General features: G+C 40.7%; 1 protein-coding gene across 1 annotated transcript; it reads right to left on the bottom strand.

Annotated features, from left to right (window-relative positions):
• Window positions 1–2,256: 2,256 nt before the first annotated feature.
• TSPAN3 (tetraspanin 3) lies at window positions 2,257–27,899 on the bottom strand. The gene is made up of 7 exons (XM_029239288.1): window positions 27,550–27,899; window positions 13,849–14,040; window positions 13,525–13,599; window positions 11,887–11,988; window positions 10,349–10,501; window positions 10,001–10,084; window positions 2,257–3,168 (listed from the first exon to the last, which is right to left on the bottom strand). The coding sequence occupies exons 1-7, from the start codon at window positions 27,610–27,612 to the stop codon at window positions 3,076–3,078; spliced, it is 762 nt and encodes a 253-aa protein (XP_029095121.1). The 5' UTR covers window positions 27,613–27,899; the 3' UTR covers window positions 2,257–3,075.
• Between the last annotated feature and the right edge of the window lie 24,380 nt (window positions 27,900–52,279).

The raw sequence follows: 52,279 nt of genomic DNA, 5'->3' as shown, positions 1-52,279 counted from the left end.
AGAATCAGCGGGAGCCCTGAGCTTGTTTTCACTTGCCACTCACTGATAGGGTTTTGGCATAAGTCTGCAGGCAATTAATTTATTATGGTCTCTGTGCAGTCAAACCTCTCTGCTAATGATAACCTGTACTTGCAGCCGCTAGCATCACCGTCTCAGCTCCATCTCAGATCATCAGGCATTAGATGCTCATAAGGAGCACGCAGCCTAGATCCCTCGCATGTGCAGCTCACAGGAGGGTTCGCGCTCCTATGAGAATCTAATGCCGCGCTGATCTGGCAAGAGGTGGAGCTCAGGCGGTAATGCTAGCGATGGGGAGCGTCTGTAAATACAGATGAAGCTTCGTTCACTTGCCTGCGGCTCACCTCCTGCTGTGCGGCCTGGTTCCTAACAGGCCATGGACGGCTACTGGTCCGTGGCCCAGGGGTTGGGGACCCCTGCTCTAGAGAATAGCCCTGGGGATTAGGGTCTCAGGGTAACACAAACTCCTAGTCTCAGCACCATGTGGTATGGCAGAGACCCTGAAGACCCTGAAGCAGGTAGAAGGTGAATTTGTATGGCCCTGGTCAACATGGAGAGATCACCCATCCAGAGGTTCCAAAGGAAAAAGGCATTTCCATGACTATGACAGGTATTAAGCACAATTTAAAGCTGGCAGGAATTAGAATGGTTTAAATGGCCCCAGAGCTACCATCTCCCCTTGTCTTTTTGGTTGCACTGTTAGCATGGTCGATCTGGGTCCAGCTGACAGAGCACAGGAGAGGATGCTGCTCTCTCTCATCAGGCAAGCCAGGGAATGAGTGAAGGACAGCGGTGTGGAATTAGCCTCTTGGGAAGTTCAAGGAGTGGGTTACCAATTGGCATATTTTCCCAAAGCATTTTCCTACCGTGGAGGCTCAGCTAGGTAGGTCAACGCAGAAAGAGCTGAGGGCAACCAACGATCACAGTCCAGCTATTGCTCACCTCAGCTCCAACCTGTGATAGGGTAGCCATAGAATGCTACATATGGAAAACTGGAAGCAAGGCTGGGGAGAGACAGGACTGGGGAATGGGGAAGGTGGTAGTCAAAGGCCACAAAGACAAGCAAAACATTCTTGCCCAACGTGCAATGGGTAGGAACAAGAGATGCGATGGGTCAAGAGAACATAGCAAATCTCCTACAGTTCTCTAAAATCAGGCATGTTTTGGTTAACTTCCACTTTGTGAACAGAAGTTAGTTTTTACTCCTCTCCTTTCTCACATCATCTCCATTTTCAGGCAGGACAGATTTGTACAATATTTAGGCATCTCAAAACTGATGGATCCAAAACTGAACATGAACTCATGTCCCTAGATGTGGTCCTTACTGGCTCCATATCTCTGCAACAATTCTGCTTCCCCAGTTGACTGAGCCAGAAACCTGGGACTCATCCTAGATTCCTTCCTTCCTCCCCCTTCTCTCTGCCCCATGGCCAATCAATGATCAAATCCTGCCATTCTCCGTGACTCCTAATTCCTCCTGAGTCCACGCCCCACACCATCTCCACCAACAGGGCGCCACTCCAAAGAGCCTTCGAGCTCTCTCCTAAACTACTACATCCACCTCACTGAGGCCTCGCATGGCCCCTTTAGCCCATCCCCACAGCTACAGGGACGCCTATGACAGGTCCGCCTGCACCACTACCACGTTCACACATGGCTGCTTCTACCTTCAAGTAAAATCTGACTTCCACAGGATGTCATATAAGACCCTAGAGGACCTGGGCTTTGCCAATTTAACTTCTTTTCGTTTTATTTTAAGCCCCAGGCACAATGAGTTACTACTTGTAGCTCCCTGCACTTTCCATCCCATTTCACATTCCTGTATACCCTCTCCCACGAAGCCTATTCAGCCTCTGGGCTTCGGCCTCTCCTCCAGGAAGTTGCCTCTGACCTCTCCAGGCACCTCCTTTGGGCTCCCATTCTTTTACCACTACAATCACTGCACTGTATGGAAATTATCTGCTTCTGTATGTGTCTCTGATACTAGCATTCCACATTCCTTGAAGAGGACAGCACCATCACTGTATCCCCAATGCCATGCACACAGTAGGTGCTCCATATTTGTGGGATATACTGGACTGAGAAGCATCTGTAGTTTTTTTAATATCAAGGCCTTTAGAATTTAGCAACAGATATAATTAAAACACATGCAAAGCATAATGAACTGCAGATAGCACCAACATTCAAAACATACTGCTGCTCTGGAATTGAAGTATCTCCAAATAATTAAAACCTACATGTTGAGGGGGTGATACAGAGTTTATTGAATTAGATTTTTCTATTTACAACTGAGATCACATCTACATACTATTTTGCTAGTCTACATGGGTACATTATTTCTAACGAGTTTAGACTTACAATGAATGGGCTCAATCATACAAAAAAACACACGCACACACTCACACTAATTGTTTTAAAACAGTAGTGCATACATTACACTCCTCCTATAAAGCCAGCTTTGATTAAAAACCGCTAGTTTCAAAGATCAATCTGATTTTGAAGATGAACCAAGATACACGCTGTATGATTCTAAAATCTATTTTAGCCATTTTGTACAGTTGCTATCTTACTGAACTATAGTATATATTTTTTAAAAGGACACTGATGAGGGGCACCATCTGGTATTAACTTTAACCAGACAGCTGACTGTCTCCCCCTCCCCGCAAAAACCTTTGGCCAAGAGTTCTCCATTGTGAAGACTGAAAGGACCCGGTGATACTTCAGCAGCAGTCCCATTACTGCTTGGAGGTAACAGAAGCAGGCTCATGTCCGCCTTTAATTCTACCACACTACGCAACTCGCAAATGGTTCTGAGATTAGAACATTTACCACCGTACTTAAACACTTACGGACATGGAGAGTCAGCTAGAACAGGGGAAAAGAAACTCACAGGTGGGTAGGTAAGAAGGTGGACACGTGAAGAGCCAAACTGCTCTGTCCGACACCTGTGTACGTGTGCTTTAACTAAATGAACTCAGGAGGCCAATAGCAGTGTACCTGCTCAATTCACCTTCCAAATCAGAACAAGACTGAAAAAGCTCAGGTTTGAGTTTTCTACTATGCATAGGTTCCACCGGTGATGAGCAGCTCATAAGCAGGATCTCTACTCCTTCTGCACAATACGATGCATGCACACAGCATGCCCAGCAGCTGTGGGAAGAAAACAATGGAAAAAAAAAAAGGCTGAAAACCCTCTTACAGCAAGTGCGTATTTCTTTGTTGGCAATGGAACTAAGTTCAAAGATCTCAAATCATCAAAAAAGCACTAACAGTAACGGAAGCAATTTCAAATGAATACACTATCTTTTTAGGATCTAAGTACCAAGTTTTAGTTTCCCTGCTTCACACCTAAGAACAATTTGTGAAGCCAGCAGAGAATCAAGTCTCTCCTAGTGCCTTTCCCATCTCAATCTACAGCAGTGCTGTATGAAAGAACTTTCTGCAGTGATGCAAACAGTCTATACTGAGCTGTCAAATATGGCAGCCACTAGCCACGTGTGGCTACTGAGCACTTGAAATGTAACTAGCGCAACTAAGGCATTGCAATTTTTATTTTATTAAAATTAATTTAAATTTAGACATATGTGGCTAGTGGCTACAATACTGAACAGCAAAGGTCTAGGGAGCGGAATGATCAAGACTATGTATGGTGAGCAAATTTAATGGTGGTGGGTTTTTTTTTTTTTTGCGGTACACGGGCCTCTCACTGCTGTGGCCTCTCCCGTTGCAGGGCACAGGCTCCGGACGCACAGGCTCAGCGGCCATGGCTCATGGGCCCAGCTGCTCCGCGGCATGTGGGATCTTCCCGGACCGGGGCACGAACCCGTGTCTCCTGCACTGGCAGGCGGACTCTCAACCACTGCGCCACCAGGGAAGCCCTAATGGTGGTGTTTTTAAGCATCTGGATTTGAGGGAGATAAACTTTATAACAAACCACAAAGTGAAAAGCCCAATAAATGAGTAGCCCAAAAGCCCTATGGGGGAAAACCAATCCTGATACTAAAAAGTATAGTTCAAAGGTTTTTGTTCCACAATTATTTACTATTTTTGAAATCTAGGTTTGGCTCTGTGGTATTATATACATATTACTTTTTAAAGGTCACTTTTCCTTCATCATTTTATTTTAATAAGGCCTAATCCTTCTGTGGTAGCAAACTGGAATAGTAGTACCATGTTATTTTGGATAAGCGAGAGGATTAAGCTGGATTAAAAAGAAACGATTCTAGGGCTTCCCTGGTGGCGCAGTGGTTGAGAGTCCGCCTGCCGATGCAGGGGACGCGGGTTCGTGCCCCGGTCCGGGAAGATCCCACATGCCGCAGAGCGGCTAGGCCCATGAGCCATGGCCGCCGAGCCTGCGCGTCCGGAGCCTGTGCTCCGCAACGGGAGAGGCCGCAACAGTGAGAGGCCCGCGTACCGCAAAAAGAAAAAGAAAAAAAAAAAAACGATTCTAGAATTTTTGACCTGGCTTCTTACAAAATATAAACAGGTACTAAAGAGCTAAATAAATTAATTTGTTGCTCTAACTTTTCATAGACAGTGAAAGGTCTCAGTTATTTGATTTTTAAAAGGCAGGGCCCTCTGTACATATGGGGTCAATCTAATTTCAACAAAGTGTACCTGATCCATAAACAAGACTCTCAAAGTCTGAAGTGGAAGATTACCAATGAGACACATGTACAGAGAAAAAGGATGTCCTCAAACTGACTTCTCCATGATAAAGTCACACTCTCCAATTTCTGCCCTTATTTATTAGCCTCTACTCTACCCATTCAGGATATATACTTGCTGCTTGAATTCATCAGTTTCATTATATCAATATTTGCTGAGTGCTTACTAGCGCAAAGCACCTTAAAGACATTTTAAAAGTGGATATTGTTGAAAGTTTACTAAATATCTTAAGCCAATTCTAGACATGTTTAGTATCTAATTCCTAAAGAAATACATTTCCATTCACTGTACAGCAAAACATTCTTAGAACAGCTATAAGATCAAACACAATTATGTTCCCAGGCAATGTTAAATTGAGCAATAAAAATGCTAAGCTCTGAAGTTACTGATTAGCTTGGGGAAAAGATCTCTTCCCATCCCCACTTCCTCACATTCCTTTCAGTTGGTTAACTTCTACCGAAGCAGTCAGCATTCTCAAAATGGGGTCTGAAATAAGTATCCTTTTTTTCCTGACTTTAATTTCAATTAAATCAACTTGCACTGATTTTAAAACAATTAAATAAATTTGATAAAACCCTACTCATGCTTGGAAATGAGTCTGTTTAAGAACATTAAATACTACAATTTAAAAAAAAAATTAAGCACTACACAATAACTTCTTATAGTGCAAACCTCATCACTAAGTATTACAGGTCCATTTCCAAAGCTTTGCTATACTAAAATCTCATCAATTATGGAAATTTTCCAAAAACAGATTTTAAAATATCACACAAATATTTTAGCTCCAGTGTGATTTCTTGCAACGAAACTTTCCCCTGTAGTAGTCACATCATGAGCACTAATCTACACTTAGTCCAAATATAACACCCAGCAGCTGCAAAAAATGATTAGTAAATACATAGGCAAGTGGTGATTAAAAAACTGCCAAGGACTAAGATGCTCTATGATACACTAGGTAGGTGGCATTATGGGGAAGTAGGTATTTTATATAAGGTGATTAGAACTGCACACTGAAAACACTCTTTTCTGAGAAAAATTTAGAAATACCTATCAAAAAGTCATCCATATTCTCTGACCCCTCAATTTCATGACTACAAATTTTTTGCTACAGACTTTGCCCATATATACAGAGGAAATTCACTACTTGCATTTCTGTAATAGCAACACTTCCATAAGTGCCCATTAATGCAGATTAAATTATGAAGTATGTCCAAAAAATGGAATACTATATTGCCACAGTAGCATATTAATTTGTTTTTAAGAAGGTACAAAAGGTTACATATCATATATTATATGTAACCTTTTGTACCTTTTATGATACTTTTGAAATGATAAAATAAAATTTTAGATATGGAGGACAGATTAGTGGTTACCAGGGTATGGGGGAAGGGGCATAGGACAGAGGTGGGTGCAATTATAAGAGTTATCAGGCAGACACTTGTAGTGTTGCAACTGTTCAGTATTTTGACTATGGTGATGGATACAAGAACCAAACAGGTCATAAAGTTGTACAGAATTGAATACACACATAGAAATGAGAAATCTAAAAAAAATCAGTGGATTGTATCAAGGCCAATATCCTGGTTGTGATATGTAATAGTTTTGCAAAATGTTAACCACTAAAGGAAACTGAGCAAGGCATACAGGATTCTGTCTGCATTGTTTCTCAAAACTGGAGGTTGCATACAATTATCTTAAGAAAGAAAGGTAGAAAATGGCATCCTACAAGCTTCTATTTGCATAAAAAATATTTATGTGCTTGTCTAACCACAAACTACTTCTGGAAGGATATACAGGAAACTGGGAACAGTGGTTGCCTCTGCAAGGGGGGACTCGAGAGCTGGGGTCAAGACTTGAGAGGGAGGCTTACCTCTTACTAAATTTGTATCTTTGAAGAAAATTTTATCAAATGGGTTTTTCAATTAAGAAATTTTCAAGAAGTTAACAATTAAGATTAATTTCCCCAAAATTAAAAAAAAAAATCTTAGCCACTCAAGAATTAGCTTCCCAAGCTTTGGTTTTAAGTTTTTAAGGAAGAATTACTTGAAATACTTTTTTAAAATGACTGTCAGAATCAAGCCACTCAATTTTAACTATCTGGGGGCCCAATCTGAAGTGCTATTCATTTATGTATTTTAACTCATTTTAATGAATTAAAATAGAAGTCAGAAGAGGCAGGAAGGAAATGACAGTCTCAACCTCCTTCACACTTGGCATACAGACCAGAAAAAAGGCCTTGGGAACCAGTTCTCTGTGAAATTTTGCTTTCCATCATTCCATCTTAAGGACATGCCAACATTGTGAGACTCCAAAGACTGACAATTCCCATTTTCCCCATACTGCCTTTGCAGTGAGCCTTACACACAGCTGAAACTTAAGAGCTTGCCAAATCAAAACCTAGATTTTATTATTATCACCAGACTGTTGAAATATAAAATTTATAGCTGATCATTTGTTCATTTAAGAGGCTGGCTACTCTCAAAGAAGTGAAATACCTTGCTCATTAAGAAACTAACAGTATAATGGGTGTAGCAAAATTTTTAAAATCTCATTCTCTTATAGTTTTCAGGTTTTTCTTTCTTGGTAATTTTGGTCCTACCCAAACCTAGACCACTTAACAAGACTAGAACAAGGGTGGGCAGATGTTTCATAAAGGGCAATACAGTAAATATCTTAGGCTTTGTGAACCAAGAGACAAAATTGGTCTCTGCTGCAACTATTCAACTCTGTCACCATAACACAAAAGCAGTCATGGACAATACATAAAATGTGTGGGGCTCACACAAAACGAGGTGGTGGGCTAGACTGGCCCACGGATGACCAACACTCAAACGAGAGGCTTTTACTGGTAAATTAAGTTTATGGGAAAATTTCTTCTTAAATTCACCTTTATGCCTTAGAACATCAATGAAATGTAGTTTAATAGTACCACAAATCACACTCAAAATCAAAGGAGACAACGCTTAAATATTTTTGATACTCACAACACTACCAAAAATCAATCAATTTTTCCCATTATTTAAAACTGAATTTTCTGTGACAGCTCTTAGAGCTTCCCCACTTTAGAACCTGAAGAAAAGTGCTAATCATTTTTCAATGCTATTACATTGTGTATTCTAACCAGTTTAAGTGTCAATTTGCTGTCAGATTTCATTAACAGAATTTAGGAATTTAATCTTCTGAGAATCTTAATTCTTCAATTTGTAATTGGAGGCAGAGTACACATGGAGACGGGGTTCAAGCTTTAGTGATGGTCGTAAGTCATGCTATCCTTGCTCTCCCTCATTTTCATGGCCTTTAAAACCATGGACTGCAGAATCTCCAAGCATCCTTCTAGCTCTTTCTCTATCAGGATAAGTATACAAGCATAAAGTCTCCCTGCTCTTTGAGTTGTTTCTGTCTTCATTCAGGTTTTCCACACACATGGCACCAATCTACATCAGATTTTGAATATCAAAAGTTTAAACATTTATAGGTACTCTTAAAAAAAAAAGTAGAAAATTCTTTTATTTCAAATGGATGTTTTTCCCTTTAAAACCAGTTTTTAAATTTTCAAAACCACTAGGTTTTGAGGCTGTAAAAGCTCTGAATCCCTGACTTAGTTTTGCTGAACTGAAAACATCAAAGCTTCATCAGCCATTATTTAAGTCAGGGTGATTTAAGTATAAAATGCATATGAGAAGGCATACTTAAAAGACTAGTTAGAATATTTATTAGCCCCCATTAAAAAATATTTAATGAAGAAATATCTGACTGGTTAATAAGCTTAACTAGATGAGGGACATATCTAAAGTGTTGATTTCATCAGTCTTCTATATACATGTTGCACATTTCATGATCAAAAGCACCATACAGTTCTAAAGTTTTTTTGCTGCATGCTAATACATGCAGCTTTATTACCACACATAAAATCATTAAAAATGCACATATCAGGATTTCACTTGGGAAAAGAGACCTCTCTCACGTTTCATTATTTTTAGCTAAATGAATGTGCTTACACAAAGAAAATATGAAGTACACCCCTGCTGATCAACAGATTACTGCTATGCTGAGCCAAAAAGTAAACGCTTAGAAGGGCAGAGACCATAGCAAGTAGAGCTCGGCTTTTCAATGAATCATTTCAGAGCTCTCTGAGTTATCAGCAAAGTAAACATTCACCCTTTTGCCATTTTATAAGGCACTTCCTGTTCAATACACTAGTTTCTGTTCAAATATACAGAGAGCAGACAAGCCAAGCAACTTACATATAAACTAGCAATTATGTTGGTTTTTCTAACAATTAAATGATATCAAAACTTTCTTCAAGTAGGTTCTCTAGACCTGAAGCATGTTTCAAGAACATACTAAAAGAACACTAAAGAACACTCTGAGAACTAGATCTGATGCAAAGGATTTTCAAATAGTTGTAATATCCTCTAACAGAATCTCTAAGATATAATGTATATACCCAAGAAACTAGGAATGTAGATTATACTGGGCAGAAAAATAGCCATCTTTCTTACTTGTTTTTTATGTGGGTATGAGGGATAAAGGATGTGTATGGGTTTTTTTTTGATAAAGTGACAGGTAATTAAAACAATTACCAGCTACTTTGTACAAGCTCTTATTAAGGGGGAAAAAGACTGTTTTCACTGGTAGGAGCTGGGACAAGTCCCCTCAGCTACCAGAAAGACATGGTACATTTCCAAATATGCCAAGTGGTATAACAGACTTCTTGATGACAGTCCTTCTAAAAAAACTAAGTCCACAAATACAAGGGAGGTTAGAATCTCAGTTTTTAATTAAAGGTCTTTCCTGTAAAGTGATAAAATTGCTCCCGTTACTGTAAGAGACTAGTGTAGTGCCACTAGTCTTGATTTATGTATATGAACATATAAAACCCTTGACGACAGAAAAGCAAGAAATGGAAGGAGAAATTTTAAAAAGATTAAAATAGAACTTTCCACTTCCAAGCTGAAATACAGCAGTTTGATTTTTTTTTAATTCTGTGAAGTTCTACTGAAGTACCTCCCAAGAATACATTATGACAACAGTTTGTATTTTGAACAGGTCACTCACTAATCAAGTCAAGAAAATAAGATAAGGAGTCCCCTCGCACATGGTTCCCCCATCCAGATCTCTGGTTTCTGGGACCATTCTGGGTCTATGTCTAGAGACAGGAAATGGAAGATGCTGGAAACTGGCGTCTGGTACCTCAATCGCTTCCAAGTTATCTATATACACAAAGCTTAACTGTACTTAGTGATTAAAACCATTCAGGGCTGCCACCAGAGAATCGGTGCACTCTGAAAACTCCTTGGCTAGCTGTGCTTACCTGAATAGCTGCAAATGCCAGTGCTGCCCAGATAACGTGCATCATGATTTCTTGTAGCTTCTTCACAACTAGAGCCTCACACCCCTAAAACACCCAAAGTCATCCTCATTAGTATTTTTAAAAAGCGAAAGCTGCAAGGTCACATATTACTACTCACTGGCAGAAATGGAAATGACAGAAACTAAAAGAGGGAAAAAAGATAATGCATTTGAAAATAATTTATATTAAAATTAAATGGCATTAAAGACAAGTAAAAGAAGGTAGAAAAGAAGTTCCAGGTAGAGATAATTCACCAAGAAAAAAAGCTACCAGGCTAGATTCAAGTGTTGGCCAAGAAACTGAACTTACCTCGGCATAGAGGTCAGAGGGGTGGGCCAGACTGCCATTACAGCTGCTGGCGGTCTCTCTGCAACAGCTAAGAGGGACACTCTGGTTTTTGGTTTCTTTGAACCAGTCTGTATTTTCCCAGTCTGAATAGTTGTGAATTCCACAACAATGCAGCTAACAGAGAAGAGAACAGAGATATTACTTGTCACAGAACACATACCCCTGTGCTGAACTTTAGAGTTCCATGCACTGAAGAGCTTTAAGCTACTTTTAGACCAGTGATGTCCAACAGAACTTTCTGCAATGATAGAAATGTTCTGTGTCTGTATGCTCAGTATGGTAGCACCCAGCCACATGGGGCTATTGAGCAATTAAAATGTGGCTAGTGTGACTAAGGAACTGAATTTTTAATTTTAATTTAAACAGCCACATGTAATTAAATAGTGGCTCTAGAACCTCCATTTGAGAAATCATATTGCCCACAAGGGGTAGTTTATAGCTAAGAAAAATCTTTACACTTTGCCTGTTAAACATCTAATCCTGAGTTAAATATTATTTCCAATGACAAAGCATTTAAAATATTTTGTCTGAAATGTCTGGGACTTACTTTAAGTTAATCTGGCAAACGATATGTGGGAGTAATAGATGAAACAAGATTGACAAAAAGCTGACAATTTTGAGGTGGGTTTATGGATACAAAGATCTACTATACGATTCTCTCTACCTTCAGGTATGTTTCAAATTGTCTACAATAATTTTTTTTTAATGGTTTTGTCTGTTATCCTTTCTGGTCTTGCTTTCTCAAGGTATATAAAGACTTCTCACCTCCTCTAAAGTCCATCTGGATGCTGAACTTTCCCGTGACACGTACCTCTCTTCCATTATCACCTCTTTAGCTAATTTTTTTTAAGGGAAAATCAGATGCTTCTTATCTGGCTGTGACTAGGTAATGGTGGGAAAAAAAACTTTCCAAGGGTGAAGGTAAGATTATCGGACTTGGACTTCGCTGGTGGCACAGAGGTTAAGAATCCGCTTGCCAATGCAGGGGACATGGGTTCGAGCCCTGGTCCAGGAAGATCCCACATGCCATGGAGCAACTAAGCCTGTGCGCCACAACTACTGAGCCTGCGCTCTAAAGCTTGCGAGCCACAACTACTGAGCCTGTGAGCCACAACTACTGAGCCCACGTGCCACGACTACTGAAGCCCGAGTGCCTAGAGCCCGTGCTCCGCAATAAGAGAAGCCACCTCAGTGAGAAGCCGTGCTCCTCAAGGAAGAGTAGCCCCTGCTCGCTGCAACTAGAGAAAGCCCATGCACAGCAACAAAGACCCAAGGCAGCCAAAAAATAAACAAATTTATATTTAAAAAAAATAGCATTGATCGTTTAGTTTAACAACTCATGTGTAGCTGCATTTGAAAAAAAAAGGTTATTGGACTCATCACGAAGCTAACCATAGCTGTAAATGTATACTGCTAATTTACACAGTAACAGAGTTAAGTTTAATGTTTGCTCAACGGTGATTGGTCCTCAAAAACAAATTAGCCTCAGAAGAACTCACCTGTCTCTGTACATAATCAATAGCCCGGCTAGCAGCATCAGGGTTGGTTCCATTGTAGGTCTTATATACTTTCTGAATGCTGCGATCAACCTCATTTTCCACCTGAATTAAAACAAAGAATTCAGTCCCTCAAAAATACTGATAAAAGTAACATTAGTCAAGGCTCCAGCTAAAATGCCCTAATGGCATGTGTGCAAAGTGGCAAGATATTTCCATGAATTTCTTGTAAGAAAAAAGTTTTCTCCCTTCCTGCCTCCATGTAGATTCAGGTAAGACTTCAGACATATTATATCACACAGATGAAAAGCAATCACAGAGAAGACTGTGTGCAAGATGGCAGGCTACCAATTTATTCAAGAGGGAGAAAGCAGTTGAGCCTTGAGATAGGTGTCCTAACTTATAAACAGACCACCTTCTTTTTCAAATAAGTTTTCAGTGGGTTCTCAGAAGACCTACTCATTTTCCTTTCCTAAAGGAGGTAAAAATTAAACAACTTAAAAAGCCCCCACAAGATACTTCTGGGACAAATACCAACATTATTTCCATTTTACTTATTTAACGTTTAATTAGACTTGGGCAAATATGTAAAAGTAATCAGCAGGTTAAAAAAAAAAAATCAGTCCTTAAAAGTGGCACCTTATGAAGAGCTGCAGTTCAATGTATGTGAATGAGAAGACAGGAAATAAACTCTCCATGATGTATTGCCAAGTGGCAACTAAAGTGTCATTTAATAAAGTTTGCTTGTACCAGATTCTCCTTACCCTTCTAAGATGATTAGACCTATTTGGTAATTTTATCAGTGATGTGGTAAGACTATAAAATTGATAACCAGATCATAGGTAGGGGCATAATCCACTGCATTCTTTTTTTGGCATAGCTCTCTGGTACCTTATGTAGCAATGGTTGAATATTAAATTGGCATATCATGCCTTTGACTCAAAATCATAAGAGAATAACCCTACTATGAGAATAACCCTACTACGCCTTTATAACAGCTCTACAGTTATCCCCAAATTAATTTAAAGCAGCCCGTTTAGCCTTAAATGGTACTGTAGATGGAAAGCAAAAGCAGGAAAAATAGAAAGGAAAGGGGAAAGAAAAGAAGAATGACCAGAAAAGAGGAAAGAGGGGCAAGAAGGGAGTGGCTGGCAACAGTTGCCTTAGTGTTTGAGTTGGTAGGACCCCCTTTTCCTCAGGAACAAATTGCAGGATTACAACTCCCAATCACCTTTTTCTATGTCCAGAACCAATGCATTTTTTTAAAAAAGAGGCAATGGAAAATGAAATCCTCAGTTTAGTTCTTCTAAACAGAAATCTGGGAATCTATATAGGGAATCTATAAGCTGAGGAAATTTGAATCAAGTTCTCAGCTGACCAACTATTCATTTGCAGATCATCCTATGGTCATTTAAAGAAAACTACCTACAAACTAGGACAGTAGTAGAATTAACACTTTGCTATATTAAATGAAACTAGAAGTCCTGACATATAATTTCTAATTATCCTTACATTTTCAAAGCAGTGGCTAAAGTGAAGTCAGGCAAAAGAAAATGTTTACTCTCAAAATGAGTTTGTTCTATTTCACTTGAAACACTTAAGCCACCTTTTAAAACATATACATTCCAGTAGACAACATACCTTTGCTCTGTAAACATATCCCAAAACCACTACAACAACTTCTGTGACAAAAACCAAGAGTAGGATGATGACAAACTGTAAGGAAAATGTAAGGAAACATTGTCAAAAATTAAATACAAATGAAAAAATAACTCTAAATACTCTCTTGATAAAAAGCAATTATCTGAGATAACTGCTGGAAGTTTAAGACAAGTGCTAATTCTGTTCCAATTATAAAGAGAGTCAAATAGAAAATGGAGTTTCATGCTCAATTCAAGCAAGTAACACAAATGAATATTCCCACATACTATGACGACACATGCGATCAGTGAAGAGCTAACTTACCGTGGCAAGTCCACAGCGGCTTTCCCGGATTGTGGCACAGCAGCCAATTAGCCCAATAATGAAGAGCAGGGCTCCTACAGCTATGATCACCACAGCAGGGATGAGAGTGTACACATCTTCAAAGAAGTGGTCATAGTCGTCATAAGTGATGAAGACATAGGCTCCCACATAGCATAAAATGCCAGCTGCTCCCTGTAGAAAACAAGGTCAGAGCGCTGGTAAAATTCTCCAACCCCTGCTGGTAAAAATCCCCACTATTTCTTAGCATGTTATAACTCAATGAGATTTTCCACCACTTTTAAATCTTTGTAGACGTTTTTTCTGTGAAGCTGAAAATTATTCATTAGTAAGAGCATTTCGTTACTAAAGTTGTAAAGTTTTCCAAGCTCCATCTACTTTTCAATAACTGCTGGTTCATCTAGGACCAAGAAACCATGAATACAGTAAGTAAGACTGATGACAAGAATGAAAACACACACACGTCCCAAAGCGCTTCTGTAGCTCAATTACATGTCCAATAAGGGTCAGTGTGGAGGTGGGGACTGCCCCCAGCAAATGGGGAAATCGGGTACAAGTGGCAAAGGCAGGATTTGAACCCAGGCGATCTGACTCCAGAATCTGCATTTATAATCTCCATCTAATGACTTGGGGAAAGAAAATACAATAGCAACTAATAACCATGATACCCATATCTAAAACATTTGCTGTCCTAGTTGAGACTATGAAATTTACCATTTTCATAGCTAGAGGGCTACGTTACTAAAGAACTGTACAAACCCTTTAGGTCTATTTATTCTTTAGAATCGTGTTTCTCAAACTACATGAATAGGAATCACCTGAAGATCTTATTAAACTGCAGACTGATTCAGTAGGTCTGGGGGTGGGGCCTGAGATTCTGCATTTCCAACAAGCTCCCAGGTGATGCTGATGCTGCCGATTCTTGAACTACACTTTGAGTAACAAGGTTTTAGAGCACCTAAAGGCAAACAATGCAGAAAGTCATGGAACAGCTGCTGCTCCAGACACAATGCTCCAGTTACAGAGTTTTACATACATTTTCCTCTTATCATTGTCAATTTTGCTATCATTGTGTACCAGCACAATACTGACAGCCCAATGCTGCTTGCTTTTATGTGAATGAGCAAATACAGTGTGAGTTTAAGTGTTAAAACATTTGGTTTAATGAATTATCATTTACAGAGCACTTTGAGACATTCACGTGAAAAGAATTATTTCACCATTCTTCAAAATTTTAACACATAAATCATTAATCTTCAAACTAGAAAAGAGCCTCCACAATGATACTGGAAATATTGTTAACTCCTCTCAACCTGGAAACTCAGTTTCTTTTTTTTTTTTTTAATAAGTTTATTCATTTATTTTTGGCTGCGCTGGGTCTTCGTTGCTGTGCACGGGCTTTCCTCTAGCTGCAGCGAGCAGGGGGCCACTCTTCGTTGCGGCGCACAGTCTCATCGCGGTGGCTTCTCTTGTTGCGGAGCACCAGTCCCAGGGACGCGGGCTCAGTAGTTGTGGTGCGGGCTCCAGGGTGCGGGCTCCAGAGCGCAGGCTCAGCAGCTGTGGCGCTCAGGCTTAGCTGCTCCGCGGCATGTGGGATCCCCCCGGACCAGGGCTCGAACCCGTGACCCCCGCATCGGCAGGCGGACTCTCAACCACTGTGCCACCGGGGAAGCCCTCAGTTTATTTCTTAAGTCTGTGGGACCCTGTAAGCTGGGGCGTCATCAGTATATTTTCATATACCAGGCCAACAGAATCATTCAGATCTGGAAGAAAAAGACCCCATTTATGGAAAGTTGAGAAAGTAAGTTGATTTTTAAAAAAAATAATAATGAACTTTTAAAAAGAGAAGACAAGACTAGAGTAATGGAGGCAATTTAAAAAACCATAATCTTTTTATTTAAAGCTTTTTTAAAATTTTTATTTATTTTATTTTATTTATTTTTGGCTGCATTGGGTCTTTGTTGCTGCATGCGGGCTTTCTCTAGTTGCAGCAAGCGGGGGCTACTCTTCGTTGCGGTGCACAGGCTTCTCATTGCGGTGGCTTCTCTTGTCGCGGAGCACGGGCTCTAGGTGCGTGGGCTTCAGTAGTTGCGGCTCGCGGGCTCAGTGGTTGTGGCTTGCAGGCTCTAGAGCGCAGGCTCAGTAGTTGTGGCGCACGGGCTTAGCTGCTCCACGGCACGTGGAATCTTCCCAGACCACGGCTCGAACCCATGTCCCCTGCATTGGCAGGTGGATTCTTAACCACTGCGCCACCAGGGAAGTCCAAAAAACCATATTCTTTTAAAACTCTCCTCTGGCTTTCAAGAGGCCCCACTGCTGGCTTTCTTCCTATTTCTCTCACTGCTTGCTCTCTCATTCTCTTCATGGACTCTTCTTTACCAGACAAATGTTAGTGATCTCCAGGGTTCTACCTTCGGCCCTATTTAAATAGTTCTCATTTTGTAGGCTCTCCTTGGGCTATATTAGCCATGGCTTCACCAGCCACTGCAGCTCTCTACCTAAGCCATCATCTCAGGACTACACATCCCCATCTGGAAGCCCCACAGACACCTTGCCCTCAACTTACCTCAAACCCTCTCTGCCTTCCTGCCCACTCCATTAAACCTTCCCTCATATTCTGTATTTCAGAGCAAATGGCACCAGACAGTTATTTTTTTCTAGTCAAATGCCTGAGAGTTACTCTATTTTCTTTCTTTGTCCTACCTCTACATCCCATCAATCACCAAACTCCTTCAGATTTACTTTCCAAACACTACCTGAATACCGTAACTTCTCTTCAACCCTCTGCAGTGCTTCTGTCTTAATGTGGGCCTTACCATTGTTCACCCTAAACCTTACTTGCTGACCCTCCCTGTCCCTTAATAATATGTTCTTCATATGATCAGTTATTTCTGTAAAAATATAAAACAGATCAAGGCATTAGCATGTTTAAAATCAAGATGAGGCAAATAAGGCCCCTGATAAACTAAGCTGTTCCTCCCTGCTTTTCAGGCTCAGACTCCATTACCTCTCATGTACCCTGAACAACAGAAAGCTGTTATTTCCAAATGTACCACATATCCTCTTACTTCTTTGCTTCTGCTGTTCTCTTTGGAATGCCCTCTCTTCATCTGCCTGGGAACTCCTTGTCACCCATTAAAATGCAGTTTAAATATCACCTCTTCCTTTTGGAAGCCATTCTCGACCATTTCAGGTTGGATTAGGTGCACTTGGTCACATACCACCCCCTACACAGCTCTAACAGAGCATTTATTACAACTGTTGCAATTATAACTATATATGTCTCAGCATGCCATTAGGGCACAAACTTTGCCTGTCAGTCTTTCAGCCCTGTACCACCATCCAGCACCTAGAATGGTGCCTGGCACATAGAAGGTATTCGTCAAAATTCATTGAGTACACTCCATTTCATCCAGTCCCTTGAAATTGCCCTCCTATCTCAATCATAAAGCTTTGGTTTGAATTTGCTTTGTTTCTCTTCAGTCTAATGCTTATAGTTTTTAGTCCACCATTCAAACAAGATTTGGCAACTTAATCCAGCTTACTATTAATTCCTGATGGCCATGACATCTGGAATACATTAGTTTATAAATGCTTCACCTACAGCAACTGTACCTGTTCAAAGGCCCTCAGTTCACTGACATACTTACTTTGGTGACATATTATTATGGGATGATGGAAGGCATAGGAGAGGGGAGAGAGGAGAAACAGCTTAATAGTCTGGGTGCATTAACTACCGAAGTACATGGAATACTTAACACTCTTACCAAACATTACTTTTTCTTGACTACATATGCGTGATATACAAACGCACACGTGTATACACACACACATTTTGTTACAGTAAATACTTTTAGTCCCCAAACAGAATTAGAAGAATACTAAATATGAAGCAATCAAATACTGTCCAGTTTGTCTTCACTAGTCATCTCTCTATCCTTTGGACTCTTAGCTTTTCTTACTCTAATAGGCAATCTTCATTTCTTAAATGGCTTAAATTAAAATGAATTCCATCTTTGAGCTGCTAGTAAATGAAATTTAAGACCACATAAATTTGAATCGGGCTTCCCTGGTGGCACAGTGGTTGAGAGTCCGCCTGCCGATGTAAGGGACACGCGTTCGTGCCCCGGTCTGGGAAGATCCCACATGCCGTGGAGCGGCTGGGCCCGTGAGCCATGGCCGCTGAGCCTGCGCATCTGGAGCCTGTGCTCCGCAACGGGAGAGGCCACGAAAGTGAGAGGCCCGCATACCACAAAAAAAAAAAAAAAAAAAAAGAATAAAAACAGGATAGAACTGGAAGATATATGTGCTCAACAATTAATCTGAAGCATGGGAAAGTGAAGAACCATCTGCATTTTAAACATGAAATGATGAGTTTTCAACCTAAAGAGATCCCTATAAGGCTCACACTTGGTGCTGCCTGGGAGTGGGCCAAGTGAAATGCTTCCAGTGCAGCCATCCTCCACCCATACAGATAACGAATGCAATGGAAGGCTAGGAGGAAATGCCATTTGTAAAGCCACCTGTTCTTTTCTAATAGACTTGAAAGCAGTTTCTTTTCCCAGGCTGCAAACTAGTCAACATCCAAATCACACAGCAGAGTTGAAAACATAACACTTCTGTTTTGACAACATACAGTGGGAAGCAACTTAGCAGTTGCACACACCAAAGCAGAAACTGCACTGATTGCTGATATGAAACTATATAAATCAAATTACTGACAGAGACTGTCTCCTAAATTGAAGGTAACTTCAAAAATTTCTTCTTTTAACAACATGTGTATATAGTGCTTAATGTAAGCTGTATAGTAAACAATCTATGAAATGACATCAGTTACTCTGAAAATATAGAGAAGGTGTCCCTACAACAGCTGAAGACCTAAAAACAGCAATAAACAACTGCTTTAATGACATCCAACCATCAGTATGAAAAACATAGGTAGAGTTTATACGGTAAACGGAAGAAGGTTATAAGTAATTCCTAACTAGGGACTTTGTAGTCATGCAGATTTTTGATATAGGAGTTGTGGCTATTAGAAAGCCTAAAAGGTAAGCAGGGTTAAATCCTTCTGAAGGGTAATGCTGGGACTGAGATGTATCAAAGGATCTGGGCTTTGCCAACAAACCAGCTGCAGGGGGGGAAGAGGAGGTGCAGCAGAAGAGAGAATGAAATGTAGAACTTGGAAGCAGCTGAACTGCATTAGTCATCGCTGAGAAAATCTGAGCCTATAAGGAGGATTAGTGCCAGGACAGTATACTAAAAATACTCATCCTTTTTACAAATAAGTGAAGGGAAATTTAACGGAAAGGCTGAGAGCTGAAACTATGGAAAAAAGAATTTTTTGAAAACCATTCTTCTTTACCTTTTAATAAACTCATGTTCTAAATTAAGTCACAAAATTTTAAAACTTTGCTTTTGCACAACCCCAAGCTGTTCCTCCAGAAATAAAGCTATCTGTCAGAAAACTTTAGAAGTATGAGTTCCAGAAATATGACACTTCACTTTATCCTTTTACCCTTCCACTACATATTCAATACATACAAATGTGAAGCCCCTTTAAAATTAGAAATTTCAATGTTATGTAAGATTGATTTTTCTACGGTTTAGAAACCAGTGTTTTGGTTTTACAAACTAATTGTTTTGTTTTTGTACTTTTGAAATCCTCTGTGAAAGATGATGAAATGCTAAAATCCACAAAACTCCTAAATTCTTTACTTTTCTAAGGAAGAAAGAATATGAAATGAAAGGGAGCACATCAACCACAGTGAAACTTGCCACTGGAATCAGGGAACATTAAAAACAAAACAGCCTTGTTACAAGCCAGGAGGTAAAACACCCCTGTTGTGAAAAGTGCATCTATATGGAAATTTAGAAATGTGAAGGTGCATCCCACATCCCACAGAGCATATGGGTGAAGATAAAGCAAAGAAGAACAGGAGTGATTTTCTTGCAGTGGTATACAGTAGTCATGGATTCATTTGTAGAAGGGAAAGAATGAGGACAGTGTAAAGATGAGGGGACCGTCTGAAGTCATTCAGCTAAAAAGCACAGTGTCTCACAAGTTCTTGTTGCCTGCAAGAACTACTTCTTCAGTGTGATTTTTGCCTCCAACAATCAATTGGTAAAGCAGAAGCGACTGGAATGTTGGAAGAAAGAGTAGAAAGACCTGGCAAAAACCACCATGTATTCTAGACTTCATAAGAATGCAGATTTCAAAAAGTAAAGAGGGGAAAAACAGCAGCAGAAATCCATCTTATGTACCTATCTTTTAACATTTAATTCAGAGTCTCCTGTACGGTCATATTAGTTTTTCATGTACCTCGCTTCTCTCCTACAAAGAACCCATTAGTAATTCTATGCAGTGCATTTCTGAAAGCTTTTCCAAACTCCATCCCTCCTTGTGCCATTACAACTGTCTTAAAATCACCTCAAATCTTTCAGCATTCTACTTACCATAATATTCTCTAGTCAAACCTATTTGTTTCAATTCTGACTTACTCTGACGAAATACTTCATATCATTAAATATAATTACTCTTACCAAGTCCAATACCTACATATTTCATTTACTCTCTTATCACTCAAGAAAAAAAACTATCCCAAAGATTTCAAATCCGGGCTTCCCTGGTGGCACAGTGGTTGAGAGTCCGCCTGCCGATGCAGGGGACATGGGTTCGTGCCCCGGTCCGGGAAGATCCCACATGCCGCAGAGCGGCTAGGCCCGTGAGCCATGGCCGCTGAGCCTGCGCGTCCGGAGCCTGTGCTCCGCAGCGGGAGAGGCCACAACAGTGAGAGGCCCGCGTACCGCAAAAAAAAAAAAAAAAAAGATTTCAAATCCTGTTTCAGAAATTAAAGCTACTCTAACCAAGAATTTCTGAAGCTATTAAAATATATCATTTTCAACCTAACAAACTGGTCAATAATAAAGGCAAGCAGTATTCAAAGATATGTAAGGGTACAGAGAGAAGAGCCCACAGAAGTATAGAATAATATAGAATAATCTTTCTGGAGAGCTATCTGGCAACACATTAGTAGCCTCAGCATTTATACTTTTGTACCTACTAACTGCACTTCTAGGAGTCTATTCTTAATAAGTCAGATGAAAACAAAGATTTGTATAAGGTATGTTCATCAAAATGTTATAATATTATAACAAAATTATAATAGCGAAAACAAAAGAAAAAACCCTAGCATCCAGAGGTATATTTGCATTATAGCCCTTAAATATGTTAAAGCATAATTTACTAATATGTTTGTGGCGTGTTAGGGGAAAGACACACTTACATGCAGACATTAAAAAAAAAAGGAAAAAAACCCACCAAAATGTTAATACTGGTTGTCTCTGAGTGGTGGAATTATGGTAACATTAGCTTAAAATACTTTTTAGTGTCTTCTTTAAAAAGCAAATATATTATTTGCATAATCATAAAGGTAAATATTTAAAATTATATCTGAAATTGAGACTTTGTTGTTCTTTCACAAACAAGTTCTTAGATCTGTCCTTAACCACCAACATAAAACAGGTATCTCTTCAATCCCAAATATTTTAGTTACTTCTGCAAATCTTCCCTATTTATCACTTTTCTTGGGTCTGCCTGGCTTTGACTCATCTTTAGATGTTTTCTGACTATCTAACACAATTCTGATCCTTTCAGTACACATCCTTTTTTTCCCCCCATAAATGTTACCTATTAAGGAGACAAGTAAAAAACAAACAAACAAACCAACCCTACTTGGAGGGGTAAAATTTTGACAGTAAGCCACTTCTGCCATCATTATCAATATCACCATCATTATTGCCATTATTCTTAAAGAAAAAGTATTTTAATCCTTTAAACCAATATTACTCAGATGATATTCCAAAGGTCATGTTCCTCAATTTTGTCCTATTTTCACTGTTTCTGTATTTGCTTTTTATAATCACTGTTCATCTAGCTTAACAAAGTTGTTCTATTTAATCCAATTTATATCCACGAGTTGAAAGACCCCAAACGTTCAGGTTGCAATGAAATTGGAGATCCGCAACTGCCACAGCCAAATTATTTTAACAGCATGGAAATTAAATATTTTCAGATTGCAGGGCTCCAGGGGTCATCTGAGAAGCACGTAATTTAAACATGCATTTTTCTTTGAGACCCTCTGTCCTCACACCCTACTCTAACTGTAAAAAGAGTCAGTTATTACTACTGGAGCCTGAGGTCCTTAAGCTTTATAATAGTAGAGTTTGTCCTTGCTTGCGTTATGTGTTTAATCGGTAGCAGCAACAATGTAAAATACAGTATGTCAGCATTTACTATAGATTCCCTTTTAGTAAATCAAGAACAAATACATCAATGCAAATAATTGTTCTCATCTACTGACTCTACAAAACTATTAAGGAGGGGGAAGGAGGAAAGAGATGATATTTTTAAAGGAAGACTTGAGACTCTCCGTGAGTATAAGGGGAAGGAGGAGGGGGAGGAGCAGCTAGAAATTAAATTCAATAGAATATTAAATGATTTTGCCTGTCTGACCCCTCTTCCTATAAGCTGTCAGAGAGCAGGAACTGTACCTTTTTGCATTTCTCAGAAACATGTAAAGCACAGATATTCAACAAGTATTTACTAAGTGAATGATTCTTAGAATATACTTGTTTGATGCAAGTATAAATTTTATGGAATAAAATTTCTGCAAAAATCCTAAGCTAAATTGGATCTTATGGAATAAAATTCATTAAAATATTTCAAAGCATGATAAATATCCTAAAGAGCTACTAAACAACCTCTTCCTTAAACTGTCAACTAAAGAGAGCTTTCCTGACTAAGTTCCCAATGCGATGCGCTCTTCCAGTTAATGATTACTCAGAGCCACAAGGCTCTTGGTATGGTGGACAGCTGACTGAGAATGTAGTAAGACTGGAAGCATTCATTTTCTTAACTGTCAAAGTTAAGAAACCGGTCTCCTAATATACACCATAACTTGCTTTTCTTCTAGTGAATTGAAAAATAACTATGAAAAAAGAAATGTTAGCTGAAGGTGTGTTCCAATGACATATTCTTTGTCACAGCAGTCATTCATGATGATAGGAATACAGGAGGTGGAGAAACAAATTCCAGGATGTTTGATGAAGGTTCCGGTTTAAAAGTATCATATCCTCAACTCAAATGTGCAAGATGTGCTAGAAAAGACAAAATATGTATATGGAGATTTGTGAAGAAGAAGTCTTCCTTTAAATATTTCATTATAAATTTTTATCTTTTAAACAAAAGCATGAAAGTATAGTTAAGCTTTCTTTTGGTAATTTGAACACACCAAGTATATTCTTGCCTTAGAGCCTGTAGGCTGTTCCTTGTCTTAAATGTCCCCCATCTCCTCCAAATCACCCCAAAATCTGTTCCTTCACATATTCCAGATTAAATTTCACCTCCTTGGAGAAGACTTCTTTGCCAACCTAAAGCAGCCACCCAATCACTCTATCACATCACCCTGTTCTAAGTCTCTGCATAACACATCACTATCTGATATTTCCCTTGCTTATTTTTTTATTTTTTATTTTTTTGCGGTACGCGGGCCTCTCACTGTTGTGGCCTCTCCCGTTGCGGAGCACAGGTTCCGGATGCGCAGGCTCAGCGGCCATGGCTCACGGGCCTAGCCGCTCCGCGGCATGTGGGATCTTCCCGGACCGGGGCACGAACCAGTGTCCCCTGCATTGGCAGGCGGACTCTCAACCACTGCGCCACCAGGGAAGCCCTCCTTGCTTATTTTTAATTGCCTTGCTCCACCAAAAAAAAAAGTTCTGTAAGAACAGAGATATTCATTTTTCCACCATTCTATCAGTAATATAAGCACAAAGTAGGTATTTAAACATTTGTATTTGTTTAACAAAGCAATTTTCCTTAATTATATGTATTCACAGAGGGAAGGGTAATATGAAACTTTTTTAAGATAAGGTAAATTTTAACGCTTATATAAGGCTTTTAAATATGATTTGTATGTAAAGAGTATTTCATATGAGTGAATGATGACTAGTGAAGGTGCCACATTCCAAAGTTGTTTCCAAAAGCATTTACAAGGTGTTTAACCTTGTGGTATTTCCCACTCCACAGCTGTGTTAGTGTTACTATGGCCTTTCATACTGATGAAAAACAACACCCTAAGCAGATGTGCCAGACTATAAATTCTGCAAGCATGGACAAAGCTTTCTCTTGTAGTCCCTATAATGCCTGAGACACATATGAGCAAAATAAATACTAGCCAATTGGTTTTTCTCACAGGGTAGAAAAAGTAAAAGTAATTTGTATAACATGGGTCTTCATTAAGTACTCAATTAACTTGCCAGAATAAAACCCTGAAATTATAAAGTACTGATTTAAACTTGTTTTAGACGAGGCCTCCTGGGTCAGATCAAATGACCCACTGAATTAAGACCCTTGTCTGACCTTGGTGCAAAAGTGCAGTTTAGAGAAGAGGTTAATGACTGTTCCAATAGCCTTCAAAATTTAGTCATGTAACTCAAACACTCCTGTCTTCCAAAAACTATCATGGGTCTAGAACTAATACGCTTACATTTAAAGCTATGCCACTCCATAAAAAACAAAGAGATCCAAGTTGTACAACCCTTCACTAGTCCAAAATTACCTTTCATGCTATAGGCCCTAATATTTTGGAATTTGGTGAGGCACTCTCAATTTCCACTAAGACAACCTTCAGGATTTTAGAACCCACTGTTTCCCCTTTGTCTGAGCCTTTCCATAGTAACTTCCTTAGACTGCACTGTTCAAAATAATCTACACCAAGTCAACATTAACAGCTTTGGCTGTCAGATCATTTAATACCGATCCTAAGTATTTCAAGTACATATCTATTTGCACATCACAGCTCTTTGAACAAGCTGCCAGTGGAACCAGGATATCATGATATAGAGAGGTGTAGTTTAAAGATGTTGACAAAGCAATTAAACTTTAACACTTATCAACAATCAGTCATTACCATCCGATAGTGCAGAGCCAGTGCAACAGAGCCTGGGCAACTTTGCTGAAGTTGCCCAAGGGAAACTAGATAAACTTTAGAGATGCTCTGTGTAGGGAATGCTTATTCTTCCACTTATAGATTAAGGCATTAAAAGGAGGAAGGGGCCACTATATAAGAATATACTTATTAGAACTGAAGAATGCATTAGAAATTCCCAGGAAGAACAGGTTAACATCTGTTTTATGTACTTCCTCATAATGACCTAATTTTTTAAACTGACAAGTTAAATAGTGTAGTTTAAATGCTGGGGCAGGTTCTAAACAAGGTTAAAATCAGTGTTTTAGAGCAAGTGAGTCTAACACAGCCTAAAGAGTTCCTTCCCCTTTCCAAATCTTTTGAAATTCCACTTTGCTCTACCACCACCGGCTCTAGAGCACAGGACAACCTAGGTGTGAAGGCTGGCTCTGCCCCACCTTGCGTGTGCCCCTTTAAGTAAACTGTAATGTCCTCATCTGTAAAAGAAGCACGATATTCCCTGCCAGAAGGAGTTGTTATGAGGATACTCCATGTAAAGTGCTTAGCACAGTGCCTGGGTTTTAAAAGCACTCAAATATTAGCTATGATTACCAACAGCGTCAGATTCCAACAGTTGGTCCTTAAACTAATACTCTGGCACAAGACATATCTAATATTGTTTCTTCCTTAGTTATGTTGCACTAATCCTGCTGTACGCCACAGTTTTTTTCCCTGCATGTCTGCTTAACTTCCTCATCACAGCTCACAAATGTTTTATTATCCTACTAACCTAGATAAAGAGTGTTTTTACCACAGTTTAACTTCAGTCTTGGCAAGAAGCCACTATGAAAAGCACAACTGAAGTTCATCATAACCTTCTTCACTAAGTGCCAATAGTACCTATACTTACATAGTTTCCAAAGATTAATGAACCTTTGAATTAACTGCTATTTTAAATGAAAATTTAATTATTTAAAGAAAATGGCTCCTGTATTTCGAATATTTTGTTTCATTAGCAATTCCAGTCCCTGAGCTTGAATAGCCTAGAACTCACCTGACAGTACACAGACTCTTCTCCAAAATGAAACTGTTATGCCCATAAAAATCACAAGGAACTGTAAAGGCTACAAAGCTAAGTCTATACCTAAGAATCTTCTTATCTAATAGTGTTTCTCATCTGGAGAGCCCTGGAAACTCTTTTAGCTTTTAAAAAGGCTTGTAAGTCAAACTAAAGTATAAGAAACACTGCTCTAATTGGAAAAGAAGAAATCATGGAAACATCAATGACATGTGGGTGATTCTGAACAGTACTATCGGCCCTACCAGTCAGGATTCTTTCCATCACACCATAAATATCCTGAAAGACTCTATGGCAATACATGTGTGTAGTAAGTGCCTTATTATATGTAATTATCCTTTTATGCTAGAGCAGTCAGGATATGAAAAGTTTCCTCCTTTGTTGGGGGAGGGGGGAATGTGTTGTAAGAAGGAAAGGATTCCTCCTAATTTAGGTATGTTTGTGGGAAAGAGCTGAATGGGGGCATACAAAAGTATGGGAAGTGGGAATGTTCAAGAAGTGTCCTGGGGACTGGGGACAGGGAAGTGTGTCCAGGACAGCAAGTGTTTAAGAACATGGTCAATGGTGAGGAAGGAAAGGTGACTGAGGACTTTAATTGCAATACCAAGAGGAGGTTGAACCTTAATCTACTGCTAAAGCTTTTGGGGTGTGGGCGGGTGTTTATTTTTTAAATGAAATAAAGTGATGTGAGGGAAGAAATGCTTAATAAGATTTATCCGGGTGCAAGGTCCAGATGAACTAGAGGGTGGGGAGACTGACAGGAATAACACAGGTTATTACAAAAGTCCTTGGCGAGATAAGGACCTGAAGTAAGATGAAGGGGCTATAAACACCCCTTTCTTTGAGGGCGTGTTCAAAAAATGTGTAAGCCACCCTTTATTGAAAGTGAACTAACTCATCGCTTTCAAGATCTTGTGACATCCGAGTCATATTTAACCAAGGTTTATAATCTCAGGCTACCCATCCCCAGGACCAAACAAACAGACTAATTTTCTGGTTACAGGATTATTTGGCTTCTCAAATTGAAACCGTTCCATTTTCTGGGCTGGTAACCAGTCAACCAGTTCTCCATACACAAAAAGCTCTAAGGCAAAATCCCTCACCCCTGAGTCGGTAGCGTCCCCGCACTTCTGCACCGTTTGCTCGCACGCCTCGGGGCTGCCACTGGAGCTGCCAGGGCTCCGGGCCCCGACAAAGAAAGCAGAGCCCGACCCTTTGGGGAATATCCTATTTCGAGCCTGGTGTCCTCAAAGAATCTGCAATGAGAGCTCTCCGTCCAGCAGACTGCTCCGGGGAGGGGGGAGGCCGGGGGGCCTCTCAGCGCCGGCCCCTGGCACAGAGCTCGTCGGCGGGGTCACCGGGCCCGAGCGCGGAGGCCGCAAGAAGCCCCCGAGGGCTTCCTCTCACCGCCATCTACGCCGGGAGCCTTCGTCCCGACCAGTGAGGGACCTAACGAAGAGTCCCCCGGGGCCGGCCCGGGCCCCCTCCCCTCGCGCCTCCGCCACAGGGCCCCCTGGCTCCCTCAGCGCCAGCCCCGGCCCAGCCTGGGTCCCCGCTGGGCCCCACAGGCGCTTCAGCCGAGGCCTCCTTCGGGCCGCACCGCCGGCCGCCCGCCCTCTCCCGCCCGCCGGCCACGCTCACCCAGAAGATGAGGTTGAGAAACACCAGCACGGTCTTGGAGGAGGTGATGCCGCACTGGCCCATGGTGCCGGCGGTCGGCTGAGGCCCTGCTCGGCGAGCAGGACGCGCTCACCGAGCGAGGCGTCAATGGCGACGGCGCCTTCCCTGTGGGAACTGCACGGCCTGCGAAGCGTTCACCGCAGCCCCCGGAGCCGTCGCCCACCCCTAGCCCAGCAAGCACCTCGCTCCTCCGCGCAGCCGCCGCAGTCTCCGCCAGGCCACCGCGCCACACCCCGGCAACCGAGTCCCGCCCCCGGACAGGCAGCTTCAGCCAATCACTCCCGTGGTTCTACAGCGAAGCCACGCCTCTTAAAGGAGACGAAAGCTCAGTGTCCTTCTTGGCCTCTGACCGCCCTTGGATGCAGACGGCTCCTTAGGGAAGTTTCAGAGGACCAAACCCAGTCCCCTCCTATTGAGCTGCGTTTACTATGCCAGGCTTACAGGTGATTCAGAGTCCGAAGAACGCTGTCTTTCTACCTAGCCCGTTCTCCCCTAAGGAGGTCGGTCCTGACAAAGTAACACCTAAGCATTGTCTGGGAGAAGTGCAGTAAACATCAACAAATATTTATGGAGAACTTATTGTGCCAAGCGCTAGACTAGCTCTCAGAAGAGTCATTGGAAAGGAGAAAAGGCTGGTGAGGGGTTGGCAATGAGGAGACATTTTCGCGTAGATGTGTGTTGGGAGCAAGGTAACACATGAAGTCTATTCCTGGGTAGGGCATTTTGGAACAAGACTTAGAAAGATTACAGAAACATCTTTTCACATTGCAGCATTTCACACTCTTCCCCCAATCTTGCATCGATCATGGTAATGAACAGTTATTGAGAGCTTACCCCATGCCAGACATTTTATGGCCATTTGCTCAATTAACCTCCATCACAACCTTAGGTGAGGGTATTATGGTTATCAGCTTCATTTTACTGGTGGAGGAATTGAGGCTTAGAAAGATTAACAAACTTACCCAGAGCCACACAGAGACTAGGTGGTCTAGGGCAGAAAATCACATTCTCAGCCACACACGAAACTGCCTCTTTACTGTCTTACCTGCCATTACAACCCTGCACTCCCTCCTCAGTTGGCCCTTAAAGATGCCCATTTGCTCGTCCTTAATCATCTCATTCTCCTGAAATCTCCCTGGCTATCACCCTTCCCAGGTACTCTCACCAATACCTTTTCATCTCAGCCTCCTATTGATTTGTACCAAGCAGCAGCAGCAGTCAGTTATTCACTCATTAATAAGCACCACCCCTGTGCCTCACTGTTCTAGGTAGTGGGCATTTCACAGTGAGCAAGACAAATCCTTGCCCCCATGGAGCTCACATTCTGTTAAAGGAGGTAGACCTCAAATAAATAGGCAGGTTAGGTTTATGACATGATATTGAGTAGTGATAGAAAATAATTCAGAGGAAGGGGATAGAGAGTGATGAGGGAAGTTCTCCGAACAGAAGATGTTGGAGGAGAACCAACTAAAGTGAGTGAGCAGGCCATGTGAATATTTAGAGGAAGAATAGCCCAAAGGTGGGAATAGCAAGTACAAGGGCCCTGAGCAGGAACATGACCCGTAGGAAAAAGAACATTAAAGAGCCTGATGTGCAGGAGGTCAGTGGAGAGCAGAGAATGAAGTGAGCAAGGCCAGATCACCAAGGGCCTACTAAGCCATATGCAGCAGAAAGATACTGCAAGGCTTTGAGCAGGCCAGTAACAACATCTAAGTTTTTTTTTTTTGGTTGCATTGGGTCTTTGTTGCGGCATGCGGGCTTTCTCCAGTTGTGGCGAGCAGGGGCTACTCTTCATTGCGGTGTGTGGGCTTCTCATTATGCTGGCTTATCTTGTCGTGGATCACAGGCTTTAGGAGCATGGGCTTCAGTAGTTGTGGCTTGCAGGCTCTAGCGTGCAGGCTCAGTAGTTGTGGCGCAAGGGCTTAGTTGCTCCGCGGCATGTGGGATCTTCCTGGACCAGGGCTCGAACCTGTGTCCCCTGCATTGGCAGGTGGATTCTTTTTTTAATTTTTAGTTTTAGTTTCTGCTTTATAACAAAGTGAATCAACTATACATATACATATATCCCCATATCTCCTCCCTCTTGCGTCTCCCTCCCACCCCTCTAGGTGGACACAAAGCTCCGAGCTGATCTCCCTGTGCTATGCGGCTGCTTCCCACTAGCTATCTATTTTACACTTCATAGCGTATATATGTCCATGCCACTCTCTCCCTTTGTCTCAGCTTACCCTTCCCCTCCCCATGTCCTCAAGTCCATTCTCTACGTCTGCATCTTTATTCCTGTCCTGTCCCTAGGTTCTTCAAAACCTTTTTTTTTTTTTTGGATTCCATATATATGTGTTAGCATACAGTATTTGTTTTTCTCAAATAACTCAATTTTCTTTCTTTTTATGGCTGAGTAATGTTCCATTGTATATATGTGCCACATGTTCTTGATCCAGTCATCTGTTGATGGACACTTAGGTTGTTCCATGTCCTGGCTATTGTAAATAGAGCTGCAGTGAACATTGTGGTACATGACTCTTTTTGAATTATGGTTTTCTCAGGGTATATGCCCGGTAGTGGGATTGCTGGATCATATGGTAGTTCTATTTTTAAAGGAACCTCCATACTGTTCTCCATAGTGGCTGTATCAATTTACATTCCCACCAACAGCGCAAGAGGGTTCCCTGTTCTCCACATCCTCTCCAGCATTTATTGTTTGTAGATTTTTTGGTGATGGCCATTCTGACTGGTGTGAGGTGATACCTCATTGTATCACCTCAAATGAGGTGATACCTCATTTTGCTTTGAATTTCTCTAATGATTATTGATGTTGAGCATCCTTTCATGTGTTTGTTGGCAACCTGTATATCTTCTTTGGAGAAATGTCTGTTTAGGTCTTTGCCCATTTTTGGATTGTGTTGTTTGTTTTTTTGATATTGAGCTGCATGAGCTGCTTGTAAATTTTGGAGATTAATCCTTTGTCAGTTGCTTCATTTGCAAATATTTTCTCCCATTCTGAGGGTTGTCTTTTGGTCTTCTTTTTGGTTTCTTTTGCTGTGCAAAAGCTTTTAAGTTTCATTAGGTCCCATTTGTTTATTTTTGTTTTATTTCCATTTCTCTAGGAGGTGGGTCAAAAATGATCTTGCTGTGATTTATGTCATAGAGTGTTCTGCCTATGTTTTCCTCTAAGAGTTTTAGAGTGTTCGGCCTTACGTTTAGGTCTTTAATCCATTTTGAGTTTATTTTTGTGTATGGTGTTAGGGAGTGTTCTAATTTCATTCTTTTACATGTAGTTTTCCAGTTTTCCGAGCACCACTTATTGAAGAGGCTGTCTTTTCTCCATTGTATATTCTTGCCTCCTTTATCAAAGATAAGGTGACCAGATGTGTGTGGGTTTATCTCTGGGCTTTCTATCCTGTTCTATTGATCTATGTTTCTGTTTTTGTGCCAGTACCATACTGTCTTGATTACTGTAGATTTATAGTATAGCCTGAAGTCCGGGAGCCTGACTCCTCCAGCTCCGTTTTTCTTTCTCAAGATTGTTTTGGTTATTTGGGGTCTTTTGTGTTTCCATACAAATTGTGAAATTTTTTGTTCTAGTTCTATGAAAAATGCCATTGGTAGTTTGATAGGGATTGCATTGAATCTATAGATTGCTTTGGATAGTATAGTCATTTTCACAATATTGATTCTTCCAATCCAAGAACATGCTATACCTCTCCATCTGTTTTTATCATCCTTAATTTTTTCATCAGTGTCTTATAGTTTTCTGCATACAGGTTTTTGGCTCCTTAGGTAAGTTTATTCCTAGGTATTTTATTCTTTTTGTTGCAGTGGTAAATGGGAGTGTTTCCTTAATTTCTCTTTCAGATTTTTCATCATTAGTGTATAGGGATGCAAGAGATTTCTGTGCATTAATTTTGTGTCCTGCTACTTTACCAGATTCATTGATTAGCTCTAGTAGTTTTCTGTTGGCATCTTTAGGATTCTCTATGTATAGTATCATGTCATCTGCAAACAGTGACAGTTTTACTTCTTCTTTTCCAATTTGGATTCCTTTTACTTCTTTTTCATCTCTGATTGCTGTGGCTAAAACTTCCAAAACTATGTTGAATAATAGTGGTGAGAGTGGGCACCTTTGTCTTGTTCCTGATCTTAGTGGAAATGGTTTCAGTTTATCCCCATTGAGAAAGATGTTGGCTGTGGGTTTCTCATATATGGCCTTTATTATATGGAGGTACGTTGCCTCTTTGCATACTTTCAGGAGGGTTTTTATCATAAATGGGTGTTGAATTTTGTCGAAAACTTTTCCTGCATCTATTGAGTTGATCATATGGTTTTTCTCCTTCAATTTGTTAATACGGTTTATCACATTGATTGATTTGCGTATATTGAAGAATCCTTGCATTCCTGGGGTAAAACCCACTTGATCATGGTGTATGATCCTTTTAATGTGCTGTTGGATTCTGTTTGCTAGTATTTTGTTGAGGATTTTTGCATCTATGTTCATCAGTGATATTGGGCTGTAGTTTTCTTTCTTTGTGACATCTTTTTCTGGTTTTGGTATCAGGGTGATGGTGGCCCCGTAGAATGAGTTGGGGAGTGTTCATCCCTCTGCTGTATTTTGGAAGAGTTTGAGAAGGATAGGTGTTAGCTCTTCTCTAAATGTTTGATAGAATTCACCTGTGAAGCCATCTGGTCCTGGGCTTTTGTTTGATGGAAGACTTTTAATCAATCACCGTTTCAATTTCAGTGCTTGTGGTCGTCTGTTTATACTTTCTGTTTCTTCCTGGTTCAGTCTTGGAAGGTTGTACTTTTCTAAGAATTTGTCCATTTCTTCCAGGTTGTCCATTTTATTGCCATAGAGTTGCTTGTAGGAATCTCTCATGATCCTTTGTATTTCTGCAGTGTCAATTGTTACTTCTCCTTTTTCATTTCTAATTCTACTGATTTCAGTCTTCTCCCTTTTTTTCTTGATGAGTCTGGCTAATGGTTTATCAATTTTGTTTATCTTCTCAAAGAACCAGCTTTTAGTTTTATTGATCTTTGCTATTATTGCCTTCATTTCTTTTTCATTTATTTCTAATCTGATCTTTATGATTTCTTTCCTTCTGCTAACTTTGTGGTTTTTTTGTTCTTCTTTCTCTAGTTGCTTTAGGTGTAAGGTTAGGTTGTTTATTTGGGATGTTTCTTGTGTCTTGAGGTAGGGCTGTATTGCTATAAACTTCCCTCTTAGAACTGCTTTTGCTGCATCCTAAGGTTTTGGGTCGTCGTGTTTTCATTGTCATTTGTTTCTAGGTATTTTTTGGTTTCCTCTTTGATTTATTCAGTGATCCCTTGGTTATTTAGTAGTGTATTGTTTAGCCTCCATGTATTTGTAGTTTTTACAGATTTTTTTTCTGTAATTGTTATCTAGTCTCATAGTGTTGTGGTCAGAAAAGATACTTGATACGATTTCGATTTTCTTAAATTTACCAGGGCTTGATTTGTGACCCAAGATATGATCTATCCTGGAGAATGTTCCATGAGCACGTGAGAAGAAAGTGTATTCTGTTGTTTTGGGATGGAATGTCCTATAAATATCAATTAAGTCCATCCTGTTTAATGTATCATTTAAAGCTTGTGTTTCCTTATTTATTTTCATTTTGGATGATCTGTCCATCAGTGAAAGTGGGGTGTTAAAGTCCCCTACTATGATTGTGTTACTGTCGATTTCCCCTTTTATGGCTGTTAGCATTTGCCTTATGTATTGAGGTGCTCCTATTTTGGGTGCATAAATATTTCAATTGTTACATTTTCTTCTTGGATTGATCCCTTGATCATTATGGAGTGTCCTTGTCTCTTGTAATAGTCTTTATTTTAAAATCTATTTTGTCTGATATGAGAATTGCTGCTCCAGTTTTCTTTTGATTTCCATTTGCATGGAATATCTTTTTCCATCGCCTCACTTTCAGTCTGTATGTGTCCCTAGGTCTGAAGTGGGTCTCTTGTAGACAGCATAATAACGGGTCTTGTTTTTGTATCCATTCAGCCAGTCTATGTCTTTTGTTTGGAGCATTTAATCCATTTACATTTAAGGTAGTTATCGATATGTATGTTCCTATTACCATTTTCTTAATTGTTTTGGGTTTGTTGCTGTAGATCTTTTTCTTCTCTGGTGTTTCCTGCCTAGAAAAGTTCCTTTAGCATTTGTTATAAAGCTGGTTTGGTGGTGCTGAATTCTCTTAGCTTTTGCCTGTCTGTAAAGGTTTGAATTTCTCGGTCGAATCTGAATGAGATCCTTGCTGGGTTGAGTAATCTTGGTTGTAGGTTTTTCCCTTTCATCACTTTAAATATGTCCTGCCACTCCCTTCTGGCTTGCAGAGTTTCTGCTGAAAGAACAGCTCTTAAACATATGTTGATTCCCTTGTATGTTATTTGTTGTTTTTCTCTTACTGCTTTTAATATTTTTTCTTTGTGTTTAATTTTTGATAGTTTGATTAATATGTGTCTTGGTGTGTTTCTCCTTGGATTTATCCTGTATGGGACTGTCTGTGCTTCCTGGACTTGATTGACTATTTCCCTTTCCATATCAGGGAAGTTTTCAACTCTAATCTCTTCAAATATTTTCTCAGTCCGTTTCTTTTTCTCTTCTTCTTCTGGGACCCCTGTAATTCAAATGTTGGTGTGTTTAATGTTGTCCCAGAGGTCTCTGAGACTATGCTCAATTCTTTTCGTTCTTTTTTCTTTAATCTGCTCTGCACTCGTTATTTCCACTATTTTATCTTCCAGGTCACTTATCCGTTCTTCTGCTTCAGTTATTTGGCTATTGATTCCTTCTAGAGAATTTTCAATTTCATTTATTGTGTTGTTCATCATTGTTTGTTTGCTCTTTACCAGGTCCTTGTTAAACGTTTCTTGTATTTTCTCCATTCTATTTCCAAGATTTTGGATCATCTTTACTATCATTATTCTGAATTCTTTTTCAGGTAGACTGCCTATTTCCTCTTCATCTGTTTGGTCTGGTGAGTTTTTACCTTCCTCCTTCATCTGCTGTGTATTTCTCTGTCTTCTCATTTTGCTTAACTTACTGTTTGGGGTCTCTTTTTTGCAGGCTGCAAGTCCGTAGTTTCTGTTGTTTTTGGTGTCTGCCCCCAGTTGGTAAGGTTGGTTCAGTGGGTTGTGTAGGCTTCCTGTGGAGGGGACTGGTGCCTGTGTTCTGGTGGATGAGGTTGGATCTTGTCTTTCTGGTGGGCAGTACCGCATCTGGTGGTGTGTTTTGGGGTGTCTGTGAACTTATTATGATTTTAGGCAGCCTCTCTGCTAATGGGTGGGGTTGTGTTCCTGTCTTGGTAGTTGTTTGGCCTGGGGTATCTAGTACTGGAGCTTGCTGGTCGTTGAGTGGAGCTGGATCTTAGTGTTGAGATGGAGATCTCTGGGAGAGCTTTCGCCATTTGATATCACATGGAGCTGGGAGGTCTCTGGTGGACCAGGTCCTGAACTCGGCTCTCCCACCTCAGAGGCTCAGGGCTGACACCCAGCTGGAGCACCAAGACCCTGTCAACCACACAGCTGCTAGTGTTGGAGGGTCTCCTGCAGAGGTGGGGGGTGGCTGTGGCTCACCACAGGGACAAGGACACTGGCAGCGGAAGTTCTAGGAAGTACTCCTTGGCGTGAGCTCTTCCGGAGTCCGGCAAGTGGATTCTTAAGCACTGCGCCACCAGGAAAATCCCCTGATTTACGTTTTTAAAGTACCTTTCTTGCCACACCATATCCCAGTTAAAATTTAAGAAATCAATCAACCAATTAATCACAGCTCTCAGATGTGATTCCTTGTGAGTGTCTGTCTCCTTGCTGGTCCCCACCTCTACAAATTTCTCTCTGCTTTACTGTGACGCTGTTCCTCCTTCCCCAAAGCATCTCCTTTGCATTTCTTCAGCCTCATCCCTTCCCATTTATCTGAGGAGGCCTGAATTCCCTGGCACCTGCACCTCCATCCTGTCTTTCCTTACTATGACCCCTTGGGTGGGTCTTCCTACCATATCCCCCCTCAATATTAGAATCAGCTGGGCCACAAGACATTCTTCTGGGCATGGGTTTCAGCACCCCACGTGCTTCTAATGTGCTGCCAGGGTTGCAAACCACTGTTCTAAGTTTACGAACATGCTCCAGTCTCTCCATCCTAAAAAGAAAAAGCTTTTAGTTAATACTGCAGTTTTCTTTCTCTCTTTCTTCTCTCATCCAAAGTTCCTGATAGCTCATCTAGCTCTGAAAGATAAGCTCTTTTCAGACTTCACCGTGCATGTGAATCACCTGAGGAGATTGTTAAATGTAGGGGCTGTTTCAGAAGATGGGGGTGGGACCAAGGTGCTGCATGTCTAATGGGCTCCCAGGTGATGCAGCTGGACCACTCTTTGTAGTTAAGAGCTGGCCTTCTGATCCTGACTCTCTTGCTTCCAACTCACTTTTTTTTTTTTTTTTTTTTTTACTTACTGCCTTGTGGTTTCACCCCGTAGTGCTACTGAAATTGCTCCTGCCAATGTTACCAATGACCCATCTGTTACCCCTGCTCTGAGGCAGCACGTATAACAGTGAAGAGCACAGACTCAGAGAACAGAGAGCCTGGGTTCAAACTACTTACTAACTGGGTGACCTCTCTGTGCCTCAATACCCTCGTCTTCGGGAAGGGATCATGATGATAGCCCCTACCTCACCTGGTTGTTGAGAGAATTAAGTGAGTTATTACACATAGAGCTGTCAGAACAGCGTCTGGCACCCAAGTGCTTTGTAAGCATTGGTGTTTTTAATCTCACAAGGCCTCTCATCGGTGTTTGACTCTGCTGACTTCTCTCTGCTTAATCCTCTCTCTTCCTGTAGCTTCCAGAACACCCCCCTCTCTTAGTTCTCCACCTTCCTCTCTGGCTGCTCTTCTTCCTTGGTCCCCTTGGATGATGGTGTTTCCCAGGACTGTGGCTTAGGCTCTTGGATTTTCTCACTCCACCTGGGCCATCTCACCCAGTGCCTTGGATTCAGTTACCACCTAAGTGCATAACTCTGCTGAATCTAGAGCTCCATCCCAGATCTTTCTGTCAGTTTCCTATACATGTATCCAACTGCCTGCTGCATGGCTCCAGGTAGATTCATTAATTCATTCAGCACATATTTATTGGTTTCCTGCTCTGTGCCTGATCCTATGCCAGGTGCTGGGGATACGGCAGTGAAATGGTTAGATCTGGGCCAAGGCATCAGGGAGCTCGCAATCCAGAAGAGAGATTCAACACTAATCATGCCATTATTGACTTATTGCAATGGGGATAAGCAATATAAACAAAGGCGCAGGCTGCTATGAGAGTGAATGATGGGGACCCTGACTTTGTCTGGTGGTGACTCATGTGTACTCTGGACATGGCATGTCCCTAACTGAACTCATTGTTTCCCTGCCCCTCCTCTGCCTGTGTTCCTTAGATCAATGAACAACACACCTAACAACTTACCCAGGTCAAGTCCTGGACCTCATGAGTCCCACTTTCCCTCACTGACTGCTTCCACCCAATAAGAGAATCCTTCCTTTTGGAAAATCAGCCTTCTAACTCCTGGCACCCTAAATTCCAACCGCCTAATGCTCAAGCAGGCTGGTGTTATCCCCTGGCAAAGCTGCACCTAGAAAAAGAGAAAATGAGGGGGTGAGGTTCATCCCCAGAAATGCAGACCTACGGTGTGTCCTGCTGTACCTGACTGGCACGTCTATTTGGGCGGCGAGGGGAGGATGAAACATGCATGCCTTCTCTTACTGACCCTTGGCTTATAACTTTCCCCAATAAACCATGTTTCTTAATCTATATCGTGTGAAGTAAAATGCACTCTGATCCACATTGTGTGACACAAAGGGGCTATGTTTTACCAAAAAAGAAAAAGACTTATTTATTTTTTCCATTGTAAAAGTAATGTCTCACAGGGAGATCAGCTCAGTGCTTTGTGACCACCTAGAGGGGTGGGATAGGGAGGGTATATGGGGATATATGTATATGTATAGCTGATTCACTTTGTTATAAAGCAGAAACTAACACACCATTGTAAAGCAATTCTACTCCAATAAAGATGTTTAAAAAATAAGAAAATAAAATAAAAGCAATGTCTGCTTAGAGCGATTAGTGTCTTTATTAGACCAGCTCTGCAGACCGATTTGGGACACTGGGGAAAAAAACTATAGATACAAATGATAGAGAGTAATAATACCTGCTTGTAGTAGACATTTGTCTTTTATAGCTATCCCACATTTGAACACCCTACCTATTTGGAAGGATCCCCATTGTATGAATCTTGTGGGAAGCCCAGCTAAGAGCTAGAAACCTCTTCTCCCTGCACTCAGGCAGCTAGAACATGGGCACATGATTGATGCCAAATCAGATGATCCTGCTTAGAAATCTGAACCTTGAGAGAGTGACACAAAGACACAAGGACAGTTAGAGGTGGCATTGGGAGTCCAGCAGCAGGGGTGGCTATGAGCGCTTTGGTGGCAGTGCCAGTGGCAGTCTTCTAACCAAACCATTAACCTTGGTTTGACCTTGGCTGGGCTGTCTCCTGCTAAGCTTTCCTTGGCTTCCAGCATTCCTAAAGATGATGGGAACTACCTAATATTTTTACAATAAATCCTTTTCTACTCAGGCTAGTTGGAGTCAATTTCTGTTGTTTATCATCAAGAATCTTGACTGATACGATGATCATTACAGAAAAAAGTGGAAAATTCCATAAAGTAGGAGGAAGACAGAAACTCATTGCTCTACATCCAGAACAAAAACTATTAACACTTTCTTCCAGCCTTTTACCACATACATATTTTGACATAATTGCAATTATCTAATTAAATAAAAATGTATATATTCTAAGCTAATTTTAAATTGTTGTATTATTTCAAAGATGATATATATTCATTGTAGAAATTTTGAGAATACAAGAAAAAAAAAAGCTACAACCAGAGATAATTGCTGTTAATAATTTTGTGTGTTTCCTAAAAAATTTTCTCTATATTTTTACACTTTACATAACCAAGAATACACTGATGATTCCAACTGTTTATGCATAGCTAACTGAGAAACTTTAACAGTTCCTACATAAAAGATGATATGAAGAGGAGCCAGGAGATAGATGTGGATAATATCTGCCATTCACGTGGTGTATTACTCAATACGAATTAAAAAGCCTTAATGGATTCAAGGCTTTAAAGATGCAGAAGATCATTATGCAAGTTTCTTGGCAGTGAACACGCATATTATGCTTCCCTTCACAACTCTGCTTCTACTGACAAAAATACAGAAGCCTTTTTGTTCAGCTATTTTCCTGGCACAGTGTTCCAAGCTCTTAAAAACTTGTCCATTATGGGCAAGTGCTGAAACACAATAGGAATCATTATTGTTTTCAGTGTCATCAAACATGGCAAAGATACCACATGAATTGTGGAATGAATTATGGAGCCTGAGAAACACTTCTCCAGGAACTGGGAGAGGAGTGGGACAGAAGAGAAACAGCTGACAAGCTGATTCAGTGAAGTGACAAGGAACATGCATCCTGGGACCGAACTGCTCAGGCTGACTCTTGGTTCTTACCCCTCGGTTGTTTTGTGACCTTGGAGAAGTTACTTTAAACTCTCTGGGCCTGTTTCCTCATCTGTAAAATAAGGAATGATGCTTGCTAATACTTTCAGATTTTGCAACTCTCTTCAAAATGAGGGTGAGGTGGGTGATAAGAATAATACAAATTTCATAGACCACTGTTTATTTGGAGAGAATTGAGTAAGTGAAAAAATAGAGTACTCAGCTCTACTACTGAGTGGCAGGGTCCATATATGACAGAATTCAACTGGCTCACGGCATTTGAGAAGCCTTATAAGTTCTTTATATCACAAGTTTCCATCTCCTAAATTATCCATTTTTTATTAAAACTTTTACTGAATGAAAACATTACATTCAGAAAAATGCACAAACCATAAGTGCACAGCTTGATTGCAACAGAGTGAACACATTTGTGAAACCACCACCCAGGTCAAGAAACAGGATGACCAGCATCAGAAATCTTCTCTCACAGCCCCTCTTGGTCATTACCCTCTACTATCCTGACTTTTAACACCATAGATAAGTTTTGTCTGTTTTTAAGCTTTTTATAAATGAAATCATATGGTATGTACTCTTCTGAGTTTAGCTTCCTTCACTCCATGTTATGTTTATGGAATTCATCCATGTTGCTGTATGTAGTAGTAGTGTCTTCATTCTCATTGCTGAATACATTCAATTGTATTATTATATTATGGTGAACTGACACATTCTATTGTTGAAGAACATTTGGGTTGTTTCCAGTCTTTAGGTTATTTAGAGTGGTGCTTCTGTGAATATTCTTGGGCCTTCCAATCCATGAACATGGTATCTCCCTCCCTTCCTTTATTTAGGTCTTCATTCATTTCTCTCAGTAATGTTGTGTGTCATCTTGTACACTTTTCATTAGACTTTTTCCTATATATTTATATATAGGAATAAATATATTTATATATTTATATATAGCAATATATATATTGCTTTTTTGATGTCATTATAAATGGTCTCATTTTTGAATTTCAGAAATTGTAGCAGGTTAATAGAAGTACTGCTGACTTTTGTATATAGACAGTGTTTCCAGCAACACTGCTAAATTTAACTAATAAATTAATTGTTTTTCTCTATTGTTTATTTTCCTATTTCATTCATTTTTGTTATTATTATTTCCTTCCTTCTACTTTGTTTGGGCTTAGTTTTCTGTGTTTTGTTTTTTGTTTTTCCTAGCTTCTTGCTCCGTAGAGAGATGGGAGGGGGGTCCTCTTCTGTTCCCATTGTCTGGTCTCTGCCATTCTGGATCAATTGGAGTCTGTGAAAAACTGTGCCCTACCTCATGGATCATTATCAGTTCTTCCCCTTCCGTACCTGCTCCCACCTCAGTGCTTTACCTTGAGATTCTTCACCTTCAGTATGCTAAGTGCCAGCCCCAGGCTTTCCTACTTTCTCTCCTTTTGTTATTTTGGGATTGAGACCTCATTTAGTTGCAGAAAGGTAGATGCAAGAAGGACAGGAATTTAAGAACACTGGGCTGGCTATCTCAAAAAGCAGCCCATTTACAGCACAGGGGCAGCTGCACAATTTTCTAGTTGTTAGATAGTTTGGGTCTCTGGACGACAGGAAAATTAAGTGTATTTCTAGCTTTATTTACGTGAATGGATTGTTTTGTTTCCTAGTTGAAGCACGGGCAAGCAAAGTTGTTTTGCCTTTCAGATTCTAGTAATTGATTGTCTGTCAGTTTTGATATTCAAAATTGTTTTTCATTTTTGTGTTTTTCAGGTAAGAAGTGCAGAAGGCTGTAATGGGGGCTGCTCTCCAGACACCATTTAGAACAAGACATCTCACAGGACAATCTTTCTAAAATGCAACTCTGACCATGGCTTACCCTCACTTAAAGGATTTTAATAATTCTCACTGTCTACTGAATAGAGACCAAACTCCCAGCTTGGCTAAATGATCCTTTGTAACAAAGCCCCTCCCTGGCTGAGACTCAGGACACACTGAGCTACTTTCAGTTTTCAAAAACTGCCTTGCCCTCGCTCCCCTCCTGGCCTTTGAATATGTTACGCATGTGGCCTGGAATGCCCACTCTCATCCCCTTTTACCTTGAAGGACTGCTCATCCTTCAAGATTCAGCTCAGACTTCACTTCCAGAAAGGCTTCCTGATCTACCCCCTGAAGCTGGGTTAAATCCTCTTCCCTGAATTCTGACAACCCCCCCTCCCCCCATGCATTCTGCTATCAAACCACTTGCCACATTGGCTTGTGATAGACTGTGCTATGAGCTCCTTTTGAAAAAGGACAGTTTCTTATGCATTTCTTTATCCCATGCCCCTGGGAGGAATTCAGTAATGGTCTGTAGGTTGAACAGTGTGGCTCCTGCTGGGCTAGGAGCTCCTATCAGATGTGATTCTGGTGGTATTAAGGCCGCCACACATATGAAGATGCTGGTGCACTGAAAAGGCAAGGACAGCCCCATTTACTTCCATAAGACCTACTGCCCCTGCTAGCTGTGCCCCGGTGTGCGTGCAGACAAATGACAAGTATTGCCTCCCATGCCTCACACTGTGCAGGCTAATTGCCCTCTTCCATCCATCAGGGTCCCTCTCTGTTAACACCCCCAGTCTGTTTCACTGAGGGTAGAAGAGAGACAGGAACAAGTGTGAAAGCTGCTCCTTTCTACCACCAGAGCGGAGAGAAGGCTGCTTCAACCAGTGGAAGGAGCACGGCCTTGGGGTCAAATATCTTGGATTGAAATCCTGGCTCTGCATCTACTATGACACCTTGAGCACAGAGGGTTTTCAGGGCAGTGAAGCTACTCTATACGATACTATAATGGTGGATACATGCCATTATATATTTGTCAAAACCCACAGAATGTACAGCACAAAAAGTGAACCCTAATCTAAACTATGGACTTTGGTTGTAAAAAGAAATTGTATCACTTTATGATATGCAATGATTGCCAGGACTGTTAAGTGAAAAAAGCAAGATACAGAACAATATATATAGTATGCTACCTTTGTGTAAGGAAGAGGGTTGTGGAATAAGAAATATATATTCACAATTGCTTATATCTGCATAAAGAAAACTGGAAAAGGTATACCAGAAATTATAAAAGTGGTTACCTCTAGGGACTAAGGAATAGGATATATGGGGACGGGGTGGAAGCACAACTTCCCAATGTATCCCTTTCTGCTTTGTTTTGATTTGTGAACCATATGAATGTATTACCCATTAAACCTGTTTAAAAAAAATTAATTCATTCTATAACGTCTAAATTGCATGGTACAAAAACCTACACATGAGACTCAATGGGGGAAGTGTGCTAATGTATCACACGGAAAAATAACCTGGACCCAGGTAGTGCTTAGGAATCATGGGATTGGGAAACTTACAGGACAGTGGCTCGTCTCTTACTCATGCTTCTGCCTTTCTACCAAGGGGCTCTGCAGTTGCATCTGTCTGGGCTTCTTCTCCACCACTTAGACTCCCCACCTACTCATGCCTCAGCACCAGAGCGAAGCCTCTTCTCCCTGTTCATTTGAAGCTGTGGTTAGAGACAGTTTCAAAGAACAGGGGTTTGGGCAGGAGCGCAACGATAGGCTTGCGTGGTACAGGCTATTGCTGGACAGGTTACTCAGATGTTAGGGCGAAGAGCCAACCGGAACTGGGCTCCCCTGGACATGCATGAGCAGATGATGGCTCTGGGGCGCCTGGAGAAGAGAGGCAGAGAGACAAACCTGACAGCTTAGGAGTCTGTCCCCACTTCCTGTGTGACCTGGGCAAATCCCTTCTCTCTGAGCTTCAGTTTCTCATTTGTGGGACAAGGGGATTGGACTAGATCCCTTCGGTCTCAAAAGGGGAAAGCAGCAAAGTGCAGTGAAAAGAACATTGAACTAGGGGTGGGGAGGCCTGGTTTCCAGGGCCTCTACTCCTGTAGCCTTGCTATTGGGCCTTCATCAGGCCATGTGACCTCCATGAACCTCAGTTTCCTCTACCAGAAAATGGGGATAACACTCTGCAGATTGCTGTGAGATAAATAAACTCATGTGCATGAAAGTGCCTTGTCAACTGTCCTGTGAGTGTAGGTATGAGGGGTGATTATAAAGGCTACCACCTCTATAAAACTGAGGTATAACCCCTTCCTTGTCCCTCTGTCAGGATGACTGTGGGGGGCACATGAGACAGTATAGGATGGGTGCAGTGACTGAGCCCTGGACTGGGACACAAGAGCTGGGCTCTAACACTTGCCACCTGTGTGACCGTGACCAAGGGTCCTTTCTCTCTGGGCTTCCATTTTCCATCTGTGGCCTGGGAATGATAGTGCCTGCCTGACAGGTTATAGTGAGGATGGATGTGAGGGTGAGCCTGAGGGTGTTGTGTGGACTGTGGTGTGATTTTTGGTGAGAGGAATGATTAATGGGACTGTTCCCTGGCTCCCCAGTTCCCAATGGAAACTATTCTGTGATGTTAATTAAGCTCACTTACACAGGCCTCCTCCAAGACCCTGGGAGGGGGCCAGCAATGTATTTACACGGTCATAATGTTTCTGTAAAACTTATAGAGGTAAAATGTTTCAGTTAAGACCACAGTCTCTACCACTCTGAGGTTTCTGTCAGATTTCCACTCATGTTGGATGGTGTTGGATGGTCATGGGCATTTTTGGGATCTGACTAAGGGGAGGTTGAGTTGAAGGTACATTTATTTGACTTAGTGGATATATTTATGTAGTTTATAGTCACTTCTGGGTATACTCACTTCTGTGTATTGCTAGCCATTCTGGCAATAATACTTCTACCCACCAATACCCACCACGCAGACTCACCCATTATCATGACGTGAAGGTGCAGGCCAGAGGCCATGTTGAAATATGAACGTGTCAATGCCCAGCACTGGCAGGCTGTGGAGGAGAAACAAAGTGTGAAGGGTATAGAGCAGAAGCTAGTCTGTGGAGAATTCTTCCATCATCAGAACGTCGATTTATTTCTCATGGATGCCCAGTCAAAATGGAAATTCCCTCCTCTCAAAAAATATACTCAGTAATGCCACGTATACAATTATAAATGCACCGCACATTTTGATTCTCTTTAATGGGATTCATGCAAAATAAAGTATATCAGAAGTCCATTGTTTGTAGGGCTTGAGCACTATAGCAGTCCTACTAACAGGAGGTATTTCTGTGTGTGAAGCTGCATGTTTTATGCATCCCAATATGTGGAATCACATTTTGGTGTAACTAACGCATCATGTCCTGATGAGGTCTGGCAGTTCCAGATGAAATGGCACACAAAATTGCCCAACACAGCAAGACGGCCTGGAGAAACAAGGACTGCAGTGACAAAACTCCTGCACATACTCATCAATAAGTACAGTGTATGTAGCGTAAGAGTCATTTTATTACACAATCATGTAGCTCAAAGCAATGTAGTAGCAATTTAAGAATGCATCTGAATTGCTCTGGTTAACGAGCCGTCAGTTCAGAGCTTTTAAGACTGGTCCTTACCCTGAAATCTTACAGTTCACTTATAAAAGTGGGATAGAAGTTTCCCCCAATTTGAAAACAATCCTAAAAATTTACAACTTTACCAACAAGCTGTGAAGCTGAAAGAAACTTTCCTAAACGATTAACAATAAAATAACAGATTGGCTAACACACAAGAGGAAACACTGAATGATCTTTCTAGTCTCCTTATAGAAAATGCCATATACTATACTTTATAGTATTGTCATACGAAGAGGACATCAAAATGTATGTAGCCAAAAATCAAGGAAAATAAGGTATTACAAAGGCACGTTAGGCACTTAAAAATATTATGCTCTTTGGGGGGGTGGAGTTTGTGATATTTGTAGTACGTCAGCTTTCCTTATTTGTAGGTTGTTTTGCTTTCTTTTCTCATTCTAAGTGCTAGTCATGCTTGTACCTGATTTTGTATTTATAATTTTTTATTATTTTTCCTTTTGGAAGGCCTCCAGTTGTATAAACTTAGGGCCCCACAGAACTTGGATCTGCTGCTGCCTGAGGGGTTGCACTGACTCCCACCCCCAACAGACCCCTCCGGAACGGCCCCCCCACCGTTCTCTCCAGCCACCTTGGACCTTGCACGCCGCACCCTGCAGCTGGTGCCCTGCATCTGAGCCAGCCCCAGCCCCAGCCCCCGGCACAACAGGCAGCAGTAACAGGCACCTCCCAGGAGGAACAGGGCCTGGCTCTGGGAGCTCCCACCCTCTCGCACACTCTGTATTCCGCTTCCTAACCCGGGCCTCACTGCTCTCACATCTTCTCTGGCTCTTCAACACCTTCAGGACAAGATTGTCTGACATTCAAGGCTCTTCTGGGTCTGGTTTTATTTTACATTGAAAATGGGATTTTAAAAATTACATTTCCTTGAAGAATAAAGCTAATAAATAGGAAAGCAGTTTTGTATCTGGTCACCACAGTAAATTATTTCATGTATTGTTTTTTCTTTTTTGTCTATTTTTTCCCTGTTGATTCTCTAGGAATTTCTAGGAAGGCAAGCACGTCATCTGCAAATAGCCGTATGGACTATTCCTTGCCAATATTTATATTTCCGTACCAGGCAGAGGTTTTGTTTGCGAACAACAGAAACCAACTCTACTTTAACATTGGAAGGCTATTGGAAGAGCCAAACTCTGGGAAGTCAAAATAACCAACCAAGTCCCACTAGAAATTCAGACTTCTTTCCATGCTTAAGTGCTGCCCCCTGACCCCAAAAATAAGTTCCAGCCTAGCAAACTGAAAATATCTTCACTCTTTTATCAGTTACCCTGAACAACTCCAAGTCCAGGATTTCTGGGCAAGGTCCATTCCTTCTCTAATTCTGTCCTCATCCTATCTCAATACTCTGCAAACAATATATACAATAATGGATTAAAGGGAAATACAAGAGAAATTCATTGAAGTATTTAAATATATACATGGCAGAGCAGAGAAGGAAATATGGGTAGAGAATATGGGGCTCTATGCCTTGGCTCGGATGTATGACCTCCCTCCTCTACCATTTATTCCATGTTGATTTTGCCGTCAGCCAACACCTCATCTGGTAGGGTTTTTTTTACCTGTTGGGGTGGCCTAGACCATCATTCCTGAGGGGTCTGGGCCCTGGTGGTTTTGCCTAACATGTTTGTTGTAGTCTTCTCTCTATATAGACCGCTATGCATAGCAGTATTAGCAAGCAGAGCAGAGGGTTCCCAGAGAGTCAGCCTCATTTCTTCATGCCCCATTGTAATGACCTTGCCATTACCCTTTAATACTCTCAGTCAGCACTGTCCAGTAGAACTTTCTGCAATGATGGACATGTTCCACATCTCCTCTGCATGAAATGGTAGCCAACAGCCATATGTTATAGCCCAATAAGGTAGACACTAGCCATAAGTGGATACTGACCACTTGAAATGTGACTAGTGTGACTGATGGACTGAATTTCTAATTTAGTTTAAATTAAATTTAAATATAATAGCCACAGGTGGCTGGTGGCTACAGTATTGGACAGCCACATGTAAATCAATCCTTCCAGCTAACACCATGACCTCCCTTGGGCCTGTTTGTCCAGTGGCATGAGAGCCCATGATGGCTGGTTGGCAGTATTAACTTCCTATTCGCTGGAACCATTATGTGTCCCAGACAGAAGCTTTCCTCCCTTGCATATCAAAACCTCTCAACCCACAGATGTAGAATTGTGGAAGCAAAAAGCAAATTTTTTGAAAGGGGGTTATTTGGTTTAATAGTGACACGTGCCATTCCCACATCCATGCCTTAGTGCCAAGATTGCTATAAACTTATCACTATAAGTTGGTTGCTGGTTGAGCTCATATACCACAGCCTGGAGGACAGTGTCCCAAACCACAAGATCTTGTCTACCAGGGTGCTGTAACTGATTCTTCATCCGTCTGTCTACTCTTCTCTCAGGCCAGCTCTCCTGGTGTATGATAAGACCTGTGAATCCCATGACCAGTGGCCCATTGCTTCACTTCTTTGACTGTAAAATGAGTTCCTTGGGCAGAAACAGTATTGTAGGGGCTGTTCTGATGGTATTTATGCAGTCCACTGATGTTGGTCCTGATGGAAGCATGATGGAGAGAAAATGTCTATTCAACTCCAGTATACATATTTACTCCCTTGAGGACAAATCACTGCATCTCCATGATGGAAGGAGTCCAGTATAACCGACTTGCTATCACAGAGCTGACTGTTCCTCTCGAGTCATGGTATGGAGAGTCCAGTAGTATGATATCAGATGTGCAGAACTGGCCTCCACTGCTGGAAATTAGACCCTTGTCAGCAGCAGTGGCTGCTTCAGCTTTGGAGTGGCCGTCAAGTCCTTACTTGGACGGGCGGTCTCTGCAGCTTCCAAAACCACCTTATTCCTGTGTAGGCCCAGGAGCAGCTGGGGAAAGAAGCTGATAGATGTCAGCTCATCCACTGGGTGGGTCATCATGTCCACCTGGTTACTGAGAACTTCCTCCACAGTAAGGACATTTTAGAGAGCATTCATGGGAGACACAGTAGTCTCTGTCTCTGGGTCACTTCTGACAGATCCATCCATATTATCTTTCCCAGACCACATGGTCACCAATCTCCAATCTTGTTCTTTCCAAGCCCCTGGTCATCCAGCCAGACCATTAGCTACTGCTCACGAACCAATGTAGATCTGTATCTCAGGCCATCTTGCCTTCAAGGAAAGAGGCCAACAAGATATAATGTTCTAAAGTCTGCCCTTGAGAAGATTTCTCTTCCCCACCATCTTTAGGGGCCACCTCTGAGTGGGACAGTAGCACCACAGAAGTCCACTTCTGGTGGACGAGCTCTGTGTAAACCCTGCTCAGTTCTTTTCCTCCCCCGTCAACTGGCTGTAGGAAATACTCCATGAAATTATAGATGTGGGGGGTGATGGGAGGGCAGGACCACAGTATCTGAGATGTCCCTACAGCTCTGTCTTGGTGACAGGCCACTCATGTGCTCAAGTGAACGCACAGAGCACCTCTTGCTGCAACAACTCCCTCAGGGCAGTTTGTGCTCCAGCCTTCTTGCTCTCCCTGCATCTAAGCATCTAAATTCTTGTAATTATAATTCCATGGTTTATTTTGTGTATCAGATTTCAGTACGCCAGCTTTGCAAAAGAGTCTCTTTCCATCTTTATGTCCTACATAGGTTAAATAAGAATATCAGTGCCTCGAAACTTTGTCAGATTTTACTTTGAAATCATTTATGTATTTTTGTGTTTTGGTGGGTAGAAATTGAACAATCTTTACAATTTTTTCTGTAGTTATTGGACCACTTCAGTTTTCCACCACTTACTGAGTCAACTTAGGTAATTTACATATTTCTAGTAATTTTTCCATTTTATCCATAATAGCTTTCTATTTTACCTAAGTTTTACCTAAGTTTGACATTGTGTTACACATATCATTTGCCTAAAATCTGTATAATCTCTTCTGTACCTGCAGCTGTATCATTCCCTTTGCCATTTCTAACGATACGTATCTATGATTTCTCTCCTTTTTCTTAGTCGACTTGGCAGTCTGATCAGATCTTAACTTTATCAATTCTGTTTTACTTTTCTGTCATAAATTTTTTACATTTTCTTTATTCCTCTCTCTTACTTTCCTGAGAATATTTTATTGTTCCTTTCCAGCTTCTCGAATTGAATACTCAGGATATTTTAAAAAATAATTCTTACAATTATCCACTTGGATGTAAGCTCCACAAAGAGAAACTTTCTCTCTTTTGGTCATTGCTCTATCCTTAGCACCAGAGCAGTGCTGGCCTATAAGAGACACTCGAAATATCTTTGTGGAATGCATGAATGAGTTATTGACTTTACACAAAAGAGCTTAAGACTATGACACTGCTCTGAGGAAACTTTCAGTCAGATTATCTAGGTTTTGGTATAAAATACTCTCATTGTTAACAATTTCATGCATTTTGCAATCAGAATTTTTATTTTTCAATTTAACTTGAGCTATTTAGAGGAACGTTTGAAAATTTCCAAGTAGTTACACTTGAAATGAAAACCTTCTCTTTATGTTGTTAACTTCTAGATTTATTATGTTATGAGCAGGGAATGTGGCCCATCTGATTTTTACTTTTTGGTTTCTGAGATCTTTGTGGCCTGGCATGCAGTCAATTTTTGTTACTGTTCCATGAGGATCTAAAAATAAAACAGATAGTTTGCTTTTGGGCTACACATGAAGCTTGTAAAATTTGATATTCAAATCTTCTCTTTACTAAATTTGATTCTGGGTTATGATAAATCCTTCCACTATGCCTATGGTTTGGTTGAAGTCACTGTGTATTTCATATCTTCTTGGCAGACTATATCTTTTATTTGAAAAAAATTATGTTCTTTATCTTGCTTAATGCATCTTGTCTTGAATTCTACTTTGTCTGATATGAGCATATCCTACATTGCTTTCTTTTTGTCAGCTTTTTCCGGGGATATCTTTGCCAGACCTTTAATGTTAATCTTCATCATTTTAAGTGAGTATTTTGTGACTGATTGGTGTGTAACTAGATTTGTGTGTGTGAGTGTGTATAAGAATATGTGTGTGCATGCCCAATAAAGAGATTTAACTATAAGTCACAGGTATACTGTAACAATGAAATGTTTGGTCTTCCTGACATTTAATTTCATGTTTTCTGTTTATTATTCTTTCTCAATATTTCCCTTTTCTGAATTTTGTTGGGTTGACAAAGCATTGTCTTTTCCTTGTTTTTCCTCTTGTGGTTTTTAACTTCCATATCATACCCATATTATTAGTGCTTATCTTTATTTATCCACTGAATAAGACAAGTCTTTTATAAGAGATAGATACCCAGCTTAAACTGGCTTAAGAAAGATTTTCAAAACCGAGGAGCCCAGATGTCCAGACGAAGTTTAGATGTCAGCTTCTCAGAGAGCTGTCCAGGAATACTAACTGCTGGCATCTGGTGGCGTGGTGTAAAACTGAACTTTGGCTGCTGAGATAAGGGTAGCCTTCAGTGGACATTCAGCTTGTTACCAGGCAACATAAGCTTCCACAGTCATTTGCTGGGTAATCCCTCTCTATCTCTTCATGTCCTTATTTTTTCTGTTCCCTGGAATAATTTAATGAGCTTTGAGAATGTCTGTTCCTTCAGCTTTGTAGAACTCCCCTCTGAAATCTTTTCTAGGGATTAGCTCTTTAACAACTTTCTCTATTTCTTTTATTCAGATTTATCTATTTAGACTTTCTATCTCTTCTGGGGTCAGTTTTGATAAATAATGTACTCCTAGAAAATCAATATTTCAACTAGAGTTTTCAAAGTTATTTGCACAGTTATGCAGAGAAACCTTTTATAATTTTGAAATTCCCTCAGTTTCAAAGGTTATTCCCACTGTCTTTCTTGTTTTGGATGTGTGTGCTTTCTCATGCATAATCCTCTCATTCTCTGACGGATGGATGTCAATGCTCAGAGCAACGTTGGAGCTCACTTGTTGAAGATGACAGTGCTTCTTTCAGCCTGGGTCTTGAGAAAACTGTGGGCAGCAAAATCCCCACCTCACTCTACTCCCTTCAGTTGGACTCCACATGAGCAAAAACTAAACTATTGTGCTAAGCCACTGATATTTTTGGAATTTACCCATTACAGCACCTTATCTAATATTCATGTTTTCTTCTATTATTTTTATAATTTCATTTTTACAATTAAGATCCATCTGGAATTTGTTTTAGAATAAGAAGTAACATGGAAAGCCATCTTTTTTTTTTTTTCTTTTAGATACATGGTGAGTTGTACCAAAACCCTTTATTGAATGGTATTTCCCCCTGCTGACTTAAAGTACCATCTTTACCTTAAACTAAATTCTCTTATTATTTCTGTCCTTTTTTTGAGGTCTTAATTTTTTCTTTAATCTGCTGACATGCCAAGACCAAATGCTGTTGGTCTTGTTTGTTCTTTATCAAGTTTTCCCTGAGATGTACTGTACTTTTTCAAAATGTTAATTCAAGTCTTCCCTTTCTTTAGGAAATTTTCCTCTAACTTTCTTGAGCTCTTTGTTCTCTCTCCACGTCACCTTTTGCATTTTTAGCATTCTCCTTTTGGATGCTTCTTAACTGACCTTCATATTGGCAGTCATGTTAGTAATTTCCAAATTCTCTTTCTCCTTCATAGCAGCCTGCTCCAGTTTTATCTATGTGACATCCTTCAAATCTCTCAAACAATGCAGCTCAGAATTTTTCCAAAGTTACCTCTTATTTACTGAACTCAAACATTTCCACTGGAGGCCTGTTCTCAGTTCTTGCCTTTGTCCCCTCTTTTGAGCTTCTCTTTCTCCTCTCATTCTGATTTATTGTTGTAGCTAATGTTTGGGTTTTTTTTTTGGATTTTTGAGTTTTATTTATTTTTTATATAGCAGGTTCTTATTAGTTATCCATTTTATACATCTTAGTGTATATATGTCAAACTCAATCTCCCAATTCATCACACCACCACCCTCCCTGCCACTTTCCCCCTTGGGGTCCATATGTTTGTTCTCTACATCTGTGTCCTGCAAACCGGTTCATCTGTACAATTTTTCTAGGTTCCACATATATGCGTTAATATACGATATTTGTTTTTCACTTTCTGACTAACTTCACTCTGTATGACAGTCTCTAGATCCATCCACGTCTCTACAAATGACCCAATTTCGTTCCTTTTTATGTCTGAGTAATATTCCATTGTATATATGTACCACATCTTCTTTATCCATTCATCTGTCGATGGGTATTTAGGTTGCTTCCATGACCTGGCTATTGTAAATAGTGTTGCAATGAACATTGGGGTACATGACTCTTTTTGAATTATGGTTTTCTCAGGGTATATGCCCAGTAGTGGGATTGCTGGGTCATATGATAATTCTATTTTCAGTTTTTTAAGGAAGCTCCATAGTGCCTGTATCAATTTACATACCCACCAACAGTGCAAGAGGGTTTGCTTTTCTCCACACCCTCTCCCGCATTTGTTGTTTGTAGATTTTCTGATGATGCCCATTCTAACTAGTATGAGGTGATACCTCATTGTACTTTTGATTTGCATTTCTCTAATAATTAGTGACGTTGAGCAGCTTTTCATGTGCTTCTTGGCCATCTGTATGTCTTCCTTGGAGAAATGCAAATCAAAACTA

Source organism: Monodon monoceros, unplaced genomic scaffold, assembly GCF_005190385.1.
Source record: "Monodon monoceros isolate NGI ecotype Baffin Bay Population unplaced genomic scaffold, NGI_Narwhal_1 Super_Scaffold_21, whole genome shotgun sequence".
Lineage (NCBI taxonomy): Eukaryota > Metazoa > Chordata > Mammalia > Artiodactyla > Monodontidae > Monodon > Monodon monoceros.
Note: the sequence above shows the minus strand (reverse complement) of the source record. Positions and strands in the feature narration are given on the sequence as shown.

Coding starts and splice junctions, on each gene's coding strand:
- TSPAN3 (XM_029239288.1), bottom strand. CDS start 27,612: ATGGGCCAGTGCGGCATCACCTCCTCCAAGACCGTGCTGGTGTTTCTC. Junction 13,600..13,848: donor GCCGCTGTGGACTTGCCACG/GTAAGTTAGCTC, acceptor TTTTCCTTACAG/TTTGTCATCATCCTACTCTT. Junction 10,502..11,886: donor TTGATTATGTACAGAGACAG/GTGAGTTCTTCT, acceptor CTTCTCTGTTAG/CTGCATTGTTGTGGAATTCA.